Source organism: Convolutriloba macropyga, chromosome 4 (assembly GCF_964194025.1).
Source record: "Convolutriloba macropyga chromosome 4, txConMacr16.3, whole genome shotgun sequence".
Classification (NCBI taxonomy): domain Eukaryota; kingdom Metazoa; phylum Xenacoelomorpha; order Acoela; family Convolutidae; genus Convolutriloba; species Convolutriloba macropyga.
In genome coordinates this window covers 11,278,514-11,350,602 of record NC_134471.1, presented here as the reverse complement: position 1 = coordinate 11,350,602, position 72,089 = coordinate 11,278,514, and the positions used below count along the sequence as shown (strand labels likewise).

General features: G+C 35.4%; 4 protein-coding genes across 5 annotated transcripts; 2 read left to right on the top strand and 2 right to left on the bottom strand.

Moving 5' to 3' along the window:
• Positions 1-17,465: 17,465 nt before the first annotated feature.
• LOC142337455 (anaphase-promoting complex subunit 2-like) lies at positions 17,466-23,746 on the bottom strand. 2 transcript variants are annotated; one of them, XM_075386683.1, is made up of 4 exons: positions 22,556-23,746; positions 22,216-22,307; positions 19,872-20,050; positions 17,466-18,678 (listed from the first exon to the last, which is right to left on the bottom strand). In XM_075386683.1, the coding sequence occupies exons 1-4, from the start codon at positions 23,741-23,743 to the stop codon at positions 17,543-17,545; spliced, it is 2,595 nt and encodes an 864-aa protein (XP_075242798.1). In that variant the 5' UTR covers positions 23,744-23,746; the 3' UTR covers positions 17,466-17,542. The 2 variants fall into 2 exon arrangements, with proteins under 2 accessions (XP_075242798.1, XP_075242799.1); XM_075386684.1 differs by having other exon boundaries at positions 19,878-20,050.
• Positions 23,747-24,113: 367 nt separating this feature from the next.
• On the top strand, positions 24,114-30,431 carry LOC142337454 (uncharacterized). The gene is made up of 2 exons (XM_075386682.1): positions 24,114-25,821; positions 29,035-30,431. The coding sequence occupies exons 1-2, from the start codon at positions 24,882-24,884 to the stop codon at positions 29,484-29,486; spliced, it is 1,392 nt and encodes a 463-aa protein (XP_075242797.1). The 5' UTR covers positions 24,114-24,881; the 3' UTR covers positions 29,487-30,431.
• A 2,728-nt stretch (positions 30,432-33,159) lies between these two features.
• On the bottom strand, positions 33,160-62,260 carry LOC142338251 (mitotic spindle assembly checkpoint protein MAD2A-like). The gene is made up of 4 exons (XM_075387921.1): positions 62,167-62,260; positions 61,602-61,872; positions 35,491-35,626; positions 33,160-33,542 (listed from the first exon to the last, which is right to left on the bottom strand). The coding sequence occupies exons 1-4, from the start codon at positions 62,231-62,233 to the stop codon at positions 33,393-33,395; spliced, it is 624 nt and encodes a 207-aa protein (XP_075244036.1). The 5' UTR covers positions 62,234-62,260; the 3' UTR covers positions 33,160-33,392.
• On the top strand, positions 38,656-44,824 carry LOC142337453 (putative sodium-coupled neutral amino acid transporter 8). The gene is made up of 4 exons (XM_075386681.1): positions 38,656-39,878; positions 42,674-42,918; positions 43,299-43,564; positions 43,899-44,824. Exons 1-4 carry the CDS (start codon positions 39,518-39,520, stop codon positions 44,461-44,463), a joined length of 1,437 nt encoding a protein of 478 aa, XP_075242796.1. The 5' UTR covers positions 38,656-39,517; the 3' UTR covers positions 44,464-44,824.
• Positions 62,261-72,089: the final 9,829 nt, after the last annotated feature.

The window sequence follows — 72,089 nt, the reverse complement described above, 5'->3', positions numbered from 1 at the left end:
AAAAAGTAAGTTTAAAATGACACTTTTTTCATTGGTCAGTTTTTTAAATTTGTTAATGTAAAATTTTAAATATTGTTCTCGTTTATACTTAAGTTTCAGTGGCTCCATATTTCGAGGCTTTTTACGATATGTCAATCATTTGTTCTTTTCCCCTTACTTTATTCAGCTCCCCTTTGATAATGTCAATTTGCAAAGACGTACCTCACAGCTTGATACCCACGCTGTTCACACGGAGTGGACAAGCAAGATAATCCCTCAATAACAAATTAGGTAGGTCATTGACCCCTTCCCACATTACACTTTACTAATGTCAATTTCCCAAGACGTACTTCACAGCATGATGCCTAAGCTATTTACACGAAGGGGATTAACAAGATAGAGACTTAACAGCAAATTAGTTAGGTCATTCACGTTTTCTCATATTACACTTTACAAATGTCAGTTTACAAAGACGTACCTCACCGCATGACGTCCAAACCGTTCACACGAAATGGATTAGCAAGATAATCCCTCATTAACACATTCCAATTCTTAAGGGAAAAAAGACACACCTATTCTCAAAAATACACATTTATTGGCAACAAACACTCAATTCTTGACACGAAACATCCAATTACTGACAAAAATAGCAAAAGGTTGAAAAAAATACCAAATTCGTACCAAAAGAACCAATTCTAGCCCGAAAATACCCGTTTCTAGTCCAGAAATATACCATTTTTAGCAAAAAATACACAATTCTTATGTTAACAAAAATTCGTAGTTCCTGCCAAAAGAACCCAGGCCTAGCAAAAACTGCGCAGTAATTGCCAAACGAACACTCAAATCTTCCCGAAAAATACCGATTTTTACCACAAAGTGGAGATATCTTGTCAAAGAACAACCAAACTCCACCCAATTTGTTAGAATTTTTAAAAAATACCCAAATAGAAAACGAAATAACAAAAATTCATCAAATATTTATACAAAACATATCATAAATTAGACAATCTTGCCATCATTTGTATTTATCAAATTTCCTCCCGACAATCCATTTATTTAGTGACCTGACAAACGTCAACTTTAGACATCGTCTTTTGTGATGATGAGTCTTCTCCGCTGATTGATATAGGTTTTATGAGCACAAACTTGTCACGAATTATTTACTGTCGTCTAAAATTAGTCATAAAATGCATCAGTTTAATCATAGTAGTTCAACAATTACGTCCTGATATCTTGAAAATTACGAACAATTAGGTGATCTCATCCATGTAGGTGGGACACTGACCTCTTTGAGAAAAAGTGTAGTTCAACTACTTCTTATGATTGCCACAATTGCGGATATCCAGGCATTGTATGGGCTCATTGAACTAATGTGAACAAAATATAAACCACATTAATGGCAATATGATTTTTCATACTTTATCAAAGCATGTAGAGCTCACGTGATATAAGTCTTACTCATAGTATCGTAATAATTACGTCATTATTGCGTCATAATGATTTCAGTTTTTATCATACTGTATAAACAAAAGTCCAATTCATTGTGCTTCTTTTTTCCTTCTGTTCAACAGCTCAACAAAAGCTAGCTTTTATTCTTATCTTGAGACAATTTCTTGCTCCTTCTGTTGCAAAACCAAGTTATCATTTATAAACCCTTCAGTGAATATTCGTCATCTCCAGGACCTCTTCCTATTTCCCATTCCACGTAAGTCATTTCTGTTATGAAATATGAAAACAAGCAAGAAAAAACAAACAAATGGCTATTTTTATCATCGTACTCATTCGCAAATAGCATATTAATTCTTCAGAGAGAAAGATTCACCAATATGGGTAATTTATCCTTAGCTTTAGTTTTAGTATTTCAACCGTCTTCAACCAAAAAAAGGCTGAAATATTGAACATCAAATCTATGAAATAGAACGAAAATCTCAAAGCCCACATCTTCTTCCCCGATTTCAATGATGATGTTGCAATTATAAAGGAGAGAAAAACTTGCTACGGCTGGGTAGCTGATCCTCCATTCTCAATTCCGAGGCAGCTCCTGGTCTTCATTATTGCTATCGAGAATTTGCCTGAAGTCTCTGTTCCATACAAACAGACAACTGTAGAAGTCTACAAAAACCGCATCGAAAACACAAATTTGCAAGTGTCAGACAACATGGAACTGAGCAGATCAGTCCGTGAGCATTTCTGTGATTATGAGTTGTCCTATAGACCAATGTATGAAAATCAACTGGGATTTTTTGAGGAGGAGAGAGAACTTAAATCCCTCTGGTGTGTGTCTGACGAGTATGACAATTTGCAGGAGCAGAGACCTCATCGGAATTGTGACGACTGGTAAAAAGGGTCATTGACAGAGAGTATCATTGCAAGTATAGAGGAAGAGAACGCAATTGAGCTCAAGTTTGGCAGCAAAAAATGCGACAAGGCAGTCCACTTTTTGTTTTGTTCTACAGAAACTGGACAAGATACAATGAAAGAAGTACAGGGAGCATCGACTGTTAAAAATACTTCACTCAAGTCTGCCAAAACCATCCTCAGTAAAGTAGTCGATGAATGTGCAGATAACCAAGATCATATTTTTTCTCATGATGCAATTGAAGCAATATCTGAAAAACTTCCCTCAAATGTGAGCAACCGGCGTATTGTACACAAAAGACAGTCAAGAGAAGGGCTCCTGATGTCAATAACCCTGAGAGAGTGGGAAGTAGAAAGCCAGAAGTTGATGACAAGAAAGAAAAAAGGTGTCCTCCATCGGGCAAATTGAGACGACATACTGAGTTATATGGTAACTAAACTAGCAATCTGAGAAGTTATTCCTTTTGCAGATTATTTTTATTTGTATTTCCTGTATGATTTCATATCTGATAGTTTTTTTAGTGACGACTGATTGATTGATTAATTTGAAATATTCTGTTTTACACTCAGAAAAGCTGAAGCTCATGTATGCTTTTGAATTAATACTTTGATGCTAATATTTAATTGAGTTTTAAAATGCATTTTCGAAAAAAAATTTTATCAATAGTTCAATTTAGAATTTAAATATTTATCGAAAAAAGCTTGTTTTGTAATATCTGTTTTTTTTTCTCAAAAATTCGGGTTAATAGTTGTTGCAGAGACTGTGAAGTTGATTGGAAATAGTTGGGATGCAAATGATATGGTTATCAGATAATGGACCGTAGTCGACTTACGAACATACGACCACAAAATATCTGTAAGGTTTTCATGTAGATAGATTTATTAACCACAGGTTTTCAAGTCCCTGAATGAGCTGAAAGACCAGATTTTTGAGGCAGAAATGAGCAAGACGCGTATTGCGCATAAAGAACCAATAATTGTTGGGTTCTTTATCCTCTTGTACGCCAAAATTACTATGTTGCAACTTAAAAACTTTTTCTTATCCTCCTTCTGCGATACAAACAAATATGAGTTGATTGAAATGGATACTGTGTCTTTACTTGGCATGTAGTGAGGGAAAATTTGACGAATTCAGTTGACCAGAAATACATCAAGTGCGGTACTGGATGATGCAGAGCGATTGCAGTGATAATTTCGCAGCAGACTCTAGCAACAGTTGTTAACCACGAATACTATGCCATAATCATGGAACCTTTGATAAGAGAACACCTGGTTTTTCTAAAGAAGAATTTTCGGTTAAGAAATTTTAGATATCGATACATACATATCATTAAGTATGAAATTTACAAATTTTTTAAGTGGAAAACCATTTCCATTAGTTTTTTTTATTGTTTTGAAAAAAAAGTTTTACTAAAGAAAAATCTTTTTAAAAATGTAATTTTTATGAGGTTTTTAACAAAAAAAATGTAAATTTAGATGTTTTTTTTATCTATTTTTACATTTTTCAGTTTTTGAAGTTTTTTTCAAGTTAAATTTTCAATTCAATTGTTTTTTTTATTAAAAAATGTTGTTTTTACTAAAATAACTTTTTTTCAAAATGACGTTTTTTACATAAGGTTTTTAACCAAAAATGTAAATTTTGTTGTTTTTCATTTTTCTATTTTTACATTTTTCAGTTTTGGAAGTTTTTTTGTAAAATTTTCAATTTAATTGTTTTTTTATTAAAAAAATGTTGTTTTACTAGAATAATTTTTTCTCAAAAATGTCGTTTTTTACATAAGGTTTTTAACCAAAAATGTAAATTTTGTTGTTTTTCGTTTTTCTATTTTTACATTTTTCAGTTTTGGAAGTTTTTTCTTGTAAAAATGTCAATTTAATTGTTTTTTTATTAAAAAAATGTTGTTTTACTAAAATAACTTTTTGTCAAAAATTTCGTTTTTTTTACAAAAGGTTTTTAACCAAAAATGTAAATTTTGTTGTTTTTCATTTTTCTATTTTTACATTTTTCAGTTTTGGAAGTTTTTTTGTAAAATTTTCAATTTAATTGTTTTTTTATTAAAAAAATGTTGTTTAACTAAAATAATTTTAATTTTTTTTTCAAAAATGTCGTTTTTTAAATAAGGTTTTTAACCAAAAACTTAATTTTTGTTGTTTTTTCAATTTTTCTATTTTTACATTTTTCAGTTTTGGAAGTTTTTTTGTAAAATTTTCAACTTAATTGTTTTTTTATTTAAAAAATGTTGTTTTACTAAAATAACTTTTTTTCAAAAATGTCCTTTTTTTCACAAAAGGTTTTTAACCAAAAATGTAAATTTTGTTGTTTTTCATTTTTCTATTTTTACATTTTTCAGTTTTGGAAGTTTTTTCTTGTAAAAATTTCAATTTAATTGTTTTTTTTTATTAAAAAAATGATGTTTTACTAAAATAAATTTTTTTCAAAAATGTCGTTTTTTACATAAGGTTTTTAACCAAAAATGTTAATTTTGTTGTTTTTCATTTTTCTACTTTTACATTTTTCAGTTTTGGAAGATTTTTTCTTGTAAAATTTTCAATTTAATTGTTTTTTTATTAAAAAATGTTGTTTTACTAAAATAACCTTTTTTCAAAAATGACGTTTTTTACATAAGGTTTTTAGCCAAAAATGTAAGTTTTGTTGTTTTTCATTTTTCTATTTTTACATTTTTCAGTTTTGAAGTTTTTTCTCGTAAAATTTTCAATTTAATTGTTTTATTAAAAAATGTTGTTTTTCTAAAATAATTTTTTTCAAAAATGTCGTTTTTTACATAAGGTTTTTAACCAAAAATGTTAATTTTGTTGTTTTTCATTTTTCTACTTTTACATTTTTCAGTTTTGGAAGATTTTTTCTTGTAAAATTTTCAATTTAATTGTTTTTTTATTAAAAAATGTTGTTTTACTAAAATAACCTTTTTTCAAAAATGACGTTTTTTACATAAGGTTTTTAGCCAAAAATGTAAGTTTTGTTGTTTTTCATTTTTCTATTTTTACATTTTTCAGTTTTGAAGTTTTTTCTCGTAAAATTTTAAATTTAATTGTTTTATTAAAAAATGTTGTTTTTCTAAAATAATTTTTTTCAAAAATGTCGTTTTTTACATAAGGTTTTTAACCAAAAATGTAATTTTTGTTGTTTTTAATTTTTCTATTTTTACATTTGTCAGTTTTGGAAGTTTTTTCTTGTAAAACCTTCAATTTAATTGTTTTTTTGTTAAAAAAATGTTGTTTAACTAAAATAATTTTTTTTTCAAAAATGTCGTTTTTTACATAAGGTTTTTAAACAAAAATTTAATTTTTGTTGTTTTTTCAATTTTCTATGTTTACATTTTTCAGTTTTGGAAGTTTTTTCTTGTAAAGTCTTCAATGTAATTGTTTTTTATTAAAAAATGTTGTTTTCCTAAAATATTTTTCTTCAAAAATGTAGTTTTTTTTACATAAGGTTTATAACCAAAAATGTAAATTTTGTTGTTTTTTCATTTTTCTATTTTTACATTTTTCAGTTTTGGAAGTTTTTTCATGTAAAATTTTCAATTTAATTGTTTTTTTTATTAAAAAATGTTTTACTAAAATATTTTTTTTTCAAGAATGTCGTTTTTTACATAAGTTTTTCAACCAAAAATTTAAATTTTGTTGTTTTTTCATTTTTCTATTTGTACATTTTTCAGTTTTGGAAGTTTTTTCTTGTAAAATTTTCAATTTAATTGTTTTTTATTAAAAATTGTTGTTTTTCTAAAATATTTTTCTTCAAAAATGTAGTTTTTTTACATAAGGTTTTTAACCAAAAATGTAAATTTTGTTGTTTTTTCATTTTTCTATTTTTACATTTTTCAGTTTTGGAAGTTTTTTGTAAAATTTTCAATTTAATTGTTTTTTATTAAAAAATGTTGTTTTCCTAAAATATTTTTCTTCAAAAATGTAGTTTTTTTTACATAAGAATTTTAACCAAAAATGTAAATTTTGTTGTTTTTTCATTTTTCTATTTTTACATTTTTCAGTTTTGGAAGTTTTTTTGTAAAAATTTCAATTTAATTGTTTTTATTAAAAAATGTTGTTTTCCTAAAATTTTTTTCTTTAAAAATGTAGTTTTTTTACATAAGGTTTTTAGCCAAAAATGTAAATTTTGTTGTTTTTTCATTTTTCTATTTTTACATTTTTCAGTTTTGGAAGTTTTTTCTTGTAAAATTTTCAATTTAATTGTTTTTTTATTAAAAAATGTTGTTTTACTAAAACAATTTTTTTTCCAAAATGCCGTTTTTTTACAAAAGGGGTTTAACCAAAAATGTATATTTTGTTGTTTTTTTTTTATTTTTCTATTTTTCCATTTTTCAGCTTTTGAAGTTTTTTTCATTGTTAATGAAAAAACTCAAAAAATTGAAAAATGGAAAAATAGAAAAATAAAAAAACAACATAATATACATTTTTGGATAAACCCCTTATGTAAAAAACGGCATTTTTGAAAAAAAAATTGTTTTAGTAAAACAACATTTTTTAATAAAAAAAAACAATTAAATTGAAAATTTTACAAAAAACTTCCAAAACTGAAAATTTTACAAAAAAACTTCCAAAACTGAAAATTAGAAAAATGAAAAAACAACAAAATTTACATTTTTGGTTAAAAACCTTATGTAAAAAACTACATTTTTGAAAAAAAAATATTTTAGGAAAACAACCTTTTTTAATAAAAAACAATTAGATTGAAAATTTCACAAGAAAAAACTTCCAAAACTGAAAAATGTAAAATAGAAAAACGAAAAAACAACAAAATTTAAATTGTTGGTTAAAAACCTTATGTAAAAAACGACATTTTTGAAAAAAAATTATTTTAGTAAAACAACATTTGTTTAATAAAAAAAAACAATTAAATTGAAAATTTTACAAGAAAATACTTCCAAAACTGAAAAATGTAAAAATAGAAAAATGAAAAACAACAAAATTTACATTTTTGGTTAAAAACCTTATGTAAAAAACGACATTTTTGAAAAGAAAATTATTTTAGTAAAACATTTTTAATAAAAAAAAACAATTAAATTGAAAATTTTACATGAAAAAAATCCAAAACTGAGAAATGTAAAAATAGAAAAATAAAAAACAATAAAATATACATTTTTGGCTAAAAACCTTATGTAAAAAACTACATTTTTGAAAAAAATATATTTTAGGAAAACAACCTTTTTTTAAAAAAAACAATTAAATTGAAAATTTTACAAGAAAAAACTTCCAAAACTGAAAAATGTAAAATAGAAAAATGAAAAAACAACAAAATTTAAATTTTTGGTTAAAAACCTTATGTAAAAAACGACATTTTTGAAAAAAAATTATTTTAGTAAAACAAATTTTCAATTTAATTGTTTTTTTATTAAAAAATGTTGTTTTACTAAAACAATTTTTTTTCCAAAATGCCGTTTTTTACAAAAGGGGTTTAACCAAAAATGTATATTTTGTTGTTTTTTTTTTATTTTTCTATTTTTCCATTTTTCAGCTTTTGAAGTTTTTTTCATTGTTAATGAAAAAACTTAAAAAATTGAAAAATGGAAAAATAGAAAAATAAAAAAACAACATAATATACATTTTTGGATAAACCCCTTATGTAAAAAACGGCATTTTTGAAAAAAAAAATTGTTTTAGTAAAACAACATTTTTTAATAAAAAAAAACAATTAAATTGAAAATTTTACAAAAAACTTCCAAAACTGAAAATTTTACAAAAAAACTTCCAAAACTGAAAATTAGAAAAATGAAAAAACAACAAAATTTACATTTTTGGTTAAAAACCTTATGTAAAAAACTACATTTTTGAAAAAAAAATATTTTAGGAAAACAACCTTTTTTAATAAAAAACAATTAGATTGAAAATTTCACAAGAAAAAACTTCCAAAACTGAAAAATGTAAAATAGAAAAACGAAAAAACAACAAAATTTAAATTGTTGGTTAAAAACCTTATGTAAAAAACGACATTTTTGAAAAAAAATTATTTTAGTAAAACAACATTTGTTTAATAAAAAAAACAATTAAATTGAAAATTTTACAAGAAAATACTTCCAAAACTGAAAAATGTAAAAATAGAAAAATGAAAAACAACAAAATTTACATTTTTGGTTAAAAACCTTATGTAAAAAACGACATTTTTGAAAAGAAAATTATTTTAGTAAAACATTTTTAATAAAAAAAAACAATTAAATTGAAAATTTTACATGAAAAAAATCCAAAACTGAGAAATGTAAAAATAGAAAAATAAAAAACAATAAAATTTACATTTTTGGCTAAAAACCTTATGTAAAAAACTACATTTTTGAAAAAAATATATTTTAGGAAAACAACCTTTTTTAAAAAAAAAACAATTAAATTGAAAATTTTACAAGAAAAAAACTTCCAAAACTGAAAAATGTAAAAATAGAAAAATGAAAAACAACAAAATTTAAATTTTTGGTTAAAAACCTTATGTAAAAAACGACATTTTTGAAAAAAAATTATTTTAGTAGAACAACATTTTTAATAAAAAAAACAATTAAATTGAAAATTTTACATGAAAAAAAATCCAAAACTGAGAAATGTAAAAATAGAAAAATGAAAAACAACAAAATTTACATTTTTGGTTAAAAACCTTATGTAAAAAACGACATTTTTGAAAAAAAATTATTTTAGTAAAACAACATTTTTTTAATAAAAAAAACAATTAAATTGAAAATTTTACAAGAAAAAAACTTCCAAAACTGAAAAATGTAAAAATAGAAAAATGAAAAACAACAAAATTTAAATTTTTGGTTAAAAACCTTATGTAAAAAACGACATTTTTGAAAAAAAATTATTTTAGTAGAACAACATTTTTAATAAAAAAAACAATTAAATTGAAAATTTTACATGAAAAAAAATCCAAAACTGAGAAATGTAAAAATAGAAAAATAAAAAACAACAAAATTTACATTTTTGGCTAAAAACCTTATGTAAAAAACGTCATTTTTGAAAACAAATTATTTTAGTAAAACAACATTTTTTAATAAAAAAAACAATTGAATTGAAAAATTAACTTAAAAAAACTTCAAAAACTGAAAAACGTAAAAATAGATAAAAAACATCTAAATTTACATTTTTTTTGTTAAAAACCTCATAAAAATTACGTTTTTAAAAAGATTTTTCTTTAGTAAAACCTTTTTTTCAAAACAATAAAAAAAACTAATGGAAATGGTTTTCCACTTAAAAAATTTGTAAATTTTATACTTAATGATATGTATCGATATCTAAAACTGCTTAACCGAAAATTCTTCTTTAGAAAAACCAGGTGTTCTCTTATCAAAGGTTCCATGATTATGGCATAGTATTCGTGGTAAACAACTGTTGCTAGAGTCTGCTGCGAAATTATCACTGCAATCGCTCTGCATCATCCAGTACCGCACTTGATGTATTTCTGGTCAACTGAATTCGTCAAATTTTCCCTCACTACGTGCCAAGTAAAGACTCAGTATCCATTTCAATCAACTCATATTTGTTTGTATCGCAGAAAGAGGATAAGAAAATGTTTTTAAGTTGCAACATTGTAATTTTGGCGTACAAGAGGATAAAGAACCCAACAATTATTGGTTCTTTATGCGCAATACGCGTCTTGCTCATTTCTGCCTCAAAAATCTGGTCTTTCAGCTCATTCAGGGACTTGAAATACTGTTGTTAATAAATCTATCTACATGAAAACCTTACAGATATTTTGTGGTCGTATGTCCGTAAGTCGACTACGGTCCATTATCTGATAACCATATCATTTGCATCCCAACTATTTCCAATCAACTTCACAGTCTCTGCAACGACTATTAACCCGCATTTTTGAGAAAAAAAGCAGATATTACAAAACAAGCTTTTTTCGATAAATATTTAAATTCTAAATTGAACTATTGATAAAAATTGTTTTCGAAAATGCATTTTAAAACTCAATTAAATATTAGTATCAAAGTATTAATTCAAAAGCATACATGAGCTTCATCTTTTCTGAGTGTAAAACAGAAAATTTCAAATTAATAAGTCAATCAGTCGTCACTAAAAATACTATCAGATATGAAATCATACAGGAAATACAAACATAAATAATCTGCAAAAGGAATAACGTCTCATATTGCTAGTTTAGTTACCATATAACTCAGTATGTCGTCTCAATTTGCCCGATGGAGGACACATTTTTTCTTTCTTGTCATCAACTTCTGGCTTTCTACTTCCCTCTCTCTCAGGGTTATTGACATCAGGAGCCCTTCTCTTGACTGTCTTTTGTGTACAATACGCCGTATGCTCACATTTGAGGGATGTTTTTTCAGATATTGCTTCAATTGCATCATGCGAATAAATATGATCTTGGTTATCTGCACATTCATCGACTACTTTACTGAGGATGGTTTTGGCAGACTTGAGTGAAGTATTTTCAACAGTCGATGCTCCCTGTACTTCTTTCATTGTATCTTGTCCAGTTTCTGTAGAAAAAAAACAAAAAGTGGACTGCCTTGTTGCAATTTTTGCTGCCAAACTTGAGCTCAATTGCGTTCTCTTCCTCTATACTTGCAATGATACTCTCTGTCAATGACCCATTTTACCAGTCGTCACAATCCCGATGAGGTCTCTGCTCCTGCAAATTGTCATACTCGTCAGACACACACCAGAGAGATTTAAGTTCTCTCTCCTCCTCAAAAAATCCCAGTTGATTTTCATACATTGGTCTATAGGAAAACTCATAATCACAGAATCGCTCACGGACTGATCTGCTCAGTTCCATGTTGTCTGACACTTGCAAATTTGTGTTTTCGAAGCGGTTTTTGTAGGAGTCTACAGTTGTTTGTTTGTATGGAACAGAGACTTCAGGCAAATTCTCGATAGCAATAATGAAGACCAAGAGCTGCCTCGGAATTGAGAATGGAGGATCAGCTACCCAGCCGTAGCAAGTTTTTCTCTCCTTTATAATTGCAACATCATCATTGAAATCGGGGAAAAAGATGTGGGCTTTGAGATTTTCGTTCACTTTCATAGATTTGATGTTCATTATTTCAGCCTTTTTTTGGTTGAACACGGTTGAAATACTAAAACTAAAGCTAAGGATAAATTACCCATATTGGTGAATCTTTCTCTCTGAAGAATTAATATGCTATTTGCGAATGAGTACGATGATAAAAATAGCCATTTGTTTGTTTTTTCTTGCTTGTTTTCATATTTCATAACAGAAATGACTTACGTGGAATGGGAAATAGGAAGAGGTCCTGGAGATGACGAATATTCACTGAAGGGTTTATAAATGATAACTTGGTTTTGCAACAGAAGGAGCAAGAAATTGTCTCAAGATAAGAATAAAAGCTAGCTTTTGTTGAGCTGTTGAACAGAAGGAAAAAAGAAGCAGAATGAATTGGACTTTTGTTTATACAGTATGATAAAAACTGAAATCATTATGACGCAATAGTGACGTAATTATTACGATACTATGAGTAAGACTTATATCACGTGAGCTCTACATGCTTTGATAAAGTATGAAAAATCATATTGCCATTAGTGTGGATTATATTTTGTTCACGTTAGTTCAATGAGCCCATACAATGCCTGGATATCCGCAATTGTGGCAATCATAAGAAGTAGTTGAACTACACTTTTTCTCAATGCATTTTATGACTAATATTAGACGACAGTAAATAATTCGTGACAAGTTTGTGCTCATAAAACCTATATCAATCAGCGGAGAAGACTCATCATCACAAAAGACGATGTCTAAAGTTGACGTTTGTCAGGTCACTAAATAAATGGATTGTCGGGAGGAAATTTGATAAATACAAATGATGGCAAGATTGTCTAATTTATGATATGTTTTGTATAAATATTTGACGAATTTTTGTTATTTCGTTTTCTATTTGGGTATTTTTTAAAAATTCTAACAAATTGGGTGGAGTTTGGTTGTTCTTTGACAAGATATCTCCACTTTGTGGTAAAAATCGGTATTTTTCGGGAAGATTTGAGTGTTCGTTTGGCAATTACTGCGCAGTTTTTGCTAGGCCTGGGTTCTTTTGGCAGGAACTACGAATTTTTGTTAACATAAGAATTGTGTATTTTTTGCTAAAAATGGTATATTTCTGGACTAGAAACGGGTATTTTCGGGCTAGAATTGGTTCTTTTGGTACGAATTTGGTATTTTTTTCAACCTTTTGCTATTTTTGTCAGTAATTGGATGTTTCGTGTCAAGAATTGAGTGTTTGTTGCCAATAAATGTGTATTTTTGAGAATAGGTGTGTCTTTTTTCCCTTAAGAATTGGAATGTGTTAATGAGGGATTATCTTGCTAATCCATTTCGTGTGAACGGTTTGGACGTCATGCGGTGAGGTACGTCTTTGTAAACTGACATTTGTAAAGTGTAATATGAGAAAACGTGAATGACCTAACTAATTTGCTGTTAAGTCTCTATCTTGTTAATCCCCTTCGTGTAAATAGCTTAGGCATCATGCTGTGAAGTACGTCTTGGGAAATTGACATTAGTAAAGTGTAATGTGGGAAGGGGTCAATGACCTACCTAATTTGTTATTGAGGGATTATCTTGCTTGTCCACTCCGTGTGAACAGCGTGGGTATCAAGCTGTGAGGTACGTCTTTGCAAATTGACATTATCAAAGGGGAGCTGAATAAAGTAAGGGGAAAAGAACAAATGATTGACATATCGTAAAAAGCCTCGAAATATGGAGCCACTGAAACTTAAGTATAAACGAGAACAATATTTAAAATTTTACATTAACAAATTTAAACAACTGACCAATGAAAAAATTGTCATTTTAAACTTACTTTTTTTTTGTTTCCCAATTTAAAAAGAGGTATCTATTATTATTTTGAAACGTGCATTTTTGGCATTTTTATCTAAGCATGTAATCTGTACTCAGCAAATGACCTTCAAGTGCGACTTTTCTCTGATTTAAAAAGTAGTAAAACAAAAACAATTAATTACAAAACGATCACCAATACAATTAGAAATCAAATATAATACATTATCAAAAAAATCAAGAGTCCAAATTCCGTATGCATAAGCTTTCTTCTCTGCACAGTGAAAGGTTTTTTGGTGTCGATACGGATAGTTGCTACAATCCCAGTCAGTATCCAAGTTGTTGAGAAGTTTGGAAACTTTTGGACAACCAAGATCGTCTAGATTCTCCACATCTTAACACAAGTATTTTAAGAGGAGATTACACTTCTCCAACCCCTTTGCAAAGTATTCAGTTGTAGGTGAACAATGTTGGTGAATGATTGATGACAACTCAGTATATTCCAGTTTTCCACTGTTCCAATTAAACCCATGTAAATTTTTAGTGTTCCACTTTGCTTGAAAAGTAGGTTTGTAGTCTTTGGGTGGGAGGAAACTGTATCCCAAAACAATTCCGTCCATGAAAACACCCAACGCCTTAATAATTTGCCCCTCCAGGCACTCAATATCAAACTCAACGAGAGACATTCTTTTTTCTAGGTTAGATTATTAAAAAAATGATTAGCAGTCTAGAATTTTGAATTAGATTTACTGTTAATAGAATTACTAATTTTGGTAGACACTTTTGGTGAATTGAGCAAAATATGGGATCTGGAAGCAACAAATAAGAAACTCTGGATGAATAAGGGTAACTGAATAAAATAAGGGGAAAGAAACAAATGATTGAAACATCTTAAAAAAACCTCGAAATGTGGAGCCAATGAAACTTAAGTATAAACAAGAACAATAGGGAACAAAAACTTCGTAGCCAATGAGATCTTATAAAACATTTTTTTAAGACAATGAAAGTTATGTAGAAAATGATTTATGCTAATCCCTTTCCTGTGAACAGCTTGGGTGTCATGCTGTGAGGTACGTCTTTGGAAATTGACATTAATAAAGTGTAATATGGTTGGGGGTCAATAACCTTACTGATTTGTTGTTAAGGCACTATCTTGCTAATCCTTTTCATGTGAACAGCTTGGGTGTCATGCTCTGAGGTACATTTTTGAAAATCACCTAAGCCGTACATAATTGTAAATGAGTCATCCTATCTAATTTAAAATTAAAACATTACGTTGCTAATCCCCTTTGTGTGAACAGCTTGGGTATCATGCTGTGAGGTACATCTTTGGAAATTTACATTCTTAAAATGTAATTTGGTAGGGGATCGATGACCTTATTAATTTGTTGTGAAGTCACTATCTTGCTAATCCCCTTCGTGTGAACAGCTTGGGTGTCATGCTGTGAGGTACGTCTTTGGAAATTTACGTTATTAAAGTGTAATTTGGTAGGGGTCGATGACCTTATTAATTTGTTGTGAAGTCACTATCTTGCTTATCCCCTTCGTGTGAACAGCTTGGGTGTCATGCTGTGAGGTACGTCTTTGGAAATTTACATTAGTAAACTGTAATATGGTAGGGGTCAATGTCCTTACTAATTTGTTAAGGAACTGTCTTACTAATCCCCTTCGTGTGAACAGCTTGGGTGTCATGCTGTGAGGTACGTCTTTTGAAATTTACATAAGTAAACTGTAATATGGTAGGGGGTCAATGTCCTTACTAATTTGTTAAGGCACTGTCTTGCTAATCCCCTTCGTGTGAACAGCTTGGGTATCATGCTGTGAGGTACACTTTTGAAAATCACGTAAGCCGTACATAAGTGTAAATGAGTCACCCTATCTAATTTAATATAAAAACATTACCTAGCTAATCCCTTTTGAGAGAACAGCTTGGGTGTCATGCTGTGAAGTACGTCTTTGGAAATTTACATTATTAAAGTGCAATATGGGAATGAGTAAATGACCTAATTTAATATTAAGGGATTAACTTGCTAATCCCCCTCGTGTGAACAGCGTGGGTATCAAGCTGTGAGGTACATCTTTGGGATTTGAGGGAAAATGGGCTATACCTAATCTTAATACATAGGTACTTCCTTTACTTCCTTTTACCCCCCCCCCCCCCCCCACTTTTGCTTAACTATTACTACTAGGAACAAATCAAAATACCATCGTTCAAACGCTCAAAGAATTCTACATAAACGATTCGACGCATTTCTCTGCTCAATATCGTTGGGTTTTCTTGGACTAAACACAACATGCTAACATCGCCAAATACCTCCCAACCAACGCTTGCGGGCAGTCAAATGTTCCTTACCTTAGCCGAGGAGGGGTTTCAATTTCCTTAGCGGTCTTAAATGATGGTTTTAGAGCCTATTATAGACAAGTGCTTAGATTTAAATGACAAAGGAAACCAAATTTGGCATGTTTGATATAGTTACAAAACATTGTCCTCAATTTTGAAGATTATTCCTTACCTTCGGTCATTTCAAATCCACGTTTCCTGCCAATATTCTCACGATTCTCTAAGGCTTCCTTTTCCGTTTTCATTATTGCTTACCAGACATTTTTGAACAATTCTGCGCTCCAATAATTCAATTTTGAGTTCTCTATTCAAAATTAATCACATTTGTTCTCTATTCAAAATTAGTTCTCTATTCAAAATTAATCACTTGCACAATTTCTTTCAAGATTGTCAACTGTCACCCTAGCCAAATTGGTACGGTTATCTGCTAAGATCCTGCAAGAACTGAACTGCTCGATATCAATTTAGTTACAATTGTTTTGAAGTTCTTCTATTTTTGAAACTTACAGAGTGGTCGTGTTACAGAGTGAATTTAAACTAGTTGTCTTGTTACTCCTTAGTTTGATTACTGGAGTGATTCTGCAAAAATGACCATTAGAAAACTTTGATCAGTCAACTGTAATCACAGGAAATTTACAATTAACCAAATTTCAGAGTAATTGTTGTCGAGGGAATTAGGTGGACTGATCATCTCAAGCCTGGTGAAGTGACTGAAGAGCAGCGAATACATACAAAACTGTTTAAGCAGTGGTATTTCAAACAAAACTAGAAATGAGTGTCAGAGGAACAATCTTATGCAAATTGCGCTAATTTTCCTATATCGTAGCGATATAGGAAAAGAAGCCACCTGCAACTCCACAGAAGCCACCTGCAACTCCAATAAATATAGAATATCCAAAACAGTAACGTAAACGCAATTTATCAACGGCTTCCTTGTAAGCAATGCCACTAATGCCTTTCTTCACTAAATATGGTTGGGTTTAACGGAACTAAACATAACCAATGACCGTCCGCAATTTCAGCCAACACGCGGGCTGTCAATTGTGATTTAAATTAGCCGGGGAGATGGTTATAACTCAACTCAGGTGCATAAATGATATTGCAGCTTACTACATAACACTACTAAAATTTAAATGAAACCAACTTTCGCGCACTTTCGATTTGGCATTTAGTAGTAACTGTTGCAATAAGTTAGCGGCTTAAATTCTGAATAAAAGCAATCTAGATCAGGCAAAATTCAGGAAGTCAAGTAGTAGTTCAAATCCAATCAAACTTGGCATGGGAGATTGCTGTTGGTATAGAGTCCGAATGACAGACTTTTTGGGCGTAATTTTGGACATTTTCATTAAGATCTTTCATAAAAAAAAGAAATTTTGTTGGGTCTAGGAAATGTTCAAATCCAACTAAACTTGGTATGGTAGTCACTTGAAAAATGAAATGACCGGACAAAAAATCTATCAAGGAGTAAAGTCACAAAAAGAACAACAAAATTCAAATGATTGCTAAAAGCTTCGTTTGAGAGCAATTAAAAAACATACATTACATGTGTTTCTTCAAAGTGAAGCTTTCTGAGGCGTATAATCTCTATCGTCGTGTTATAGGATTTCTTATCCCGGATTTGTTATAGGATTTCTTATCAACATACTACTGACGATCAACAAACAAACATATTGCCACAATAGATTATTGAAAAAGAGCTAATTTGTTTTCTGCAAAAAATTCTACTGAATACCAATTTCCGTGGCAAGTATTACACACTCCTGACATTTATTACAAAAATAAGCGCTTTATTACCACATTTGAACAATGATTTTATGGGTCTTTCTTTTTTCGTCCACCCAGTTTAACATGCACAGACCCCGGTTCACCTGCTATTTTTTTTACATTGTAATGTGCTGTATAACAAAACAATTTTTAATTGGGTCCAAAAATTACTGGGTGCAAAACAGAATAAGTCCAATTTTATTCGCTAGAAGACATCTATGTTTGTCTATCCTCAAATAAAGCTCATTACAAAAATTTAGGGGACAAATTTTTTTTAACAGTGGCAACTAATCATCAAAACAACCGATATTTACAAATAAGTTCTTTTTCCATTAGTTCTTGTTTGGTAATCTGTAAACACCATTTGAGTAACACAGCAACTCTTCTCGAACTTTCTTGTTCAAAAATGCTGTTAAATCATCTTGAGACAGCTCTGTTGAATTTCCAGCTTTCGAGAACATCTTAATCATCGAGTGTATATTTTCGGCTGACATACTTTTAAGGTTGCGCAACATAGAAACTGTGTACATCCAATAACATTTCATTTCTTCCTCTTTCAGCTCTTTATCATTCGCCATTGCCGAGTTGTTATCATCTTCATCATTACCATATAAGGCAATACTCTGTCCAGCCGAAGACGAACTCGTTCCAGCTTGTGATGACGTGGCAGTACCACTCGAGCTCTGATTGGATGACGAATGCGTGAAATCTTCTACAACTTCGATAATACCATTGCGCTCGACTAAAACGCCGAGTGAAAAAAGAGCTCCGAGTTTTCTACGAACCGCTGATGTCGAAATAGCGAGCATTGAACTCAAATCATCCAGGTTCATTTTAGGATGTGATTCAAGTATGCTCAAAACTGCAGCTTGTGCCGGAGTTACTGTGAAAGATCTAACTGAGCCATCATTTGTTTCCAATTCAATGTCAACTTTTCCCAGCTGATGTAGCCATTCGACCGTTCGATTCTGTTTCACGCTCTCGAAACTCATCTTATAAGCTTGGAACGCTAGCTTTAAAGTAGGTGGTAATTCAAGTTTTTCGTCTTTTAGTGTCGGCCAGAATTGTGCAGACAAAATAGTCGCTCTTATAGGAAATTCAGGCTTCTGGATTTTAGAGTTCTCGTTATTTTCAGACATTTCCTGGTCTTCTGGCTGTAAATTAGTATCAAATTCAGACCACGTTTGACTTAATTGATCATTTGTTCGCTTCGATTCCGCGACATCACGGAGCATGACATTGCACTTATTTATTTCGTCATGACCAAACTTGTAACTCAATAACTCCAAATGGCGAATTTCTTTGTCCAAGTCGAAATCACTGGAGCTGTGTAAAATTCTGTCCGCAAGTAGAGATCGATACTCGTTAACAAAGATCTCTTTCGATTCGTAGATGTTGACAAGGATGCTCATTATGTCCTGATTCCGATGAGACTGAACAACTGGAGTTTCCGTCATAATCTCCCATTCTGTAAAGGACAAACAGTTAACAGCAATTTTTGAAAGGATCCCTAGCGAGTATCTTTTAAAAGTGCATGAAAGTACTGTTCTGTTCGAGTATTGATAAATTTCGTAGAATTGGTTAAAGATAACATGTATATCATCTGGAATTCAAGTTCCATTAAAAAGCTGTTTTTTTATAACGGCTGTTTTCCACTCTACTCCTGACACGTGGGAGTATATAACACGACAGAACCATTAGTTGTTTCAAACTGAGTTAATTTTGACCCAAAAGAATGAGAACAATTTGCTGCAAGACATGATGCTAGAAAGTTAAGTACACATGAAGGTTTTTTGAAAAAACAGCATCGGAACCATCAAATAGAACCATATTTTGAGTTGAATCAGTTGTACAGCAACACAATTTTAGCTTCTTCATTGCCATCTTAGCTTTCTTAATTTTTCGTAGACGATTTGCTTAGTTTAAATATGTGCGTCAATTTTGTTTCAAATTTCCAAGACAAAAACAAAATAATCAAAATGAGAATTGTTTCTTTCTCCCGCCCCAACCCCCTGGAGAACAATGTTTTGATTTTTTGAGAACCACAAAAACATCCTGGTTCATAATACATCGATAAAAATTTAAGAGCCTAAAAAAGTCCTTACCATAACAATCAACATTTTACTATTTATAGTGGAAGAGTGCCAAAAAAATTCAAGATAGCCTTATCTGTTCGGTTAAAAGAAAATGGTTTCAGGAAATGTCAATACTTGAATCTACAGATTTTATTATTTATTTCAACAACAAATAACCATCACCTTCGCACGAATTTTTCTCAAATCACCGGCGAGTGATTGGCTTTGGTTGCAGCTACTTTCAGCTGATGGATGCCCAGCCTGTTGGCGAGCATACAAGTTTGAGGATAGCGTGGGCGCCGTCCAAACCTCCCAAAACACCCTTGAGACTATGAGTTTCTACCACCTCGAGCAGCGTTCCTGAGCAGCTTTGCCAAACCGGACAGTTCAAATTGGAGCTTAGTAAATCTCTAACAGAGCTGCTCAAAGAATTTATGCTCTTCGGCTTTACTTCACCGGTTTCTTTGGACCAAGCAAACGAAAAAATTTGAAGCAATAATTTTGCAAAAGACACGTTTACAACAATTGCTCGCTCGAGTGGACTTAATTCCAATTTTTTGAATGTGATATGAGAATGAAACCATGCCTGAACGTCCTGAATGTGCAAAGGTACTGGGTGCAAAATCACGTGACTTGGGTTTCCAAGTTCTCCAATCAACATCCTCATCGTCACTCTCAAATGGATCTGGTGCCACTTGCAGCTCACATCGTCTCAACAGTTCTCCAGCTAACTCTGCATCTTCAGTCATGTTCCCAACAATGCATCTATAATGTTCTCAATGACAGATCAAGCGAATTTTTAGTTGCTAGAGCAGATTCGTCAAAAACTAGATGACCACATTTGCTGTTCAAATAAAATTTAATCTAACAAGGATAGGCAGGCAAACTAGCATCAAAGCATTGCTACGGATAAAATGCGGCAAAACAGTGCGACACCAATTGAGGTAACACCTGTTCAATTTGTTTCAATTCCACCGATGTTTCAAAAATGCGGTCGGCCTTATTTTTCTTGAGTCAAATGACATTTACGCTACACGTTCAGCATACAAATATCTTTATAAGGCGTTTCTTTTTTTTAAAAAAAAACGAGACTTGAAAAAGAACCCTTGAGACGAAATACGGCAATTCAACCCTTTGGTCGCTTGTGTATTGAAGCATAGCTGACTTAAAATGGAAAACGCCTCTCAAACGACAGATGCGGGGCAAGTTCTGGTCCTAACTTAAGCTTCGATAACTTCACTAGTTTCAATACTTTGAACCTACAATTCTAAACTAGGCAAAATCATCCGAACAAGTAAAAGTGCATATGATAACTCTCTTCTGGTAGGTGTGGTCCTAAGTGCTGTATTATGTCGAGACAGTTGTCGGTGCAATTTCCTTTCCAATAAAGGCTTTCAATTGCGGTTTTTTTGCTAAGTGCTATTCGGAGTGCGGGTCTGGTAAAAACGCTTTTTCTGCCGCAGATTTTTTATTTAAGTATACGAGCAACCAACTGAACTGAAGTGAGAAGAATGTACTAAGTGAATTTCAAAATATTAAATTCGTGCTGTATAGATTTACATAAGTCTTTTTCAAGCAACCAAAATTTAGCATCGTCATAGTGCACTTGCTCAGAAAACGTGTTGCTGAGACAGAAAATTATTATTGAACAGATGCTGAAAAATTAAAATCAATCATAAAAAGAGGTCTGCCGAAAAACGACACAAGAACACAATGGAAGAAAATTCTTGCAATAGACATAAAAATACGAAAAAAAATTACAAAAAAAAACAATTTATATTGCCTAACTGTACTCAAAAACATTTTTTAAAGGGCTGACAAATTTTTTCACACTTCGATGAAAAACGAGAAACAGTAACCGCAAGCAGTGAAACCAGCGTAGTCTACATAAATTTTTTTAAACCAACTGAAGAAAATGGAAAATAAAAATATAGAGCCAAAACATTACAATCGGATTGAAGCATTTCGAATTGGTAACTCAAAAACATAGCAAAACCATCCAGACAAATAACACTACACTCTGCTGAGAAACAATGTTACTCAGACAGAATATTTCTTAAGTTGCCGAACAAATCAAATCATAGAAAAAAACAATCAATTGAAGGACACACAAAAACTAATGACAGAAATAATGAATCAACCTGAAGCCCCGAACAAAGTAGTACACGCGCCAGAGAGTCAAAATATGAGAAAAAGAGCCAATTTTCACTCGAAAACATTTCAAAAAAAGAAAAAAAAACTATTCATTATTTGACGAAAAATGAGGGAAATAGTTATGTCAAGCACTGAAACGAGCGTAGAAAAATATAGAGCAAAACAGTATAAACCTAAATGAATTACGCTGCCACTCTAAACGAGAAAAGGAAACAATCCGAGCAAAGAAAATGATTCTCGTGCAGTTGCTGCAAAACGAGCAAGCAAAAAGTTGTCAAGATTTTGAATGACGAAAAAACGCACGCTCAATTATCGGGTCCTATAAGTCACCACAAAAGAGAGCAGCTCAAAACAAAAAAATGAATACACGACTAATTCCCAAAATATAATCTGTAATATATAAAAAACTTTTTGTAAATAGCAGGAAAAAACACCCAAAACAAAAAATGAATCAAATAATTATTTTAAAAAGAAGGTCCTTCAAAACCTAAAAGTTCATCTACACCATGATACAGTGCAGTGGCAAAGAAGGACATTTTTTCAATTGTTGAAATTATTAACCAAATCAATTGAACTGACAAAAGAGCCTAAATCTACACCCAATAAAAATCGAACACTGAAAATTCATTACTATTTATTGTTGGAGAAACATAAAATGGTTTTAATTCCGACCCATGTACATGCCTTATCTGTCTATGATTCTTTAGGATTCTTGAAAAATAGCGCTTTTGAAAAAAAATTTGGCTGTTTGAAATAAAGAACTCTAAAAATGTTACCTCACAGTGTCCTCTCGAGACCTGAGGTACTTAATCAGTGGTGCACATGTTCTGTCCAGAATAGAACACGTCTCATCAAACTGCTGCAACACCTGAACAATTCCAAAAATATCAGTCATGGAACTAGCTGCCAAAACATTTCATAACTCGTTACGTATCTTGATAAGTTATTTCAAAATTTCACAAGATCAATATAAATATCCTGACAAGATCTTTAAAATTTGCAAAGTTCAATGACTACGGGTGAGCTTACTCCGGCATTTGTGATATATTGTTGATCAGAACTTACTAAACAACCAGCACTATTGTTAACCATGACCACAAAAGACTAAAATCTAACCTTGATCGCGTTGATATACTGTGTCAAAATCTCACTCGTGTTAGCCCCGGGATGCAATAACCGCGTCTCAAACGCTGATTTGACCGAATTGACCAAATGATCTGACAAGTTTTTAGCTTTGAGCAGGTAAATCAAATTCCCGATTGCTGGTTGGGAGTCAGGATACTCAACAATCATGTTAAATATCTGTTCAATGCGAAACAAAGCCACTTCCTGAATCACAATATCTTGTATGAAATTTTTCCACCATTTATGTGTTCCTTGTTTTCCACACGCACTTCCCTTTTCTCCGTCACCTTCACGAGTCCAAGCGAGCGACAAAATATCCCAAGCAAAAACTAATAGCCTTTGTTGGGCGTACTGCTCAACGACTCCAAACTCAATTTCGGCACTTGCAAAGTCACATGAACACAATTGAGTAACCGATTGTTTAATTTTGGTCATCAAGAACAACTTTAACGGGTTGCAAAAGAGTTCGTCAAACAGCGATAACGAAAAGAGAAATTTTAGTGCGTCGTGAAATTTTCTGTCAATGTCAGCAAGCTTTTCGTTATCATATTGCTTAGAATTCTGCAATAATTTATCAGGCGAAAATTGACCATCTGGATTTTGACCTGAATTTGTGCACATCTCAAAATAATTGTCAAAAATAAATTCGAGGTTCAAGCCATCGATTGTTCCGACGTTGTATATAATGAATGACTTGATTAAATCAACAGACTTCTCGAATAAGTTAGTTGATAAATTGAATAAATTATCTACCATTTTCATTGTTTCAATTGCACATGTCACCGATGCCTTCAGCAGAAGGGAAGAATCAATAAAGCTTTCCAATTTCAAAGTCCCAATACCAACGTTATTGCCCAGGAAAACATTGCTCATATCACCGCATACACTTGAATTGTGGATAGCTTTAAGGCTAAACAAAAATTGCGGCAGCGCCTCGGAGCTGAAATACGCAGCAAACATTTGCAATATGTAGGATTCGAAAGTTTTGATCATTCCGCAATCACGTAAAACTCCCAAGTGAGGTTTTATCTTTTGTTGAACAGATCGGAGGGTTGAGGTCAGCTGTAATTGCGACAAATGGTTCTCTTTCCCAATCAGGGGTCTCAAAAGCTGGTCCAATTCTTTCCAGCTCTGACCAATAGAACAACTGTCCACGTCATTTTTAGATTTGCTAGTCATGCCAAACTAAAACGAATTTAGACATGTATAAATATTAATATTAGTAGAAGACCTGGAGGATTCCAAAATAAGAGGAATCTGCAAAATATTAATTTGCACAGAAACTTTTACCTATTTATTGTTGCGTTTTCTCCCAACAAAGGATTATTCTTTATTTTTCCTTTCCTATTTACCGGTGGTTATTGTTCAGCTCACTGTTCAACAATTCGTTATCCTCGTTTTCGAGGCGACCATTTTAAAATTGCAGTTTTTGATTGTTGAAAATAGCAGTCAACATTAAAGGCATGTTTTGTCATAATTAAGTGGATAAATTAATCCCACGTTCGGTTGTGATAGTTTCATATCAAGTCCCACGGGCCGCTGAGGCATGGCCATGGCCCGCGAGGCATGACGAAAAGATTATATTCTAATTTAATTATCCTTATTTAGTAGAAAGATTAAAATCGGGGTGAAATGATAGAGGGGTTAAAAGATAGAGGGGTTAAATGATACAGGGGTGAAAAAGCGGGACACCATTGAATGCGTCGGTTAATCATTTTTCTGAAATTGCTGGCAGCTCAGCAGTTATCATAAATTTAATGTGTAGTGCTTCTTTAGGGGGTTAAAATGTCTCAAAATCCAAAAATTAGCACGGATAAAACACTTTTATCTGCCGCTAATTAACACAAAAATCATTCCGACAGATGCATTGAAATTCCACTTTACTTATGTGCACAAGACTATGGATAAACTTAAATCCATTTTAGTATGACAGCACGATAAATCCAAACCATTCTTTATGCTTCTTTCAGTAAACATACTGTATACAAACAAACAATACCATCAATAAAAACGCACATGCAACTTTTCAAAAGCGCACACATTATTTTGAATACTTCAGCTTCTACCGCTTTTGATCAAACTTACACACAATTACACAAGATAAAATTTGATGTTTATTTACAGTGTTGGTCAAAAATAGCTTCAAATTTGACAGAAAATATTTGTAATTAAAGTTTCCATACTTTCCTTGACTTCGAGGCTCTACTTTCAAAATTTTAACAACTTAGATCTCTACTACAAACATTTAAATCTATAAAAATACAATTAAACCATAATTATCAGAATTCATAGATATCTCAATTGAGGCACTTCAAAGATGACAATTGCTACTCGATTGAAAGCCGAAAGCGAATTTGTTCCGACTACCAAAATCCGAGTTGAAAACTCGTTGCCACCGAACCCTCAGCGGCATATTGTCCACAGCAAAGACCAGGTTGAACAAAATCTGGCTTGTGCTTTCTACCCAAACCGAAAACAGCCCAAGAACATACAAGGCGTCCTGAAATTGTACTGTGTTGAAAACTTCAACCACTGCCCCGATGAAAACACGACCGAATTTCTAATAGCTGAAGAACCGTGTAACAATTTGCTGTACGCAGTTCAAGTTGCAGCCAACAAGCGCTTCCCTTTAGCTTTGAGTCCGGATGTAATATGGTTCACAATCCTACAGGGTCTGACAACTCACCTAAATTTGAACCCAGAAATTCTGGGCGATATTACAGACTCACTTCAAACTGAACAAAACCATTACGTAAAGGAGAACGAAAAACTGGATTGGTCTGCTATCATTAACAGTGTTTCTGACATTTTCAACCAGAAGTTTCGTAAGAACAAAAACACTGGCACTCAACAGAGAAAAATCAGCTTTGCGCCTTACGAAGTCGAATCTATTTTCAACCCCCTGATTGCAACAAACAGCTCAACAACGGCCAGTGCTCTCTCAATGAAGGTATGCCAAGGATCACAAGACCCACACTTCCAAAAACCTGCCAAACTCCACGCATTTCGTCGCTACATTGTTTCAGTGCGGAGCGCAATACCCGAAATTCACATTCTAGGTACATCGAATGACTATCAAACCATAATTGACAAGGTCAACGAGATGAGTGTTACTTTCGGACTAGATTGGTGGGCTTCAGAGTTGGTTCCAGTTTTGACCGAATTCGTCAAGGCAGTCAACGGGGACCCTGATAAACACTTCTGGAAGTATATCTGCAACCTTAATGACAAGAACGGCTTCTACATGCCTTATTCCGGTAAGCAAAATCTAAAAATGTGTTCAAATGTTAGGGTTTCCGGGTGTGAAATCAGCTGACTGAAGAATCAAATAATCGGAAAATAACCAAACTTTTTAACAACGAAACCCAGTACTGTATAGCTGTAGCTTTGAATTTAAAAATGTATATTGTCGACTTTAATTTCCGATGCGAGATGTTGGTTCGCTGGGATCCTAAAACTGATGTCGCAAAATATTTATATTAATAGCTGACAAACGGTGTTATGGGTTGTAATTAAGTTAGCGATCACTAGTATTAACTTAATATTTACAAATATAACAACAAATAACGTGATATAATGGCGTGATGAAAAAAATTCAAGTAAGTGACATTACACCTAGTTTTCGGAATCATATATCAGCTGGTAGGAAGGCATGCTAAAATAGACGTGCGTTTATATAGGGTAGCAAGACTTACGACTGTTGCTCCAAAAACACTAAGAATCTCTAATGTAACGAAAACCAATTTCAAACCTTTGAGCTCAACTTTTCAAACAGCTCGAGCTACTGCAGCAGCGGTTCCGTAGATAAAAAGGATCTATTCTGTTTCGGCCCCCCAGCTTAGTAATCATAAATCTTTTATGACCCTCGGGCGCACGTGCTATTTTCTTACATAGTAACGTGCTATATAACAACATATAACTTGCAACGGGGGGTCATAAAAAACACTGGGGGCCGAAACAGAATAGATCAGATAAAAACAATTTCACTGTCTGTTGGGTGCCTTTGGTATCAAAAGTGATGTTTAGAAAAATCACAACGGAAATAAACAGGGCAAAAATTTGTCGATATAGTCGGAACATTTACTGCAAAAATCGATTTCCTTCACAGACAAACCAAAACTGATTTTGTGAAAATGAAGCTATACTCAAACAGAACTAAGGCAAAACTAATCACTTTGGTTGACGCAAGAAAAAAAACAGTAAAAGTGAACAAATCCTAAATAATTTTGAAAAAAATTCTAAGAAAATTCTAATTCAAGTTCAATATTAGGAACTCGTTTTTACAGAACAATGAATTTAACATCTGCTTGCTAACATAAGTTGATTGCTAGGAAATAGCGAAAAACGGGAAAATAATATATATCAGAACAGTAAAAATAATTTACCACCAACATCCTATTTAACAACTGTGAACTGTTTCACAATTAATTGAAAGCTAAAATTTAACAAGGTTGTAAGGCTTTTATACTTTTCGCCTTTTCGGAAAACTTGGATTCGCGATGCCAGGGGTTGAATTGTGTTTTTTTGTATCATGGGTCCCAGGAACTTTCCTTTTACAAGTGAAAAAAATTATCAGGTGAGGCTTTCAAAATATTCTAGACAAAGCTGGCGATGGGTTCTCGTAAACTCGAATACAAAACTATAATCAAAGAGCAGAAAAATGCAACACAGATCACAAAAAAATTGATTTTCTTAACACTTGTGATACTCGCGATTCCGTCTCAGGTATAAAACATAGCTGGTAGATTGCCAGAAAATAGCCGCAATAGATTCGTAGATCGGCAGTCTAAAAAAACAGTAAAAAAGACAGACCAAAAAAATTCGTCTTTTCATTGAAGACTGATATGTTATATTCTGATTAAAAATCAGTTTTTGCTGCCTCTATTAGCTGCTCTCAAATAGCCTTCATTTAGAGTGACACAAACCCATTTGACCTTATCTCTTTGAATTAAAGTAAATAAAAGTCAATTTCAAAGTGAGGAAGTCATTTTTTAGAGTGAGGTAAGTCAAGTGTGACCAAAAATTTAATCGCGCGAATGAACAAAAATACTCGCTCCACTAAGAGCGAAAAATTACGTCACACACGCACTTCAGTTGAAATTGCATGAACAAATGAACAAAGAGCAGATTTGAAGTGGTTGTGACGTCATATGGTCGTAACAAAAATCGCGACGACGAAAACATAGCAGGACAAGTTCTGACGGACAATTCAAAGAATTTTCATTGACTAAACAAAAAACTAGACCTAGATCGGACTATGAGTGAGTTGGGAAGACCATTTATAAAAAAATCAGATGGAATTTTTTTTTTAAAAAAAAAACAGAAAATCAATGTCAAAAAGCCGCATGTGAACAAAAACCACCAGCGAGAAATCGAAATTTGGTTCAAACAAAAAACTAAGCCTAGAAAGAACTATGAATGGATTGCGAAAACCATTTAGAAAAAATCCGACCAAAAATCGAAAAAACAATAAAAATCAAAGTGAAATTGCCGCATGTGAACTAAAAACCACCAGCGAGAAAGCGAACTTTTGTTCAAACACCGTTTTCTCACTCAACTTTGAAATTAGAGCGAAAAAATTTCACGCGGCAAAACCACTCGCTTTTTCGCCATTTCCTGTTTCGGCGTTACCAAAATCACTACTCCAATTTGACCTCAAATATCATGAAATTGTGCGAACAAATCTTGAGACAGCGCCCCAATACAATTCAAATTCTTTGATTTGTAACAAACCAAGAGAAGGCCAATAATAGCCCCAGCTATCGCTGTGCGGCTTTTAACAAGTATAAAAAAGGAGAGCGCCAATAACCTTTGAAAGGCTGACGGGGGCTATTAAACAGATAGCAACAGACACCGAATTGACTTTACGCAGTCGCTGATGCAATATATAATAACTATTTTAGAAAATAAAATGCTTAAAAAGCTTACTCGAGTGGATGTAATTGATCACTTTATATTGGACTTGGAAATTGTTCAGAGTATTCTTAAGCAATTCTAATTTAATAATAGTGTTAAAAATCAATGAGATTAATCAGGTAGGTTAATTGTGATAAAAAACACTTACACAATTCAGCTCGAAACCTACTCCACCAAGTGACGCAATAAAGCTACGCTCAGGTTCGCGGCTATTAAAAAATCTGTAGAATTTCAAAAGCTAACCGATTTATAATGGAAGAATTGCTCTCAAACAAACGACTACTTCGTTTGAGAGCAACTCGAAAAAATCTCTCTATACTTTGATTTCACAACACAGGCTTGGATTTATTGCAAATTTAACAAGGTTGTTTTTTTAACACCATCGCGAAGACCGTTCATCGTCTCAATACACATGTAAGATACACTTTCCGGTTGCCAGTTTCATGTCATAAACAGAAGAAAAAGCAAATTAAACATACTGAAACGGTTAAGAGATTAACAATTGGCATACTAATGAGCAGGACTTAAAAATTAAGCTTGAGCTCATTTTCTAGGCTGGATCCAAGCTTTCTTCCCCTACATTGACGATGGCTCAGGAAATCTAGTCCGCAACGACTTCATAGGACAATGGCGGGCCGGATACAACGAGGTCATGCCACCCAAAATCGCAAAATACCCTAAAAAGAAATTCCCTACCAGCATGAGCATCACTAGCGTCCACATTCATCTACCCGAGACCCCTGCAGAGCCTTCTAAAGCAACGGCAACTACCGCTACTGCAAACACAGGCGAACCTCCCGCAAAAATCGAGCCAGTTATACGAAAAATGGCCCTGAAAAGCGGTTTGGTAGCCGTGATACAGAACAAGGAAACATTGGCTGTCAGACCAGTATTTGGATATATTCTAGCCGAGACACAGAAAGCTTCCTCTCCAGTTAACGACTCTCTAGGACCAGAAGAAGAACTGCTGCCTGTATTTGTTCCAGCGACAAGATACAAAAAGTAGCACAGGTACACGAGTCCTGTGGCCAGGAAAACTAGAACTAGAGTTGGTGTATTTTTCAAAAATTCGAATAAAGCTCACTCCATTTCTTAATCAATTAGCCCAAATCAAACTTTACCTTTATTGTTGCAAACCAGGTCTTCCCAAAATTCAACCAAAATGAAATCTTGATTAACATAAACCGACTAACGTCGGGCAAACTGATCTCGAACGACAGACGGGGGCCAATTAATTCAGAGAGGGGGTTGTAGCATAGACAAATTTTTATGAGCGCAAAAACAACAAAACATAGGGGAGAGGGACTCCAACCTTCGAACTCCCGGATGGTTGCCGCACACCTTAACCACAAAACTTTAGCTGTTTCGTTTTCGGAATTACATCGTCTTTATATTGGAAACTTGAACACCGAATATGAGCAATTTAGATGACGCAAAAATCAAAAAGTCATGCGAGAAAACGTCACTCTACAGAGAGAATGTTCAAGACAAAAGCGCAAAATCGGTCAAGCCAAAATTTTGCTTAAAGCTTAAAAAGACAAGCACGGATACAACAAGACTGCTCGTGCCAGAATGTGCGTAGCACAGAAAGTCCCGACATAGGTCCAAAATTTGTCAAAAAATTGCTTGCTCTGAGAACAAATCTCATTTTGCCAATCAGTTTTGAAAAGCTAAAGTTTAAGCAATTTTTTTAGGAGCAACCTTTAAAACATTCTTTAATATTAAAACTGAAAAAAAACTCACAGCCCTGATTACATTATACTATTCACAGATATTAAACCACTCTTAATACTTTGCAATATAAAGCAGCTTCCCGGAAATTGATGTTGAAAAAGAGCAATTAGCTGCAAATAAAATGTATTTAAATTAATACAGTCAGATAATTGAAGAAATACGATGCCATCAGTTTATCCACTAGAAGCAGCAAAAAATTAACTGATTTCTCTCACCGTTTTTTTCCTGATTGAAAATCTGTTCAAGTAATGAAGTCTTTACCAATTCAATTAGGCAGAGAAGAGATCCAGTTTATTTTCAACAAATGTTTCCGATTATCATGAAATCATCGAAATTAAGTCAGTAACAATTTAAAGTTTTGTCTTTTTAGCAATCACCCTGTTTAAAGTTATCTTTAAATTCATTTTGTGTTCATAGGGACATTTTCCAATTTAGAACATTTGGAATCAAACAAAACAAAAATGTTTTACTATTAAAAACTTACGTGACAAATAGAACAAACAATAAGAACTTAGGTTTTTTGCTACAATGTTTGTACTGGAATACTCAAGTCTTTAGTGTTTTAACTTGCTCAGGCAAGTGGATTCTGTAATTTCAAAATCTAGTCAAATCTGAAGTTTTTTCAACTCAGCCAAGCAACAGTTGGCAAGACGGTTGCAGTGCTGACAAAGAAATTCTCATAATTATATCTTAGTTGCCTTGTCTGTTTTTCTGGCCACAAACTTTGCACATGCAATCAACTCGGCTTAAAATCGTCCCATAGAAACGTTAATTGACTGAAAAAATTGCCTTTAGCAAGTTTTTTTGCGGCAATTCAAGGGACTCCAATAGAATGTCTAATAAATCAGACTGCTCAGACCATTAAATCAGAATGAGATCATTAAAAAACCTGAAGTGAGGAATTTGAAAAACAAAACCAGCTTTCTTCGTTCTTTCCTACATTGCTTGTCTCTCCTTTTGTTTCTTGATGACCCTTAAGGAACCAATTCCAAAGAACGTATTTTATAGAAACAGTTATTTTAAGTTATATTAAAGCACAAAAAAGAAGGTTTACAAATAAGAATAATTACAACGCATAACATAAACTTGCAAAAAGATTAGAAAGTATGTTTTGGTACGTTTCGAAAACTTTCTGATTTGCTTTTGTTATATTTCAGTTTAAGCAAAAACACTAGTGATATCTTTCATATTTTTACAAATCCTGATGACCCAAAATTGATAGTCAATTAGAGGCCAAAGAACACCTTCAGTTTTTAGGTCACCAGAGGCTTCAGGAACAATCAACAGAAAATAGAATTTAAAAAAAACAAATATTCAATCTATCTCACCACAGTTTATTTTTTAGTTCTGGTCTCAACTTTGCTGTATTGCGCCAATTCTTTGAAATTTTTTAAAATCAAACTGCAAATGATATTTTGGGTATTTTTAAGAGTCCAGCGTAGGTGGTCAATTAATTTTAAAAAAATCGGTTATTTTCTTTAAACAAATTTTGATCTTTCCCCTTAATTAAAAAAAATGGAATGAAGTTCCGATACTTTTGCAGTAGAAATATTTAGTCTGTGACAAACAGGCTATTTTCTTTTTTTTTTGCAAACAAATTTTTCCGGGGATCGGAAAACAATCAATGCAATAAAGGAAAAGCTTTCTCCCTTTTCACTAGAAGAAGCATTTTCTTGCATATAAAGAGTTTCACAGAAATCCATTTGGATATAGCTTCTAGGAAAGTAAATCAGAGAAACTAAATGGCAATAAAAAGTTTATATGGCAATTAAAATTTAATTTTATTTTATTTTTTATCCCATTTCGAAGAAAATTTTTCGATAGACAAAAAGGGTTCCGAAAATATTTTGTAACCAGCAGAATACGTACAGACGGTTCAAAAGGTTTTTTGAACAAAATTTTGAACAAAATTTTACGATTTTTTTTGCGAACTTAACCTAACAAATTTTTTTAAATAAATTCATCGAGCTCTAAATAATTACTGGTTATAAATCTTCGTTTAGCTTAGTAATTTCACTACAATTTCCCCATGGAGCGCTGTTTTTTTCCTTTTCATTTTTTCCTTCAAAATTTCGAGAGCCCCATTTCAAATTTTATTGATAATTTTTTATAGAGATCAAAACTAGATCCTGAGGGCTAAAAAATGGTGTTTTTCTTTACGGTGCGTAAACAAAAAGTGAAAATTTGACTGAAAAAAAGCCAGCCTGCCATATATATATTCCCCCATTTTGGAAAAATGTTGGAACAATAAGTGCTTCAATTTCGTTTGAGAGCAACTAAAAATATGAAAAACCGTGAGTTTCAAGACGGAAATCGAGTTATGCTATACTCATATAACCTTTTCTCTCTGATTAAACAAAAAGGTTATCTGCATAACTAGTCAAAATAATAAAGATTCCAAAAATGAACTCATATTTTAAAACTCAAAAAGATTCTAACTTCATAAAAAGCAGTTAAATTACAGTAAACAAAACTAACCATTGTACATACAAGAGTTTTTAATCGAAAGAAAGTGACTAGATCATAGAAGCACAGATGGTTTCATAAATAATCAACTCAGTAACAATTTCACAGCAACACAAAAAAGACAAAATCTCATCATCGAAAGCAACAATTCAAGTGATCTTAACCGATTATTACTGTCACACAATAGCAGCCATGTTTTTTCTCTTTTTCAACACATTTTTTACTCAATTTCGTTATTCAAGATAATTTTGCTGGCCTTTTCAAAATTTTCCCCGGAAATAAATTTCTAAAATTTAAATCATTACAGGCCAGAGTTAAGAGGCTGCAGTAATTTTTTGTTGCGGGCAACTAAGACCTCAGTATCAAATAAGTCGCACTGTTTCTTCAGGTTTTCCGTTTAAATTGTGCTTCCGACATGAGAGCAAAAAATAAAGCTATTTCAGACCTATTTCCTTTTTCCCCCGAGTGAACACAAAAAATTTCATTCAAAAGCTTTATAGACAAAGTAGACGCGCATTCCTGCATTGATAATTCAATTTCTACAGATAAATATAAATTGGTGTTAGCCATTGCAACTTGGAAGTATAATTAAAGGGCTGTATGGATATCACACTCCACAGGGGCAAAAGGGAACAGTTTCGCAAAGTCTAACAGATCAAACCGCAAAATTCGTGTTTCCTCTTCACCCATTGACTCATACCCACTTGATAGACTAGAACCTGGTTGCATTCTGGTCCAGTTTATACTGGACAGAAGATTTGACAGTGTGGATGTTTGTGTTCACTTGGTCAAAGTTTACAACCTGTGCATCCGGAATTAGATGCTGCGTCGTCTCTAGGAAGTCTTCCGGGACTGCTGCATCCTACCAACACAACTTCATTGAGGCAATCAGATACACCATAGGCATATTAGCTGCGACCTTCTGACTAAGCTAATCAAGGAATGAAACTAGGTCGTTCGTAAAGGAAACCATAGCACAGTATTGAGTAGTAATACATTTGTTAACAGAAGTAAACATAACCGACTAACGTCGGAAGAATTGCCCGCGAACGGCTACTGAGAGCTCTAATCAATATTATCAATTGCAGCCTGCTTAAGTAGGGGGGGGGGGGTGGCTTGATTCCGACTAAGAATTTCACAAGAGGGCTTCAAATAACCTCATTAGAAGTTAATATACACCACTATTCAGCCCAAAAGTTCCTTTAAAACTTATTGTTTCCTGTTATTTAGGAATTTGAACGACTATCGAGTAGACGACGCACAAAAGAGAAAAACTTACTGAGAGAAGTCAGCTAAAACTTGCCAATTTTTAGCAAAAGCACTAAGTTTAGTCCCACTTGATATCTGCCCAATTTCATAATGTGTCTAACGTTTTAAGCAAAATTGGTTTGGTGAATTCAAGAAGTTAAAGATCAAGCTGAACAGATTGTAAAAGGGACTCAACATAGTCATTAAAATTATTAACTTAAACTCTTAGATTTTCAGCCGACTGACCTAAAATTTGATGAAAGGAAACAGATATAGCATTGGCACTCAAAACGCAATTCAAAAACCATCAACTTACTATACAATTTAGCGATTCAAACGTTCAGTAGTTATCCACTGCACGAGCTCAGTTGCTTAAAATTGCGAATGAGAGAGCCATTTAGATCTCGCAAAAATCAGAAGTTAAGCGTGAAGAAGAGATTTTGAGAAATTTGCTGCAAGATAGCAATCAGCGGAGTTATAGAATACACTCGTTGGCAATTATTAACACAAAAAATGAATTTTTATATGGTAAACTGCGTGTTTTTGAAATCAATATCAGTCAGGTTCTTTTGATCTTTATATCAACCAACCCATTATTATCAGAAGTTTAATATATCCAAGTTCAGAATAACTGACAAGCCTACTTAGAGAAATCCAGATCGAAGTTGCCCCTTAAGCAGTAGTTTGAGCACCAGGTGAAATCTTCAACCTGCTCATGCTTTATCATTTCACGCAAGCATTTGCATTGTGAACATGACAATCGATTGACCAATTTGAACAGATTTCACTAGAGACTCAGACTACTGCTGCCATCGAATTTTATCTGGATTATCTCGGTAAATAAGGTTGCCAGTTCATCTGAATTTAGAGAAATTGGACTAATGATTCAGCGTCGAATGATACAAAGCATGAGAAAAACGCAGTTTACCATTTAAAATTGCACTTCGTGCGTTTACTTTTGTCAAAGAATCTAATCTTAAGAATCAAAATCTGCTACCAAGCACTATCCAAATTGATAAAAAATAACTCATTTATCACAATGTCGAAGATGCTTATCTGAAAAGATCAACTGGTAAAAAAGACTTCACCAACTTCAACTAAAACCAAATTCTACTTGCAATATGCGAGTTGATTTTTCGAAAATCGGCATATTTTCTAAATGATCGAGATATTTAAAACCTTGAGGTTACATTTAGGAAAATCTAGAACAAAATAACTAATGGACAGTATCAACGATTAGTGCTGTTTCAATGGCAGATCAGGAATGAATTAGATACAACAGCAGGCTGAAGAGGGTTGTGGGGTCTTGACATCTATTCTATACACCCACCAGTTACAGACATTGTGCATTACATAGCAGATTATAGTAAAAAAAATAATGCACCAGCGCTAGGGGGTAGCAAATATACGCACAAAATCAGCTCTTGCGGATCAAAATTTGATTCGTTCATCATACGCCGTCCGCGAGAAAGCTACTCGTCCCTTCTATCGCTTAACGTTTTTGTGCAGATATCTCCATATAGAGGAGGAGCATGTTACTTAAAAAGCAATAATTGAAAAACCTTTTTGGTGTAGATGAGTAGCTTCATCTGAGGTGTGGTCTCGGGTAGTAATGGCATGAGTAGGTTGATATTGTGGATCTGCAACAGAAGCTGTCTCAGCTGAGATCGTAACTTCTTTTGATCAACTGGTTTGCTCCTTCAAACACACAATGTATATCAATAAAACATAAACAGACTAACGTCAGATGAATTGCTCTCGAAAGACAAGCGGGGGCCAATTTAAATTAGAGGAGGTGTAGCTGAAAACTTTATGGTGCAAAACTCCTCCGCTGGGTTCGAACACATTACCCCCTGGGTGGCAGCCTGACTTCTTTGCCAATAAGCTGTGCCCACTTTGCTATTACACCACTCACAATAGTTTTTACAACAAACTTTATTTCGGAATGAGAGACATTGAGATCGCTCAAAAAAAGAAGTAAAGCACAAGGAAGTCACTTGGACGGTCTAAAAATGTTCTGGGACAAAAGCGCAAAAAAGGTCAAACAAAAATTTAGCCTAAAAATGCAGGCAGTAGAGAACCAGAAACGACTCGAAGAGTCGTGCAAGATAACTTCTAAACTTATCTTACCCAAACCAAAGATTTCGAGAAAATAACGAAAAAATTAACTGCGTAATAAAACAACGTTTTTTTAAAAACTGCTAGCTCAATTTAGAGTTCAGTTGTTTTAATGTCGGGTGGGTAGATGGTGTCGGGTCGAAGCGAAAGGGAGGACTGGCGGTTGGTAAGTAGATGAGTGGGCAGCTAGGTTTGGGGGTAGGTAGCTGAGTGTGAGTAGGTCGGGGGAGGGGGTTAATGGTAGTGTGGCGGCGAGGTGGTTGGCGGGGGAGTAGTGGGTAGGGAAGTAGAGAAGTAGTTTCCGTGGGGAGTGTCTAGTTTGCAGAGGAAGGAGGGATCGTTATAAGAAAAGTGCTCAAAATGACCTTTCGACCTTGAGTATCGCCTAATTACTATTAGTAACTAGACTATATTAAAATAGCCTCAGCTGAAAAAACATAGCCGGTAGAAAACCGGAAACAACTCGAAAAGTTGTGCAATATAAACTCTAAATCAACCTTGTCTAAATCAGAAATATAAAAAACATCAAATTTTATCTACTATAGAAACCATGGAAAGTTTTCTCTGAGGTGCAGGGTGCAGACAAAATTTCAGTTAAGTGGTGGAGGCTTCGGTGTCTTGCAGGGAGGCAGTGGTGGGCGGGCTTGGGGGGGGGGGGGGGGAGTAAGATACGCGGGGTCTGGAAACTGAATGGCACAAAACAGGAAACAGGCAAATGGGCGGGTGGAGGGGTATGCAGGTGGTGGAGGTCTTCCCTATTCCCTCTAGTTTATAGAGGGACTGTTGCGAAATGAAATAAAATTTGGACCTTTGATATTGCAAGTAGTTCCTAATTAATATATCTTGGAAACTACTGCTAAAGTTCAGTGTACGAAAACAGAAGGCAACGTTCTGAAACATCAGTCAATGATCGGTAAAAAATTCATAACTCCAGTCATGAATAATTCCAGCAAATAACAAATCATTGGAGGCTTACATTGTGAGGAAGTGTTGGTTTGCGAGAACTTACGTTACAATATTTTGCAATATTAAAACTATTGAGAAAAATTGGGATTATATGCATGCCAGAGAAGCAGCGATGAAACTTTTTTCATCATCTGTATTTTCTGACCTTAATGTTTATATAATCAGACTTTATTGCATGATGAACGAACCTGCAAGTATAAAAGCTACAGGCAAATTAATTCTTTCAGATATTGGTATCAGATATTTATATTTGCGTTACAAAACTGACATTTACGAAAAAAAAAACTATGTTCGAGGGTCTAGAAACTGTCCAATCAAATCAGCGCTCAGCTAGAATTAGCTAACTTAACGTTAAAAGCTTTTTAAAGAAAAATTCAACTCACGCAGTCAAAAGTGTGAAAAAAGTCAAAGTTGAATTTCAATAGAAAAGATAAGTTAAATTCGGTCAAACAAAAAAGGAACAACAGATTTGCTATCATAGTCTTCTTTTTGTTATATACTGTGACGTTTCAAAACAACTTGAACTTCAATTAAGCTAGAAAACATGGTTCTGGGGTTGAATTTATAATTTCCTGCTTAGAAAAAGATGGAGATGGATTCCTCTTTTATGTTTAGTTTATGTTAGTTTTAATTTTTGAAAACTAAGTTCCGACAATTGTCATCCCGTGCAATCGTTTGGAGATTTTAGTTATTCTTATTTTTGAATTTTGAAAAGAAATCCGAGGAGTCACATTTTTTTAAATTTTTTAAATTTCAAAATATTTATGCTCTTTCTGTGTGATTTTTTGGGTCTTATAATCAATGATTCTTCAATAAAAGGAAATTTCGACAAAAAAATGTTGGAACAGTTTTAAAATATAAATCACAGAATTCTTTTGAGCCTTGTCTCAAAACAAACTGTAGACAGAAGATGAGAAACGCATTACGTTTTACATCCAACTGAAATCACTCGATGCAGTTAGAAACACACTGCTAACAAGTGGAAAAACATATCGCGCATATAAAACTAGCAACTGCCATAAAAAGATGGTTAAAATTGATGTTTTGAGGTTTCGGTGTAAAAAATTGTAACACAAAAAGAGCGCCACATGACGAAACAAAAACGGAAACCTAGAGTACCACAATATATGTAAGCTCAGCTCGCAGCATTGCAGCTACGGAAAACAAATTTTGACCAACGATTCATTGTGAGAATCTTAATAGGCAGCACCTGTTGTAAAAAAAGAATGATCCTAAATATTTAAGCAATGAACCCAAATTACCTTGCAAGGCTCCCATCATAATTGAGTTCACCGAAATATCCTCAACCTTTATGATTTCAGGTTCAAAGTAACGATAAATTCTTAGTACACTTTGAGCTACGTAACTCGGGGTCAAAATAGTTGCTTTTAGTTTTACTAAGACGCTATTTTGGGGTATTTCCTACAAGAACTACACCCAAACCAAGGTTATAGAAGCAACCATTATCACCCTGAAAGGGAGGACACTTAGATATTTGTTACACAGATCTTACCGTTTATCCTTGATTGAATACGAGACAAATTAATCTAGCTTTGATCCATTATTGGATAATCATTTGCCCAATCAAATGCTGGACCGGATATCGATTGAACAACTGATTGAAATAGTAAACAAAATAGGGCTGATATAATTTGAATGGGTAAAACCCAAGGCATTCAAACTAAAATAATCACTTAGCAGATGTCGTTATAAAACTAAATTAAGCCATACTGTTCATGAAAATTCCATTGAAAAACTAAACGTGCCCACGAAACGTGCCAGTGCAACGAAAAAAATCAGCTCAGAAATTTATTGGGGGGAGAATTAACCTGAAATGTTTCAAATGTTGCTCAACTAGTTCGACATTACAGCTCAAAAAACGTATGATTTAATAACTCTTTATTTTTAATAACGAACCCAAATAAAGACAATTTTTGTTGTTTTGCGGAGTAATGACAATTACATAGAGTTACTTCACGCTTAGCACACCTTGAACTTTTCGGTCAATTGCTCCTGTTGATTGTGAAAGTTGAAACAGTTTAAGTTGATCAAAGTTAATATTTAACAGCTCTCATCAATGACGGCTGACCAGCAGTCACTTGATATCCTTTAGACCGGATTGCCACCCTCAAACAAAGCAAATCCAAAACCTCATTAAGCTAATATCACCCATCACAACTTAAACTACTTTCTATCCGTACACCTTGCTCCGATTATTTACGTTCGAGCAAAACTCAAGAGATATTTTCCTAACCAGCCAGCATAACATTTGACAACATCGAGGAATAGCATTGTCTTCGTGAACAAACTGACACTAAAAATTGCGCCGAAGCTCTTGAATTGCTATTGAATCATTTTGAAAGCTTTTAATCATCAGGAAAGCTTAAAACGAAAAAAAAATTGATCGTTTGACAGACAAAAAACACATACTGCTCAAACCACACTTTTCGCAATCCCATTTAACTTTGACACGGAATCATTTCTCGATCTTTAAGGCTCGCCAAAATGAGCAAAACCAATTTAATTCTCAACGATGAGTTAAGTTCCCAAAACTTCGAGGAGCCTTCCCCAACACGTGAAGAGAGGTCAATATCGGGGAACAACCTGAACAACTATGGTACCATTTCTCCACATCATTCGGACCATTCAATCGAAGTGACAGAATCTGACGACAGCCGGCATGGACTGCCAGATTTCTCAACCACCCTCAGTAAACTCAAGTACGGAGGGAAAACATCAGTCGCGGGGGCTATTTTTATAACAATGAATGCAATTATCGGATCAGCATTTCTCAACTTACCCTTTGCTACCAAAGTGTTCAGTGATCGGATGCTTTTATTAGGGCAGTTACCCATAGTTTTAGTCAGTGAGTGCTTTGCGTACTTCTTCCTAATATTTTACTTTTGGTACCTAGTAAATCATGCTAAAGGTTATGTCAGTTACGGCTGATAACGGTGCGACTATTGAACATACTAAGAGCCCGTAATTATAAACTGACACAACGCTTTTAAGCTCATATTATGGCTCAGTTATTCAATAATTTCTCGTTAAAAAATTGTCACTTTATTTCTTTGTTATTTTGCCAGACAGCATTTAATTGGAATGATAGATCCATCTAATCTAATCATTATTCATAGTTCCCTTTGTAAACTTTTTCCGATAAGCTTTTGTCAATTCAAACTGGGACGCAAACAATGGTAATTTGCTTGGGATAATTTGTGTACCAAAATTGGAAAAACTACGAGACCGCCAGGTGATCCAAATCTAAGTCTTAACAAGGTTGTGATTCGTAAGAAATTAGAACCAACAATTCATTTTTTTAATGAGAAAATATTGTGCGAGTCAAACTTTTTAAAAGCTTTACAGCATTTAATTAGAAAAAAAACAGCCTCATTTAGTTAGCAAAAATGATTACAAGAAACAATTTTTGATTGGTGAAACTAAGAGCTTGACAGCGGTTTTAATACGTTTTGTTTCTCATCAAAATTTTTAAGACCTTCATACCGTTTTTGGTACTTTGAATTGATCTCTTGGCTGTTTTCGAAATGAGTCAAGGGAGAACACGCCAAAAACTCGAAAAGTTGAAAAAACGACAACCAAATTATTTTTGAAAAATTTCGTCAAATCTAAGAAAAATCTGAAATTACAAACATAGCTGGCAGACTGCCAGAAAATAGCATCAATCGTAGATCTGCAGTCTCAAAAAAAAACAGTAAAGGCAGACCAAAAAATTCTTCTTTTTATTGAAGGCTGATACGTTACATTTGGATTAATAATCTGTTTAAGTTCTTGCTGCCTATATTAGCTGCTCTCAACTAACCTTCATTTAGAGTGACACACACCCATTTGACCTTATCTCTTTGAATTAAAGTAAACAAAAGTCAATTTCAAAGTGAGGAAGTCATTTTTGAGAGTGAGGTAAGTCAAGTGTGACCAAAAACTTATCACGCAAATGAACAAAAAAACTCGCTCCACTAAGAGCAAAAAAAGACGTCACGCACGCGCTTCAGTTGAAATTGCATGAACGAATGAACAAAAAGCAGATTTGAAGTGGTTGTGACATCATATGGTTCTTGTCAAAAATCTTGACAACAAATAAAAAAAACCAAGAGAGGGCCAATAATAGCCCCAGCTATCGCTGTGCGGCTATTAATCAATCAATCAAGCACATTAAGCAGAAAATTGGGATTTGAAAAAATTCCATACGGGAGGCAAAAAAGCTTTAAATAAGCAGTAAATTACTGGAATTTGGCTTAAAAATTCTGACATTCGCAGAGCAACTTATAAAAACCGTCGTTACAATATTCCGACTGCTGGGATACTTAAAAGTCAAATAAGAAATAGTTACCAGGATGAGGTATCGTTCTCGAAAGATTGTCGCGGGGTTCATAGTCAACTTAGGCTGAGGGAGTTTAGCCTTAATCACCGAGGCACAAGATAAATCAGCGAAGCAAAAAACATTATATGAGTGCAGCGAACATTATACACGTTTAGCATTAAACTGCAGCCAATTCAGTTTTACAGCCGAATTCTGTGAAAGAGCAACAACGCACAACGCAAAAAGTTAAGCGAAAAAAGTCACTCGATAAGTCAAATCACTCAAGCGATCGAAAAATATATTCTAGACCAAAACACTCAGGTATATAATTTGCATTAGAAATTTAAAGATCAAAATTTGATTGAACAAAAACTTAATTCCATAACAATTACCACCTTGAAACATAAACCAAAGATTGTCGGACAGATTGCTCTTGAATGACAGGCGGGGCAATTTAATTCAAAGGGGTCTGTAGCAAAGAAAACTTTATGGGCGAAAAAAAACCGCCAATAGCAGAACTCGAGCCAGAGACCTCCTGCGTCCTCGACTACAGCACTAACCACTCGGCTACCAGTCCCTGCTGCTCTCCCACCTTACAATCGCTTTTTTTGCAACGGAAACTTAACTTCTCAATAAGAGTCATTTAAAAGCAAAAAATCAAGAAATAGATTAAATGTTCTAGAAGAAAACGGCCGAACGAACTTTTCATTTAAAAAAAACACACGTTTACAATAATTGCTTCGTTCAAGATCAATAAATAAAACTTCTAAACAACTTAAAATTTGAATTGCGCACAACTTTAAACGAGCGCAGGTGAGGGGTGATTAAGGGCAGACTGAGAAGGGCGTTAAGTGGGGGGGGGGGGGGGGGGGGTGGGCGGGGGGTTAAGTGGGAGTTAAGCGGGAGGCGGGTCAAACTCTATGAACCACCTTTGAAACTGAACTTATGTCTTTAAAAGTGTCGGTGAATCGCACACCTGGAAGCTCTAAGCTCAAAAGAGAACTTAATGCCCTCCGGGCTTTACCTGTTAATCCCGTAATTACGGACAAAAAGTCAAATGGTCAGACGAAAAGTTGGTAGTCAAAAACTTGCTTGAGAGCAATTGAAAAATTACGGGAATGAGGCCCTACTTCAACATTGAATATAAATAACTGCAACAACTATCAGTCCTGACTAATAGCTCAATGCTGCTTTTCGCCGTAAGATGAAAGTTTACTCTCGTCCAGTTTCCTAAGCATCACGCTAACTTTTTCAAAAATTTTTCAACTATTCGGCCAGAACTTAGAACGTTTTAAGTATCAACTATTTTTTTGCTACACTTGTACATTTTGATACGTTTTTAGGCATCGTCATCTTAATGGTCCTTGGTAAAGCGATTGAGATCACGCAGAAGATCACATTCCAAGATATAGTGCTGGTTCTATTTGGCTACAGAACTAAGAAAGTGATTGACGTCATCCTCCTGTGTTACACATTCTCAACTTGCATCAGCTACATGATGGTCGTCAAGGATCAATCTGTCACTTTGATCAAGTGGTTCATCAGTTTCGAGGAAATGTCTTCAGCTCATTTGGATCTGTGGAATAAGGTTTGCGCCAGTCTCTCTTTGATCAGTATCGTCGACGTTCTAAGGATCCCAACTTTGAGAGCATTATTATACGTTGTCTACATTTCACGCAAAAAAGGGAAGCAATTTTTCGATTAAGTGCAAATATAATTGTATGATTGCTATTCTAAATGCTTAATAGATCAATACTCAATAGTACTTCAAGATCACTTTAATTTGAGAGAAAGAAACGGAAGCAGGCAAATTTCAGAGATCTATTAAATAGCACATTGCTAAAACCGCTCACAGGATAGCTCACAATCAAAAATCAGTAATAAGCTCCATAAAGAATCTTCATAGGCGCTGAGTTAAAATGTTTTTCACGAAAATGTTACAAATTTCATTACATTTTTATTATATAGGTGATAGCTGCAGCTTCGTGTATTATAACAATCTACCCTCTCTGCATTCCAAGAAGTGTCAACTTCCTCTACTATCCCAGTGTGGCCAGTTTCTTCGCCAATTTCTACGTTCTCATTTTCACAGTTCAGCACTACTGGCAGCTGAAAGATCACGAGAAGCCGGAAATGGTTTTCGAATCGGACTGGACCTTTCAAGCATTTGTGGGATTTGCTGCCGTTGTCATATTTGAGTTTCAGAGCTTTTACTCAGCTCCCGCTATCTACAGGTACACAAAATATTGATATACTGTTTCACTTGCATTCAAAGACTGCTCCTAGCTTCTTTATAAAGGCCATAATTCAAGCCCTGCAAAAAAGAATTGCTTGGTTTATCTCATTAAATTTCAAGTTTATTAATTGGATTGCTATAAATAATTGGATGCTAAAATTATCAATATTCTAGAAAATTCGAGTTCTTATAATGATAAATCGATAATGAAAAAATAGTGAATGCTAGCAATGTAGATCACGCAAAACTCAAGTTACGCGCAAAAAAATAACGCTCAAAAGATCAAATGGGTCAGACAAAAACCAAAACAATTGCAACAAACTTTGTTTCAGTGACCTCAAAGTCCGCAACTCTTCTAACTGGTTCATAGTCTCAGTGGTCTCCAACATCGGAAGCTACATCATCTACACCATATTGGCAGCTTTCGTCCTTTTGACCTTCGGCCAGAGTGTAGATGAGGACTTTCTGAACAGCTACGACACCAAAGACCCAATGGCTATCATAGCTCGAGTATGCATTATGACCTCTGTCGTATCTTCGTACCCTGTGTTGTGCTTCGTAGGGTGCAAAGTAGTCGAAGACACAATTTTCACAAAAAGCACAAAGGACGAGGAAGCTTCTAGAATTCCATTTGGAAAATACTTCACCATAAAAACAATCTATTTTACTGCTACATTGTTATGCATGCTTTTCGCCCAGGGCATGACGCAAGTTTTTGTTCTGGCTGGAATCTTGGCTTCCTTTTCGACCCTTGGCTTGCCTGGAATGTTAATGGTGCGGATATACCCGGAATATGGAAAAATGGGGAATTTCGTCTGGGTCTCCGGCTACATTTTTATCCTCTTGAACGCTCTTTTTATAATTGGTTACCTTTACACATTTTTTACGTCTAATTGATTTTGTAAACTCACAATTGTAAACTCAGACAGTTATATTAGTAACTTTAAATTTTACTAGTTTTCAGCTAATCTGTTTTCAAAATATTTGGAACTACAGTCAAGGGCTTAAATAATTGAACCAAATTAACCATTCATGATTTATAGTTGAATTACTATAGTAATTTTCTTTCAGTTCGTAATCAACAGTTCTTTGATATTCCTACATTGTGAGGCACCTGAAAACGGATCAACTGATGATCTAATGGTCTTCTCTTTTTTCTGTTGAACTTCATTGTACATATTTTTTGTGCACAGTAAATAAACTTCTTTTGTGTTGGTCGATAACAGAAAATGAACAATTTATTATTATTATTATTAAATGCAACTGCTAATGTTTCCTTTCCGTGGATAAAAATAAAGCGAGTGTTCTTTTCACTTATAATTTAAAAAGTCTAATAGGTGACTGGCCATTGATACCCCATACGATTATGAAAGTGTAAAACTTTCTATAAAGGATTATTATATTTCAACGGAGGGAGGCAGTTCCACCACTATGATCTGCCCAAAATTTTCAATCAAAAGCACTGCAAGATTACAATATATCAAAAAGCAATATTGGAAAAAAGTTCCCGTGCAATTATTGTCAATAATGACGTAATGACCTCAGAAGATCCGTACTTTCTACGCATTCGACTATTTTGCCCGCTTTAAAGGGAACTCATATCAGATCCTATTAGAGGGGAAACAACGCTACGTACAAAAGTCAACTCCCTGAGTAGCGTCACGAATGAATGAATGAATGAACAGTTGACTATTTTAAAGAGCAAACGAACGGAAAGTGTTATTAAGAAGCCTTAGAAACAGAAATTTTATATAATCATTTATCTCTCTCTCTATAAATCCGAGGATACTTTTCATTAATGATAATACCGGTAATTATTGAGCGTAAGCATTAAAACATCGAAAAGAAAAAGTACTGAGGAAACTCAAAAATTCAGGTTCTCAAATGATAACACGTAGGTTTCTGTGAGGGAGGTAATCCTCCTTAACAAATCGACAATGTCAACAATTTTTTGTTATATCACTCATTGGACAAGCAGCATAATTTGGTCATACCAATCGAAACGAATTCTTCTACATGAGTGTCCAATCTGACCTTTAATTCTAGCACGCTATCAGTTTCTACGACTTCGCAGGAGAGGCTATTTCACTTGATCACGCCACGTTGGGAAAACGCAAATTTCAAATGGTACTTTTTGTTTTGCACCTTATGAATAAATCCCCGAGTGTGACCGTAACCAGTTCTCTTCAAAAAAAGATCGCTCATTGAGTGATCATGGCCAACTTTCTCGTTCACCATCTTGATAGTCTTAATCATGTCGCCTATTGACCTGTAGAGAACAAGTGCAGGCAGATACAACAACTTGAATATACAATCGTAGCTCTTGTCTTTTCATTCTGATTGCTATCCACGTTGCTGTCCGACAGACGTTTTAAGCCTCATGTTAATGAATTGTAAGTGGCAAGTGTCTGAGCACATATGAAAGCACACCGATTTTACTCCATCCCTTCAATTGATAATGGCTTTCCTGATGAGCGTCGTGATCATCGTTACTCTCGATTTTTCGATTAATATTTTCCGTAATCCCCAAAGAAGCACATTGCTTTGGACCATTTCAGGCAAATCATTGAAGTAAACAATAAACAAGAGTGGGCCTAAAACGCTTCCCTATGGAATGCCGCTCCTCACATTGGAGCCACTTGATCGCTCTCACTAACAACCACGTATTGTCTATGATTAATGAAGAAGCTTTCTATCCACTTGTAAATTTTGCCTCTAAGTCCGCAAATCCAGATCACGGCCACTAGTCTTCTGTGCGGAAGGAACATTCACAAACTTTTTAAAAAGCAAGAAAACAACCATTCAATCTTCCAGCGTCGAAATGTCTTGTCCAGTCTTTTACGACTTGGAGTAATGGCAAGGCTGTTGATCCCGCTTGTCTAAAGACAAACTGCTCGTCAGCAAACATTATTTTCGCTCATGTGATTTAGAATTACATTTTTGATCAAACTTTACGTTACTTTCGAAAAAACAGCTCAATGGTCTGTAGGTTCAACTTAGGGAACCAAGCCGATATTAGAGCTTGCTTCTAATCCTGAGTCAAAGCTGCTCAAGTAGTGTGCTGTAAGTCATAAAAACCAAAAGGAAGCTGTCATAAGTGATAGAACAAAGAGAACAACAAATTCGAGCAAAGCTCAGAAATTTTCTAATATCTTTTAAAAACGGATAACATAAAAGATAGAAACCATTAACTTCCCATTGACGTCTAAAATAAGTACATTTTTCACGCTTAGACAATGTCTACAATTTTTTGTTACATCACTCATTGCACAAGCAGAACAATTTGGCCAACCCATGCGAAACGAAGTCTTCTAGATGAGTGTCCAATCTGACCTTTAATTCTAGCACGCTATCAGTTTCTCCGACTTCACAGGAGAGGCTATTTCACTTGATCACGCCACGTTGGGAAAACGCAATTTCAGAGGGTACTTTTTGTTTTGTACCTTATGAATAAATCCCCGAGTGTGACTGTAACCAGTTCTCTTCAAAAAAAGATCGCTCATTGAGTGATCATGGCCAACTTTCTCGTTCACCATCTTGATAGTCTTAATCATGCCGCCTCTTGACCTGTAGAGAACAAGTGTAGGCAGATACAACAACTTCAATATACAATCGTAGCTCTTGTCTTTTCATTCTGATTACTATCCACGTTGCTCTCCGATAGACGTTTTAAGCCTCATGTTAATGAATTGTAAGTGGCAAGTGTGTGAGCACATATGAAAGCACACCGATTTTACTCCATCCCTTCAATTGATAATGGCTTTCCTGATGAGCGTCGTGATCATCGTTACTCTCGATTTTTCGATCGATATTTTCCGTAATCCCCACAAGCACATTGCTTTGGACCATTTCAGGCAAATCATTGAAATAAACACTAAACAAGAGTGGGCCTAAAACGCTTCCCTATGGAATGCCGCTCCTCACATTGGAGCAACTTGATCGCTCTCACTAACAACAACGTATTGTCTATGATTAATGAAAAAGCTTTCTATCCACTTGTAAATTTTGCCTCTAAGTCCGCAAATCCAGATCACGGCCACTAGTCTTCTGTGCGGAACATTCAAACTTCTTAAAAAGCAAGAAAACAACCATTCAAATCCAGCGTCGAAATATCTTTCCAGTCTTTTACGACTTGGAGTAATGGCAAAGCTGTTGATCCCGCTTGTCTAAAGTCAAAGTGCTCGTCAGCAAACAAAATATTTTCGCTTATGTGATTTAGAATTACATTTTTGATCAAACTTTACGTTACTTTCGAAAAAACAGCTCAATGGTCTGTAGGTTCAAGTTAGGGAACCAAGCCGATATTAGAGCTTGCTTCTAATCCTCAGTCAACGCTGCTCAAGTAGTGCGCTGTAAGTCATAAAAACCAAAAGGAAGCTGTCATAAGTGATAGAACAAAGAGAACAACAATTTCGAGCAAAGCTCAAAAATTTTCTAATACCTTTTAAAAACGGATAACATAAAAGTTAGAAACCATTAACTTCTCATTGACGTCTAAAATAAGTACATTTTTCACGCTTAGACAATGTCTACAATTTTTTGTTACATCACTCATTGGACAAGCAGCACAATTTGGCCAACCCATGCGAAACGAAGTCTTCTAGATGAGTGTCCAATCTGACCTTTAATTCTAGCACGCTATCAGTTTCTATGACTTCGCAGGAGAGGCTATTTCACTTGATCACGCCACGTTGGGAAAACGCAAATTTCAGATGGTACTTTTTGTTTTGCACCTTATGAATAAATCCCTGAGTGTGACCGTAACGAGTTCTCTTCAAAAAAAGATCGCTCATTGAGTGATCATGGCCAACTTTCTCGTTCACCATCTTGATAGTCTTAATCATGTCGCCTATTGACCTGTAGAGAACAAGTGCAGGCAGATACAACAACTTGAATATACAATCGTAGCTCTTGTCTTTTCATTCTGATTACTATCCACGTTGCTGTCCGACAGACGTTTTAAGCCTCATGTTAATGAATTGTAAGTGGCAAGTGTGTGAGCACATATGAAAGCACACCGATTTTACTCCATCCCTTCAATTGATAATGGCTTTCCTGATGAGCGTCGTGATCATCGTTACTCTCGATTTTTCGATTAATATTTTCCGTAATCCCCAAAGAAGCACATTGCTTTGGACCATTTCAGGCAAATCATTGAAGTAAACAATAAACAAGAGTGGGCCTAAAACGCTTCCCTATGGAATGCCGCTTCTCACATTGGAGCCACTTGATCGCTCTCACAAACAACCACGTATTGTCTATGATTAATGAAGAAGCTTTCTACCCACTTGTAAATTTTGCCTCTGAGTCCGCATATCCAGATCACGGCCACTAGTCTTCTGTGCGGAACATTCACAAACTTTTTAAAAAGCAAGAAAACAACCATTCAAACTTCTAGCGCCGAAATGTCTTGTCCAGTCTTTTACGACTTGGAGTAATGGCAAGGCTGTTGATCCCGCTTATCTTAAGTCAAACTGCTCGTCAGCAAACATATTGTTTTCGCTCATGTGATTTAGAATTACTTTTTTGATCAAACTTTACGTTACTTTCGAAAAAAACAGCTTAATGGTCTGCAATTTCAATTTAAGGAACCAAGCCGATATTAGAGCTTGCTTCTAATCCTCAGTCAACGCTGCTCAAGCAGTGTGCTGTAAGTCATAAAAACCAAAAGGAAGCTGTCATAAGTGATAGAACAAAGAGAACAACAAACTCGAGCAAAGCTCAAAAATTTTGTAATATCTTTTAAAAACGGATAAAATAAAAGTTAGAAATCATTAACTTCCCATTGACGTCTAAAATAAGTACATTTTTCACGCTTAGACAATGTCTACAATTTTTTGTTACATCACTCATTGGACAAGCAGCACAATTAAGCCAACCCATGCGAAACGAAGTCTTGTAGATGAGTGTCCAACCTGACCTTTAATTCTAGCACGCTATCAGTTTCTATGACTTCGCAGGAGAGGCTATTTCACTTGATCACGCCACGTTGGGAAAACGCAAATTTCAGATGGTACTTTTTGTTTTGCACCTTATGAATAAATCCCTGAGTGTGACTGTAACCGGTTCTCTTCAAAAAAAGATCGCTCATTGAGTGATCATGGCCAACTGTCTCGTTCACCATCTTGATAGTCTTAATCATCTCGCCTCTTGACCTGTAGAGAACCAGTGTAGGCAGATACAACAACTTCAATATACAATCGTAGCTCTTGTCTTTTCATTCTGATTACTATCTACGTTGCTCTCCGATAGACGTTTTAAGCCTCATGTTAATGAATTGTAAGTGGCAAGTGTGTGAGCACATATGAAAGCACACCAATTTTACTCCATCCCTTCAATTGATAATGGCTTTCCTTATGAGCGTCGTGATCATCGTTACTCTCGATTTTTCGATCAATATTTTCCGTAATCCCCACACAAGCACATTGCTTTGGACCATTTCAGGCAAATCATTGAAGTAAACAATAAACAAGAGTGGGATTAAAACGCTTCCCTATGGAATGCCGCTCCTCACATTGGAGCCACTTGATCGCTCGCACAAACAACAATGTATTGTCTATGATTAATGAATAAGCTTTCTATCCACTTGTAAATTTTGCCTCTAAGTCCGCAAATCCAGATCACGGCCACTGGTCTGGGCGGAACATTCACAAACTTTTTAAAAAGCAAGAAAACAACAATTCAAACTTCCAGCGTCGAAATGTCTTGTCCAGTCTTTTACGGCTTGGAGTAATGGCAAGGCTGTTGATCCCGCTTGTCTAAAGTCAAACTGCTCGTCAGCAAACATATTATTTTCGCTCATGTGATTTAGAAGTTTATTTTTGATCAAACTTTACGTTACTTTCGAAAAAAACAGCTTAATGGTCTGTAGTTTCAACTTAAGGATCCAAGCCGATATTAGAGCTTGCTTCTAATCCTCAGTCAACGCTGCTCAAGTAGTGTGCTGTAAGTCATAAAAACCAAAAGGAAGCTGTCATAAGTGATAGAACAAAGAGAACAACAAATTCGAGCAAAGCTCAGAAATTTTCTAATATCTTTTAAAAACGCATAACATAAAATTTACAAACCATTAACTTCCCATTGACGTCTAAAATAAGTACATTTTTCACAATTAGACAATGTCTACATTTTTTGTTACATCACTCATTGGGCAAGCAGCACAATTTGGCCAACCCATGCGAAACGAAGTCTTCTAGATGAGTGTCCAATCTGACCTTTAATTCTAGCAAGCTGTCAGTTTCTGCGACTTCGCAGGAGAGGCTATTTCACTTGATCACGCCACGTTGGAAAAACGCAAATTTCAGATGGTACTTTTTGCACCTTATGAATAAATCCCCGAGTGTGACTGTAACCAGTTCTCTTCAAAAAAAGATCGCTCATTGAGTGATCATGGCCAACTGTCTCGTTCACCATCTTGATAGTCTTAATCATGTCGCCTCTTGACCTGTAGAGAACAAGTGTAGGCAGATACAACAACTGCAATATACAATCGTAGCTCTTGTCTTTTCATTCTGATTACTATCCACGTTGCTCTCCGATAGACGTTTTAAGCCTCATGTTAATGAATTGTAAGTGGCAAGTGTGTGAGCACATATGAAAGCACACCGATTTTACTCCATCCCTTCAATTGATAATGGCTTTCCTGATGAGCGTCGTGATCATCGTTACTCTCGATTTTTCGATCGATATTTTCCGTAATCCCCACAAGCACATTGCTTTGGACCATTTCAGGCAAATCATTGAAGTAAACAATAAACAAGAGTGGGCCTAAAACGCTTCCCTATGGAATGCCGCTCCTCACATTGGAGCCACTTGATCGCTCTCACTAACCACGTATTGTCTATGATTAATGAAGAAGCTTTCAATCCACTTGTAAATTTTGCCTCTAAGTCCGCAAATCCAGATCACGGCCACTGGTCTTCTGTGCGGAACATTCACAAACTTTTTAAAAAGCAAGAAAACGACAATTCAAACTTCAAGCGTCGAAATGTCTTGTCCAGTCTTTTACGACTTGGAGTAATGGCAAGGCTGTCGATCCCGCTTGTCTAAAGTCAAACTGCTCGTCAGCAAACATATTATTTTCGCTCATGTGATTTAGAAGTACATTTTTGATCAAACTTTACGTTACTTTCGAAAAAAAACAGCTTAATGGTCTGTAGTTTCAACTTAAGGAACCAAGCCGATATTAGAGCTTGCTTCTAATCCTCAGTCAACGCTGCTCAAGTAGTGTGCTGTAAGTCATAAAAACAAAAAGGAAGCTGTCATAAGTGATAGAACAAAGAGAACAACAAATTCGAGCAAAGCTCAGAAATTTTCTAATATCTTTTAAAAACGGATAACATAAAAGTTAGAAACCATTAACTTCCCATTGATGTCTAAAATAAGTACATTTTTCACGCTCAGACAATGTCTACATTTTTTGTTACATCACTCATTGGGCAAGCAGCACAATTTGGCCAACCCATGCGAAACGAAGTCTTCTAGATGAGTGTCCAATCTGACCTTTAATTCTAGCAAGCTGTCAGTTTCTGCGACTTCGCAGGAGAGGCTATTTCACTTGATCACGCCACGTTGGAAAAACGCAAATTTCAGATGGTACTTTTTGCACCTTATGAATAAATCCCCGAGTGTGACTGTAACCAGTTCTCTTCAAAAAAAGATCGCTCATTGAGTGATCATGGCCAACTGTCTCGTTCACCATCTTGATAGTCTTAATCATGTCGCCTCTTGACCTGTAGAGAACAAGTGTAGGCAGATACAACAACTGCAATATACAATCGTAGCTCTTGTCTTTTCATTCTGATTACTATCCACGTTGCTCTCCGATAGACGTTTTAAGCCTCATGTTAATGAATTGTAAGTGGCAAGTGTGTGAGCACATATGAAAGCACACCGATTTTACTCCATCCCTTCAATTGATAATGGCTTTCCTGATGAGCGTCGTGATCATCGTTACTCTCGATTTTTCGATCGATATTTTCCGTAATCCCCACAAGCACATTGCTTTGGACCATTTCAGGCAAATCATTGAAGTAAACAATAAACAAGAGTGGGCCTAAAACGCTTCCCTATGGAATGCCGCTCCTCACATTGGAGCCACTTGATCGCTCTCACTAACCACGTATTGTCTATGATTAATGAAGAAGCTTTCAATCCACTTGTAAATTTTGCCTCTAAGTCCGCAAATCCAGATCACGGCCACTGGTCTTCTGTGCGGAACATTCACAAACTTTTTAAAAAGCAAGAAAACGACAATTCAAACTTCAAGCGTCGAAATGTCTTGTCCAGTCTTTTACGACTTGGAGTAATGGCAAGGCTGTCGATCCCGCTTGTCTAAAGTCAAACTGCTCGTCAGCAAACATATTATTTTCGCTCATGTGATTTAGAAGTACATTTTTGATCAAACTTTACGTTACTTTCGAAAAAAAACAGCTTAATGGTCTGTAGTTTCAACTTAAGGAACCAAGCCGATATTAGAGCTTGCTTCTAATCCTCAATCAACGCTGCTCAAGTAGTGTGCTGTAAGTCATAAAAACAAAAAGGAAGCTGTCATAAGTGATAGAACAAAGAGAACAACAAATTCGAGCAAAGCTCAGAAATTTTCTAATATCTTTTAAAAACGGATAACATAAAAGTTAGAAACCATTAACTTCCCATTGATGTCTAAAATAAGTACATTTTTCACGCTCAGACAATGTCTACATTTTTTGTTACATCACTCATTGGACATGCAGCACAATTTGGCCAACCCATGCGAAAGGAAGTCTTCTAGATGAGTGTCCAATCCGACCTTTAATTCTAGCACGCTATCAGTTTCTACGACTTCGCAGGAGAGGCTATTTCACTTGGTCACGCCACGTTGGAAAAACGCAAATTTCAGATGGTACTTTTTATTTTGCACCTTATGAATAAATCCCCGAGTGTGACTGTGACCAGTTCTCTTCAAAAAAAAGATCGCTCATTGAGTGATCATGAGCAACTGTCTCGTTCACCATCTTGATAGTCTTAATCATGTCGCCTCTTGACCTGTAGAGAACAAGTGCAGGCAGATACAACAACTTCAATATACAATCGTTGCTCTTGTCTTTTCATTCTAATCACTATCCACGTTGCTCTCCGATAGACGTTTTAAGCCTCATGTTATTGAATTGTAAGCGGCAAGTGTGTGAGCACATATGAAAGGACACCGATTTTACTCCATCCCTTCAATTGATAATGGCTTTCCTGATGAGCGTCGTGATCATCGTTACTCTCGATTTTTCGATCGATATTTTCCGTAATCCCCACACAAGCACATTGCTTAAGACCAATTCAGGCAAATCATTGAAGTAAACAATAAACAAGAGTGGGCCTAAAACGCTTCCCTATGGAATGCTGCTCCTCACATTGGAGCAACTTGATCGCTCTCACTAACAACAACGTATTGTCTATGATTAATGAAGAAGCTTTCTATCCACTTGTAAATTTTGCCTCTAAGTCCAAAAATCCAGATCACGGCCACTAGTCTTCTGTGCGGAACATTCACCAGCTTTTTAAAAAGCAAGAAAACAACCATTCAAACTTCCAGCGTCGAAATATCTTGTCCAGTCTTTTACGATTTGGAGTAATGGCAAGGCTGTTGATCCCGCTTGTCTAAAGTCAAACTGCTCGTCAGCAAACATATTATTTTCGCTCATGTGATTTAGAATTACATTTTTGATCAAACTTTACGTTACTTTCGAAAAAAACAGCTTAATGGTCTGTAGTTTCAACTTAAGGAACCAAGCCGATATTAGAGCTTGCTTCTAATCCTCAATCAACGCTGCTCAAGTAGTGTGCTGTAAGTCATAAAAACCAAAAGGAAGCTGTCATAAGTGATAGAACAAAGAGAACAACAAATTCGAGCAAAGCTCAGAAATTTTCTAATATCTTTTAAAAACGGATAACATAAAAGTTAGAAACCATTAACTTCCCAATGACGTCTAAAATAAGTACATTTTTCACGCTTAGACAATGTCTACAATTTTTTGTTACATCACTCATTGGACAAGCAGCACAATTTGGCCAACCCATGCGAAACGAAGTCTTCTAGATGAGTGTCCAATCTGACCTTTAATTCTAGCACGCTATCAGTTTCTCCGACTTCACAGGAGAGGCTATTTCACTTGATCACGCCACGTTGGGAAAACGCAATTTCAGATGGTACTTTTTGTTTTGTACCTTATGAATAAATCCCCGAGTGTGACTGTAACCAGTTCTCTTCAAAAAAAGATCGCTCATTGAGTGATCATGGCCAAATTTCTCGTTCACCATCTTGATAGTCTTAATCATGTCGCCTCTTGACCTGTAGAGAACCAGGATAGGCAGATACAACAACTTCAATATACAATCGTAGCGCTTGTCTTTTCATTCTGATTACTATCCAAGTTGCTCTCCGATAGACGTTTTAAGCCTCATGGGAATGAATTGTAAGTGGCAAGTATGTGAGCACATATGAAAGCACACCGATTTTACTCCATCCCTTCCGTTGATAATGGCTTTCCTGATGAGCGCCGTGATCTCGATTTTTCGATCAATATTTTCTGTAATCCCCACACAAGCACATTGCTTTGGACCATTTCAGGCAAATCATTGAAGTAAACAATAAACAAGAGTTGGCCTAAAACGCTTCCCTATGGAATGCCGCTCCTCACATTGGAGCCACTTGATCGCTCTCACTAACAACAACGTATTGTCTATGATCAATGAAGAAGCTTTCTATCCACTTGTAAATTTTGCCTCTAAGTCCGAAAATCCAGATCACGGCCACTAGTCTTCTGTGCGGAACATTCACCAGCTTTTTAAAAAGCAAGAAAACAACCATTCAAACTTCCAGCGTCGAAGTATCTTGTCCAGTCTTTTACGATTTGGAGTAATGGCAAGGCTGTTGATCCCGCTTGTCTAAAGTCAAACTGCTCGTCAGCACTCATGTGATTTAGAATTACATTTTTGATCAAACTTTACGTTACTTTCGAAAAAACAGCTTAATGGTCTGTAGTTTCAACTTAAGGAACCAAGCCGATATTAGAGCTTGCTTCTAATCCTCAGTCAACGCTGCTCAAGTAGTGTGCTGTAAGTCATAAAAACCAAAAGGAAGCTGTCATAAGTGATAGAACAAAGAGAACAACAAATTCGAGCAAAGCTCAGAAATTTTCTAATATCTTTTAAAAACGGATAACATAAAAGTTAGAAACCATTAACTTCCCATTGACGTCTAAAATAAGTACATTTTTCACGCTTAGACAATGTCTACAATTTTTTGTTACATCACTCATTGGACAAGCAGCACAATTTGGCCAACCCATGCGAAACGAAGTCTTCTAGATGAGTGTCCAATCTGACCTTTAATTCTAGCACGCTATCAGTTTCTACGACTTCACAGGAGAGGCTATTTCACTTGATCACGCCACGTTGGGAAAACGCAAATTTCAGATGGTACTTTTTGTTTTGTACCTTATGAATAAATCCCCGAGTGTGACTGTAACCAGTTCTCTTCAAAAAAAGATCGCTCAATGAGTGATCATGGCCAACTTTCTCGTTCACCATCTTGATAGTCTTAATCATTTCGCCTCTTGGCCTGTAGAGAAACAGGGTAGGCAGATACAACAACTTCAATATACAATCGTAGCTCTTGTCTTTTCATTCTGGTTACTATCCAAGTTGCTCTACGATAGACGTTTTAAGCCTCATGTTAATGAATTGTAAGTGGCAAGTGTGTGAGCACATATGAAAGCACACCGATTTTACTCCATCCCTTCAGTTGATAATGTCTTTCCTGATGAGCGTCGTGATCTCGATTTTTCGATCAATATTTTCTATAATCCCCACACAAGCACATTGCTTTGGACCATTTCAGGCAAATCATTGAAGTAAACAATAAACAAGAGTGAGCCTAAAGCGCTTCCCTATGGAATGCCGCTCCTCACATTGGAGCCACTTGATCGCTCTCACTAACAACAACGTATTGTCTATGATTAATGAAGAAGCTTTCTATCCACTTGTAAATTTTGCCTCTAAGTCCGAAAATCCAGATCACGGCCACTAGTCTTCTGTGCGGAACATTCACCAGCTTTTTAAAGAGCAAGAAAACAACCATTCAAACTTCCAGCGTCGAAATATCTTGTCCAGTCTTTTACGAATTGGAGTAATGGCAAGGCTGTTGATCCCGCTTGTCTAAAGTCAAACTGCTCGTCAAAAAACATATTATTTTCGCTCATGTGATTTAGAATTACATTTTTGATCAAACTTTACTTTCGAAAAAAACAACTTAATGGTCTGTAGTTTCAACTTAAGGAACCAAGCCGATATTAGAGCTTGCTTCTAATCCTCAGTCAACGCTGCTCAAGCACTGTGCTGTAAGTCATAAAAACCAAAAGGAAGCTGTCATAAGTGATAGAACAAAGAGAAAAACAATTTCGAGCAAAGCTCAGAAATTTTCTAATATCTTTTAAAACGGATAACATAAAAGTTAGAAACCATTAACTTCCCATTGACGTCTAAAATAAGTACATTTTTCACGCTTAGACAATGTCTACAATTTTGTTACATCACTCATTGGACAAGTAGCACAATTTGGCCAAACCATGCGAAACGAAGTCTTCTAGATGAGTGTCCAATCTGACCTTTAATTCTAGCACGCTATCAGTTTCTACGACTTCACAGGAGAGGCTATTTCACTTGATCACGCCACGTTGGGAAAACGCAAATTTCAGATGGTACTTTTTATTTTGTACCTTATGAATAAATCCCCGAGTGTGACTGTAACCAGTTCTCTTCAAAATAAGATCGCTCATTGCGTGATCATGGCCAACTTTCTCTTTCACCATCTTGATAGTCTTAATCATGTCGCCTCTTGAACTGTAGAGAACCAGGGTAGGCAGATACAACTTCAATATACAATCGTAGCTCTTGTCTTTTCATTCTGATTACTATCCAAGTTGCTCTCCGATAGACGTTTTAAGCCTCATGTTAATGAATTGTAAGCAGCAAGTGTGTGAGCACATATGAAAGCACACCGATTTTACTCCATCCCTTCAGTTGATAATGGCTTTCCTGATGAGCGTTGTGATCATCGTTACTCTCGATTTTTCGATCAATATTTTTTGTAATCCCCACACAAGCACATTGCTTTGGACCATTTCAGGCAAATCATTGAAGTAAACAATAAACAAGAGTGGGCCTAAAACGCTTCCCTATGGAATGCCGCTCCTCAAATTGGAGCCACTTGATCGCTCTCACTAACAACAAGGTATTGTCTATATTTAATGAAGAAGCTTTCTATCCACTTGTAAATTTTGCCTCTGAGTCCGCAAATCCAGATCACGGCCATTAGTCTTCTGTGCGGAACATTCACAAAATTTTTTAAAAAGCAAGAAAACAACCATTCAAACTTCCAGCGTCGAAATGTCTTGTCCACTCTTTTACCATTTGGAGTAATGGCAAGGCTGTTGATTCCGCTTGTCTAAAGTCAAACTGATCATCAGCAAATGTGATTTTCGCTCATGTGATTTAGAATTACATTTTTGATCAAACTTTACGTTACTTTCGAAAAAAAAGCTCAATGGTCTTTAGTTTCAACTTAAGGAACAAAGCCGATATTAGAGCTTGCTTCTAATCCTCAGTCAACGCTGCTCAAGTAGTGTGCTGTAAGTCATAAAAACCAGAAGGTAGCTGTCATAAGTGATAGAACAAAGAGAACAACAAATTCGAGCAAAGCTCAAAAATTTTCTAATATCTTTTAAAAACGGATAACATAAAATTTAGAAACCATTAACTTCCCATTGACGTCTAAAATAAGTACATTTTTCACGCTTAGACAATGTCTACAATTTTTTGTTACATCACTCATTGGACAAGCAGCACAATTTGGTCAACCCATGCGAAACGAAGTCTTCTAGATGAGTGTCCAATCTGACCTTTAATTCTAGCACGCTATCAGTTTCTACGACTTCACAGGAGAGGCTATTTCACTTGATCACGCCACGTTGGGAAAACGCAAATTTCAGATGGTACTTTTTGTTTTGCACCTTATGAATAAATCCCCGAGTGTGACTGTAACCAGTTCTCTTCAATAAAAAAGATCGCTCATTGAGTGGTCATGGCCAACTTTCTCGTTCACCATTTTGATAGTCTTAATCATGTCGCCTCTTGACCTGTAGAGAACCAGTGTAGGCAGATACAACAACTTCAATATACAATCGTAGCTCTTGTCTTTTCATTCTGATTACTATCTACGTTGGTCTCCGATAGACGTTTTAAGCCTCATGTTAATGAATTGTAAGTGGCAAGTGTGTGAGCACATATGAAAGCACACCGATTTTACTCCATCCCTTCAGTTGATAATGGCTTTCCTGATGAGCGTCGTGATCATCGTTACTCTCGATTTTTCGATCAATATTTTCTGTAATCCACACACAAGCACATTGCTTTGGACCATTTCAGGCAAATCATTGAAGTAAACAATCAACAAGAGTGGGCCTAAAACGCTTCCCTATATAATGCCGCTCCTCACATTGGAGCCACTTGATCGCTATCACTAACAACAACGTATTGTCTTTGATTAATGAAGAAGCTTTCTACCCACTTGTAAATTTTGCCTCTGAGTCCGCATATCCAGATCACGGCCACTAGTCTTCTGTGCGGAACATTCACAAACTTTTTAAAAAGCAAGAAAACAACCATTCAAACTTCTAGCGCCGAAATGTCTTGTCCAGTCTTTTACGACTTGGAGTAATGGCAGGGCTGTTGATCCCGCTTGTCTAAAGTCAAACTGCTCGTCAGCAAACATATTATTTTCGCTCATAAGATTTAGAATTACATTTTTGATCAAATTTTACGTTACTTTCGAAAAAAACAACTCAATGGTCTGTAGTTTCAACTTAAGGAACCAAGCCGATATTAGAGCTTGCTTCTAATCCTCAGTCAAAGCTGCTCAAGTAGTGTGCTATAAGTCATAAAAACCAAAAGGAAGCTGTCATAAGTGATAGAACAAAGAGAACAACAAATTCGAGCAAGCTCAAAAATTTTCTAATATCTTTTAAAAACGGATAACATAAAAGTTAGAAACCATTAACTTCCCATTCACGTCTAAAATAAGTACATTTTTCACGCTTAGACAATGTCTACATTTTTTGTAACATCACTCACTGGACAAGCAGCACAATTGGGCCATGCGAAACGAAGTCTTCTAGATGAGTGTCCAATCTGACCTTTAATTCTAGCACGCTATCAGTTTCTACGATTTCGCAGGAGAGGCTATTTCACTTGATCACGCCACGTTGGGAAAACGCAATTTCAGAGGGTACTTTTTGTTTTGTACCTTATGAATAAATCCCCGAGTGTGACTGTAACCAGTTCTCTTCAAAAAAAGATCGCTCATTGAGTGATCATGGCCAACTTTCTCGTTCACCATCTTGATAGTCTTAATCATGCCGCCTCTTGACCTGTAGAGAACAAGTGTAGGCAGATACAACAACTTCAATATACAATCGTAGCTCTTGTCTTTTCATTCTGATTACTATCCACGTTGCTCTCCGATAGACGTTTTAAGCCTCATGTTAATGAATTGTAAGTGGCAAGTGTGTGAGCACATATGAAAGCACACCGATTTTACTCCATCCCTTCAATTGATAATGGCTTTCCTGATGAGCGTCGTGATCATCAATACTCTCGATTTTTCGATGAATGTTTTCTGTAATCCCCACACAAGCAAATTGCTTTGGACCATTTCAGGCAAATCATTGAAGTAAACAATAAACAAGAGTGGGCCTAAAACGCTTTCCTATGCAATGCCGCTCCTCACATTGGAGCCACTTGATCGCTCTCACTAACAACAACGTATTGTCTATGATTAATGAATAAGCTTTCTATCCACTTGTAAATTTTGCCTCTGAGTCCGCAAATCCAGATCACGGCCACTAGTCTTCTGTGCGGAACATTCACAAACTTTTTAAAAAGCAAAAAAACAACCATTCAAACTTCCAGCGTCGAAATGTCTTGTCCAGTCTTTTACGACTTGGAGTAATGGCAAGGCTGTTGATCCCGCTTGTCTAAAGTCAAACTGCTCGGCAGCAAACATATTATTTTCGCTCATAAGATTTAGAATTACATTTTTGATCAAACTTTACGTTACTTTCGAAAAAAACAGCTCAATGGTCTGTAGTTTCAACTTAAGGAACCAAGCCGATATTAGAGCTTGCTTCTAATCCTGAGTCAAAGCTGCTCAAGTAGTGTGCTGTAAGTCATAAAAACCAAAAGGAAGCTGTCATAAGTGATAGAACAAAGAGAACAACAAATTCGAGCAAAGCTCAAAAATTTTCTAATATCTTTAAAAACGCATAACATAAAAGTTAGAAACCATTAACTTCCCATTGACGTCTAAAATCAGTACATTTTTCACGCTTCAATTAGTTGCTTGTGATCTCCCTTTACTACTCTAGCGTGGCCAAAATCACCATTCTAATGTGACTCCTCATTGACAGATTTAAAAAATCTTGAAAACAGCTCCCCAATAAAAATCCAAATCCTCGCAATTGTAAAAAGGCCTATAGAAGGCCAACAATAGCTCTACTCGTTTACCCCAGCTATTAAAAATCATTAACAAAGGATCAACAAGATCATCACCACCAGATTGTCAACTAATAACTGCATGTTCACGCTCATAATAGCCCTCCACTGCTAAACTCTTGTTTCAAAGTTCAAAAGTGGTTAGAAAGGGAACCCCAAAAAATCAATCGTGTTCGCAATTACCTGAATGCTGAGCTTTTCAAATTTATGCACCGAGAAGTGCACCATTAATTTGAAATCAAATCGCAGCTTTAGAGGCGTCGCACCTCTTTATCAAGAAGTACTGTTGCTGTCCTCAAGCAAGTCTGAACTGCACAACAAATATCATTTTAGATATAGTAAATGATGTAAGATTCGAAAAAATAATCGCTTAAATGACAAAAGAAGTTTCTGTAAAAACTGCTCTTTCTCTCTACTATGCTCCACAGAGTGATAAATGCGGATATACTAACGCATCAGGCGCAATATTTTCATCGTCTAATTTCAAATCAAATTGCCATCTTTCAAATCTTTCGTCTGTTACTGCATCACAAAGCACCAGCACAATTCTCTCTGCTTTCTTTTTCAACATCCAGTCACGAAAGCCGTCTATCATTTTTGATACATACTCTCGCATTTGTTTTTGCTGACATACGAACACCTTTTGATCCCATTTTTCCTCATACTCGTAGAGACTGCTATGGAAAACGCCTCGCAAATATGTTATGTTGTGCACGCAGTAATCTGTAACAGAAAAGTTATTTGCTTTAAAGCTATGACAAACATCTTTTCCGTTTGTGCCCCCCTTCCAAGTTACAGAGCACGTGTTATTACATGTTAAATCAAAATGTAAAAATAAGGCACGTGCGTCGGGGGGGGGGGGGGTGGAAATAATAAGCACCTACTAAGCTGGGGGGGGGGGGCACAAACGGAAAAGATCCCATTAAGGTTTACTTATACTCTATGTCGGCTAAATTTCAGCCTCGATTTCTGCATCCTAAATTACAGTCTACAAAAAAGTCATGAAACTGCACTCACACAATAGTTCGCAAATTATTTCCGTTGACCCCTTTAAGTTTAATGTGTTCAGTTGCTCAGTTGACATCACTTCTGAAAGATTATCAAGTCAGTGATTACAACAATACATTGACTGTTGGGAGGGTTTTCCGTTTGTGCCCGCCCCTCCCAGTACAGTGGGTGAATATTATTTGCATCACTCGGACAGACTTCAAGGTCTGTTTAGGAACGTACTTTAGGGATGAAAGGTGCTTTCACATTCATCTAGCTTAGAAACAATATGCATTCGATCATCTGCCAAACCCCATAAACTTACCTTTTAGATGATACGAAAGCACAGAGATTTTAATTGCTTCAATTGCTAATGGTTTGCCTGATGAGCGTCGTGATCATTGGTACTTTCAAATTTCCGATAAATTTGTGTAATCCCCAATAAAATCCAAACACTTGGAAACGTAAAAATACGCCAATAGAAGGCCAACAATAGCCTCGCTCATCTATCCCAGCTATTAAAATCATTTACATCAGCAACAGATTACATCAATACATTGAATGAGCCTTTTCCATTTGTGCCCGCCCCTCCCAGTTTAGTGGGTGAATATTATATGCATCACCAAGACACACGTCCCATATTTTAGAACGATTTACTATCTAATTGCACGTGCTCGATACCTGGCGGGTTCATAACGTACTGGGGTGCACAAATTGAAAAGATCCAATGTTGGAAAAGACGCTATCCAAACACCAGCTATTATGGTTAAGTAGGCCGACACCACAATTAGAACTTTAGTTTTGTTATACAGCACGTTACCAGGCAAGAAAAGCACGCGCGCTTGGGGGTCATAGAAAAAAATTCCACTAATAAACTACATTTTTAAAAACATATAAATTACACAGAATATAACCCTCAGGTTAGATATCTACATGCTTTGAAGTGTTAAATAAATTAATCAGTATTGTTATTAATATAATAAGCTTCAAATTGTGACTGTTCGTTCTTATAGGTAAAAATAGGATTTGAAGGCTCCAATTTGTCTATTAACGGGTACTTTCTTGTGTTGATCGAGCAAACACTCGGTTAAAACATTTTTAAAGAAAATTTTACTGTTAAAAGTCCGTATTGAAGAGGGCATTTGTTCCATTTTTGAACGCTTCTCCAGATTAAAGATTTGTTACTACACTTCGTTTTCTTTTTTATAATAATTTTTGTTCTCTTGTTCTGTCTAGTGTTATCGCGACTAGTAAACATTTCAAAATTTTCTGCTGTTTCCCAGTGTCATATATCTGTTTGTAGCTTCATTAGGCTAAGTTTTGAGATAAACGATTCGGCTGGCAGCATTCGACCCTTAATGAGAACATCAGTGGAGTGGTCAACTTTTTATCGAAATTAACAAAACTTTAATTCCCCAGTTAATATTTTTCCCATTTATGCAGTTTAGGTTTTTCGCTATAAGAGTTTAAAGGAAAAGTCCACTGAAAGAAAGATGCGACAGTACAACTGACTTGAAAACATCAATTCTTACTTTCCAAGAAATTTGATTTCTTACAAGATATGAAGAACGAAATGCATCAGCAATTTTGCTTAAAACTCAGTTCAGGTGATTTTCAAAGGTTAGTTTTGAATCAATTTGTACTCCCAGATAACGACCTGCATGAGTTGTTTCTCACCTTCAAAGGAAAACTTTTGATACGATTCAGTACGATTTGTAAAAAATAACATCTCTGTTGTATCGGCATTTAAAGTGAGTTGATTTTTTGTCAGGTACTTGTCTGTTTATTCTAATAATTTTTCAACTTTTTGTGGAACATTTTCCTTACGTTCAAATTTGCATATAATACTGGTGTCGTCCGCAAATTTGACAACATCATTTCACCTTCCAGTTTTTCAAAAAGTCATTAACATATAACAAAAAAAGAGGTTCTAAGACAATTGCATGTAGAACATCATGATTTATAGTTATTTTATCTGATAAGTCAATACCCAGTTTTACGCATTTTGTTCGGTTTTTGAGAAAGTATTTGAGAAGTAAAGTGGTTGATTGAGAAAGATTGCAATTTTCAGCTTTCTTGCGAAAAATCTCATGTGAAATAGAACTGAAAGCTTTTGCAAGATCTAAGAACAGAGCATCTATGTCGTTGTTATCTTCCATATTTCCTTTTACTTTTTCAATAAAGTAAAACACATCATCAGTAGACGACCTTCTAGATTGGCAATCGAATTGTTTTTTGTTCAAGAGAGGAAACTTTTCAAGATATTCTACTAACTGATTAAGTAAGAGTCTTTCAAAAACCTTTGAGAAAGATGGAGTTACGCAAATTGGACGATAATTAGTTAAACCAGAAACATCTCCTTTTTTTAATATTGGTTTGATGTGTGATTCCTTAAGAATTGTTGGAAAAACTTTCTCTCGAATACAATCGTCAAATATAATCTGGAGATGTGTCCCAAAAGCATTTTTTCCAAATTTTAATGACCGATTATTGATGTATCCCAGCCCTGGTGCTTTGTTGCTGCCTAGATTGGCAATACCTTTAAATATTTCTCACAAAGTAAATGGTCTAATGTTAAACTCGTGAAATTTCCGCTGTCTTTTCGATGCTCAATGAAACAATCTGCCCTCTGTAGATGTCCCTTTCGCTGAAAACTGTTAAAAGCGTTGCATATTGATTTTTTGTCTTTCGTTTTTTTTTTACCATTTTCATCAATTTCAGTGATGTTTGGACTCTTGTTTTTCTTTCCATATTTTTCTGAATGAAACTCTATTTCTCCTTCGAGGTTTCATTTTTCACAAATTGATTTTGTGCTTCCTTTAATTTACAAGGTTGCGATATTTTCTAAATGATAAAAATGATTCAGCACTTTGTGTCACTTTGTACTAAAATAAGTAACGATTTTTCTCAGCAGCTAATTGTTGAATTTCTTTTGTCACCCAAGGTTTATCTGAAGTAGTCGTGTTTATATTGGAAACTAATTTTTTCTTTGTTGGTGCGTTTTTCTCGAGTGTTGTCAAAAAATACTCTTAAATTCTGCAAACATTTCATTGCAGTTTTGTTGTTGATAAACTGTCCTCCAATCGGCAAAAGCCAGATCTCCATTAAATTTTTCATCGACAGAGTTTTTTGTATCTCGTTTAATAAAATATGAACTTACACTGACTGCGGACAGTTTTTGAAACTAAAGACATTGAAGAACACAATCTGGAGCTCTTCGAGAAACATAATAACGAAAAAATATAATTTTAGCTGCAGAATAATTTGCAGCTGTGGAAACTGTGTCATACTGAGCAAGTCTGAACTGCACAACAAATATCATTTTAGAAATGGCAAATGATGTAAGATTAGAAAAAAAATCGCTTAAATGACAAAATAACTTTCTGTGAAAACTGCTCTTTCTCTCTACTATGCTCCACAGAGTGATAAATGCGGATATACTAACGCATCAGGCGCAATATTTTCATCGTCTAATTTCAAATCAAATTGCCATCCTTCAAATCTTTCGTCTGTTACTGCATCACAAAGCACCAGCACAATTCTCTCTGCTTTCTTTTTCAGCATCCAGTAACGAAAGCCGTCTATCATTTTTGATACATACTCTCGCATTTGTTTTTGCTGACATACGAACAACTTTTGATCCCATTTTTCCTCATACTCGTAGAGAATGCTATGGAAAACGCCTCACAAATATGTTATGTTGTGCACGCAGTAATCTGTAGCAGAAAAGTTATTTGCTTAAAAGCTATGACAAACATCTTTTCTCCGTTTGTGGCCCCCTTCCAAGTTACAGAGCACGTGTTATTACAAGTTAAATCAAAGTGTAAAAATATGGCACGTGCGTCTGGGCGTCTGGGGTTGGAAATAATAAGCACCTACTAAGCTGGGGGGCACAAACGGAAAAGATCCCATTAGGGTTTACTTATACTCTATGAAAGTCTACAAAAAAGTCATGAAACTGGGTTCACACAATAGTTCGCAAATTATTTCCGTTGATCCTCTAAGTTTAATGTGTTCATGCTCAATTGACATCACTTCTGAAAGATTATCAAGTCAGTGATTACAACAATACATTGACTGTTGGGAGGGTTTTCCGTTTTTGCCCGCCTCTCCCAGTACAATGGTTGAATATAATTTGCATCACTCAGACAGACTTCAAGGTCTGTTGAGGAACGTAATTTAGGGATGAAAAGCGCTTTCACATTCATCTAGCTTAGAAACAATATGCATTCGATCATCTGCCAAACCCCATTGACTTACCTTTTAGATGATACGAAAACACAGAGATTTTACTTGCTTCAATTGCTAATGGTTTGCCTGATGAGCGTCGTGATCATTGTTACTTTCAAATTTCCGATAAATTTGTGTAATACCCAAGAAAATCCAAACACTTGGAAACGTAAAAATGCGCCAATAGAAGGCCAACAGTAGCCTCGCTCATCTATCGCAGCTATTAAAATCATTTACATCAGCAACAGATTACATCAATACATTGAAGGAGCCTTTTCCATTTGTGCCCGCCCCTCCCAGTTTAGTGGGTGAATATTATATGCATCACCAAGACACGCGTCCCATATTTTAGAACGATTTACTATCTAATTACACGTGCTCGATACCTGGCGGGTTCATAACGTACTGGGGGTGCACAAAATGAGAAGATCCAATGTAGGCCGACACCACAATTAAAACTTTAGTTTTGTTATACAGCACCTTACCAGGCAAGAAAAACAGGCGCGCTTGGGGGGCATAGAAACACCAAAAACTCCATTACTAAACTACCTTTTTAAATTAAACATATAAATTACTCAGAATATAACTCTAAGGTTAGATATCTACATGCTTTGAAGTGTTAAATAAATTAATCAGCATTGTTATTAATATAATAAGTTTCAAACTGTGACTGTTCGTTCTCATAGGTAAAAATAGGATTTGAAGGCTCCAATTTGTCTATTAACGGGTACATTCTTGTGTTGATCGAGCAAACACTCGGTTAAAAGGTTTTTAAAGAATATTTCACTGTTAAAAGTTTGTATTGAAGAGGGCATTTGTTCCTTTCTTGAACGCTTCTCCAGATTAAAGATTTGTTACGACACTTCGTTTTCTTTTTTATAATAATTTTTTTTCTTTTGTTCTGTCTAGTGTTATGGCGACTAGTAAACATTTCAAAATTTTCTGTTGTTTTCCTGTGTCTTATATCTGTTTGTAGCTTCATTAGGCTAACTTTTGAGATAAACGATTCGGCTGGCAGCATTCGATCCTTAATGAGAAGATCAATGGAGTGCTCAACTTTTTGTCGAAAATAACAAAACTTTAATTCCCCAGTTAATTTGCCTGTTTATGCAACTTATGTTTTTCGCTGTAAGAGTTTGAAACAGTACTCCACTGAAAGAAATTGCGACAGTACAACTGACTTGAAAACATCAATTCTTACTTTCAAAGGAATGTGTTTTCTTACAAGATATGAAGAACGAAATGCAGTAGCCATTTTAATTAAAACTCAGTTCAGGTGATTTTCAAAGGTTAGGTTTGAATCAATTTGTACTCCCAGAAAACGACATGCTTGAGCCTTTAAAATAAAACTTTGATACGATTTAGTACGATTTGTAAAAAATAACATCTCTGTTTTTAGCGGCATTTAAAGTGAGTTGATTTTCTGTCAAGTATTTGTCTGTTTGTTCTTATTTTTTTTCAATTTTTTGTGGAACATTTTCATTGCGTTCAAATTTGCATATAATAATGGCGTCACCCGCAAATTTAATAACATCATTTCACCTTCCAGTTTTTCAAAAAGTCGTTAACATATAACAAAAAAGAGGTCTTAACACAATTGCATGTAGAACACTATGATTTATGTTTATTTTATCTGATAAGTCAATACCCAGTTTTACGCATTTTGTTCGATTTTTGAGAAAGTATTTGAGAAGTAAAATAGTTGATTGAAAGAGATTGCAATTTTCAGCTTTCTTGAGAAAGATATCATGTGAAATTGAACAGAAAGCTTTTGCAAGATCTAAGAACAGAGCATCTGTGTCGTTGTTATCTTCCATATTTCCTTTTGATTTCTCAATAAAGTAAAACACATCATCAGTAGACGGCCTTCTAGATTGGCAACCGAATTGTTTTTTGTTCAAGAGAGCAAACTTTTAAAGATATTCTACTAACTGATTAAGTTAGAGTCTTTCAAAAAACTTTGGGAAAGATGGCGTTACGCAAATTTGACGATAATTAGTTTAATCAGAAACATCTCCTTTTTTTAAAATTGGTTTGATGTGTGCTTCCTTAAGAATTGTTGGAAAAACTTTCTCTCGAATACAACAAATATAATCTGGAGATGTGTCCCAATAGCATTTTTTCCAATTCTTAATGACCGGTTATTGATGTATCCCAGCCCTGGTGCTTTGTTGTTGTCCAGATTGTCAATACCTTTAAATAATTCCCCAAAATAAAAGGTCTAAATTTAAACTCGTGAAGTTTTCGCTGTTTTTTCGACGCTCAATGGAACAACCTGCCCTCTCTAGATGTCCCTTTCGCTGAAAACTCTGTTAAAAGCGTTGCATATTAATTTTTTGTCTTTCGCTTTTTTTCACCATTTTCATCAAATTCAGTGATGTTTGGACTGTTGTTTTACTTTCCTTTTTTTTCTGAATGAAAGTCTATTTCTCTTTCGAGGTTTCATTTTTCATAAAAAAAGTCCTCTGAAAATTGATTTTGTGCTGCCTTTAATTTTCGCTTTACAAGCTTGCAATAATTTCTAAATGACACAAATGATTCAGTACTGTGTGTCATTTTGTAGCAATTGAAGTAACGATGTTTCTCAGCAGCTAACTGTTGAATTTCTTTTGTCACCCAAGGTTTATTTGAAGTGTTGTCATAAAAAGACTGTTAAACTCTGCAAATGTTTCATCGCAGTTTCTTTGTTGATAAACTGTCCTCCAATTCGCAAAAGCCAGATCTCTATTAAGTTTTTCGTCGACAAAATTTTTTGTATCTCGTTTAATAAAATACGAATTTACACTGACTTCGGACAGCTTTTGAAACTAAAGACATTGCAGAACATAATCTGGAGCTCTTCGAGAAACATTATAGCGAAAAAAAAATTTTAGCTGCGGAATAATTTGCAGCTGTTGAAACTCTGTCATACTGAATAAAAATCTGAATAACTCATTTGAAAAGTAAAACGACAGAAAACCTTCCATGTCAGTCTAAATTCTGTTCTTTTTGCTGCTGTAGCTGCTGCGTTTGTGTGAGTGTGTCTTTGTTAATCGGGGCCCGCTTTCCCGATCCATGTGCTTCAGAGGTTACGCGCTAAATTTGGTTTTTTCCAGGTATCATTCCAGTCTGATTGGTTTCTACTGACGTCATCTAGGACAATGCAGTTTAGCAGGATTCGTTAGAACGTTTCTGGCCCTTCTTCTCATCCTCTGCATTGTGCTGTCTCGTATTTTCCTCTCTTGTATCTCCAGCATTGAAGCCCTGGATGGTGGCTGGAAAGCAGCATACCGAATTCCAATAGTTACGTTCAGCTGAGCTTGTCGTCCAAGCCTCTTTTTTGGGTGCCTCCTCCTCCAAGTGCACTTGATGGTTTTCGTTGAGGTGTTATGGGGCGATCGGCAGTCTGTTCCAACAGTGCTAGTTTATCAATTTTTTTCGATTCTGTCTACCCTAAATGATGACGTTGTTTGTTTTTCCAGGTGGCTTCCAGGAGAATTTGACTAGCAGAGTTGTTCTATTCGATTTTCAAAGGAGAGCTAGTCAGTGATGACTTTGAACAATTTGTGCGGTTATTTATCTAGACATGTCTTTGAAGCTGTTTTGAGGGCCACTAACTCGGCTTGAAATGACAAAATAAAGACCCCGTCTGGTCTTGCAATATAGAATCTGTCGTCACCAGCAACAATGAAGACTCCCGCACTGCCATTTCTGTTGCTCTGAACTCCTGATCCATCTGTGTATGCTGTTACTTCAGTTGGCTCTGAGTTTAAGATCTTGGCGAGGGCTGGGTGCCTCTGGACATCAGGTGGACTGCTCTTCATCATGTCCTTTCGTTCTGTCTTGTGCGTTGCTCTCTCCCCATGTTTTCTATGTCCTGCCTCGATCTTGTTTCCAAAGATGTTCTTCCACAATTCCGTAGCCTAACTTCGCCGGTTTTGGTTAGCGGTCCACTGTTCTACTCAACTCCTGGATGTCGTCTATGTCAATCAAAAATAAGATGGGTTGATGACTGCTCTTTGGGGAACTCCCTGTTTAAAGGTCTTTGTCTTGTTTCTGCTGTTTCAGAACTGGCTATTGACCAGCTTTGTACCCCCCTGCACCATCTGTCGACTGCAGCCTTTATTGGTCAATTTCTAGAGCAGGGAATCTCTCCATACTGTGTTGTCTGCTTTACTGTAGTCAGTCAAGGCCAGAACTGTCCCTTCCACGGATTTGCTGGAAGCCATCACCGATCTGCTGTAAGAGTTCTATCAGCTATTCCTCTCTCGATCTCCACTTCCGAAGGCCTGCTTTATCTTCGCACAGTAGATTGTTGGTCTCTAGGAGCTGCTTCATTCATTCATTCACAAATCATTGGCTCTTTGACTTTGCCAATAACCGACGTTAAGCTGATGGGCCTGTACGACTCTATGTTCTTTTAATTCTTGTTTTTCTTAGGTTTGGGTCGTACGTCTTAACCTTGCCAGTTTTGGGGGACTATGCCTTGGTTCTACACCGTTTTGAAGAGACCCAGCAGTACTGTTTTTAATACTGGTCCCAGTTGTTTAATCTTTTTTGGGCCCCACTGCTTTGTATGGTTTCAACTGGGACAATGCTGCCTTCAATTGCTCCAATTTGAATTTTTCTTAATCTGCCGCTTTCGTCCTCAGGAGATCATTTGTCACCTTTTTGGGCTATCTGTTTTCCTTCCGTAATTTGAGGGTGCTGACTGACTTGTATTATTTGGCAGAGGCGTTTTGTTTCTCTCTATCTGTCTTACAGAGACTTTTATTTTGTAGGATGGCTTTGCCTTTGTTGTATATCCGAGTGCCATTTTGGAGGTTACGCACCATGCTCCACATCTCCGTTTCGTTTTTTGTCTCCTCGGTTTTCGGCCTCCAAAAGTTCCAGTTATTCTCGGGCATCAGTGTTTTCACCCTTGTGTCTGCTGCCTTGAACTCATTTGGCTTGTGGTGTCGGTCCGGCTTGAGGCTGTTTCTATACGCAATGGCTTCCTTGATTTCTTTGTTGAGCCAGATTCTCTTAGAAGAACCCACTTGCTTCAGACCAATGTTCCTGTAGCCAGCTTTGAGTATGGCACTTTTGAACAGTTTTTCCGCTTCTGTTGGGACTGATGTCTATCTGTTTTGCCTCGTCTTCCATATCCTCCCGGATTGACTTCCAGGCGGCATCCTTCCAACCCCTAATGAAATGATTTTTGGGTTCCTGAGCTGCCAAATTGATGTATACTGTGGTTATGCACGGCTTGTGATCAGAGTTAAGTGAATTCAGTACCTCCCACTTGCTTCGCTCTGAAATCCAGGGATAGCATATTGTGATGTCGGGCGCTGCGTCGGAGCCTGTTCACGGGCCCCGTCGTGTAGGTTCTGTTGTATCCAGCACAGATATTCCACGGGTAAGCAGCTGATTGACCACAATGTTTCTTCTTCCATCTGCTCGTCCTCTTAGATTCCATAACTCGTTGTGTACGTTGAAGTCTTCTGTCACTATTTCGTTCCGGCGGGGTCCTACTTGTATCTCAAGGAGGGGTTCTACCTGTTCTACTTGTCCTGTAGAACTTATCCTGTTCTACTTGGTACCTGTCTGCTGCAGCAAGCTCCAGTTTGTTTGGGGGTAGTAGATACTACTGATGGTGAGAGGGCCTTCCTGCGTTGCAATTTCCACCGAAAAGCCTTTCAGTTCTGTTGGGCTCGTGTGAGGGCATTTGACATTCTGGTATTGCATTTCGTTTCTCGCCAGGA

What these genes read in the sequence shown, in the direction of transcription:
- LOC142338251 (XM_075387921.1), bottom strand. Translation starts at nt 62,233, where the DNA reads ATGTCAACTGAGCAACTGAACACATTAAACTTAAAGGGGTCAACGGAA. An exon ending in GAAAATATTGCGCCTGATGC is followed by an intron (nt 35,627 to 61,601) that starts GTTAGTATATCC and finishes GTGTGTTTGAAG; the next exon opens with GAGCAAACCAGTTGATCAAA. An exon ending in TACTCATCTACACCAAAAAG is followed by an intron (nt 33,543 to 35,490) that starts GTTTTTCAATTA and finishes TTGTGTTGGTAG; the next exon opens with GATGCAGCAGTCCCGGAAGA.
- LOC142337454 (XM_075386682.1), top strand. Translation starts at nt 24,882, where the DNA reads ATGACAATTGCTACTCGATTGAAAGCCGAAAGCGAATTTGTTCCGACT. An exon ending in CTTCTACATGCCTTATTCCG is followed by an intron (nt 25,822 to 29,034) that starts GTAAGCAAAATC and finishes CTCATTTTCTAG; the next exon opens with GCTGGATCCAAGCTTTCTTC.
- LOC142337455 (XM_075386683.1), bottom strand. Translation starts at nt 23,743, where the DNA reads ATGACTAGCAAATCTAAAAATGACGTGGACAGTTGTTCTATTGGTCAG. An exon ending in AGTATATCAACGCGATCAAG is followed by an intron (nt 22,308 to 22,555) that starts GTTAGATTTTAG and finishes GGAATTGTTCAG; the next exon opens with GTGTTGCAGCAGTTTGATGA. An exon ending in TCTCGAGAGGACACTGTGAG is followed by an intron (nt 20,051 to 22,215) that starts GTAACATTTTTA and finishes AGAACATTATAG; the next exon opens with ATGCATTGTTGGGAACATGA.
- LOC142337453 (XM_075386681.1), top strand. Translation starts at nt 39,518, where the DNA reads ATGAGCAAAACCAATTTAATTCTCAACGATGAGTTAAGTTCCCAAAAC. An exon ending in ATTTGGATCTGTGGAATAAG is followed by an intron (nt 42,919 to 43,298) that starts GTTTGCGCCAGT and finishes TTTATTATATAG; the next exon opens with GTGATAGCTGCAGCTTCGTG. An exon ending in TCAGCTCCCGCTATCTACAG is followed by an intron (nt 43,565 to 43,898) that starts GTACACAAAATA and finishes ACTTTGTTTCAG; the next exon opens with TGACCTCAAAGTCCGCAACT.